We start from the raw sequence: 72,089 nt of genomic DNA, 5'->3' as shown, positions 1-72,089 counted from the left end.
AAGACCCCAATGAGGTTTTTTTCGCGATTTGTATTCCTTTAGAGTAGGCTTATAACAATTACTGGACCAACCTATAATTTGTTGAAAATTTCATATCGTTCGCTCAATCTATTTTTCCATAATTTTCATTTCAAATGTGCAAATTGCCCCAGGAATGTAAAAAATCTATTTAATTCTTAGTAAATTTCTTTAGTTCATTTTTTATATTTTCTTTTTTAAAGCGCACAATTTTAACTATGTAAAAAATTACAATTTCATGTCTTTGTGCTTTAGTACCTTATTGAAGCTCCTTTTACCTGATGAATGTTTTTGCCCTGCTTTTACGTTTAGTTCCTGATCTGGCTGTCCTTTTGGGGTCTATACTCGTGATAAAGGCTAATTGCTTCTGTTTCCAACAGTGGCTGCTTTTTTATGACCGACTGATCATTTTAGGTTGGACCGCCTTCCACACATACATTACTCTGCCCACCTTTCCAGTGTAAGGTCTGAAAAAATAATACAAGAAAGAAATAAAATATCAATGTTGGCTTTTAAATGACCTAGACCATGTATGCATATCCTTATCTATTTAGCGAATCCTTAACTGGAACTGGAAGTGATACGCCTTTGTAAAAGAACCATTGGCTGCTTTCAGGACCGGGTGACCATTTAACATGTACCACAATCCTCTAACACATTACTCTATTCAGTCTTTCAATGCAGTGTCTGCAAAAATAATACAAGAAAGATACAAAATATCAATTTCGGCTTTAAAATTCTATTTGACTTAAACCGTGTACGCATGTCTTTAACCAATTCGTTAAACGTTAATTCCTGGAACTGGAAGTGATTAGCCTTTGCAAACAGTAAACAGCCAGGACGGCCTGTACATTCGTACAGTTAGACTAGGCTTTATGTTATTGGTGGCACAAGGGTAGTATATTGACGTTGAAACCCCTTTAACATTTAAAGAACTGCTTTAAACTGAAATCATGACAAATCCTTTTATCAAATATCAAGAATCTCTTAAACAATAAAGGTCATTCCCATCAATAGGTCAAATGAGACTTTTGACAGATAGTGCGCTTTATAATATATTTAATCAGTATTTGTATTCAAATCTTTTTTGAATATATGTTTTGGTCTCGAAGATTAAAACCCTTAAAGGGACTCCACTGAGGTGTTTTAACATGATGGGACAGAAAATATTTTTTCCAGATAAATGTACCATTTGATGTAGGTTTAGACCAATAATCTTTGTGCAAAATTTCACATCATTCGTGCACTTTGTTTTTCGAGAATAATCAGTCAATTTGTAACAAAATGACCGAAAATGAAGAGCGTTGAAACGCTTTTCACTAAAATCGGGCTAAGAAAAGCATAAAAAAACGATTTTCAATTTATTTCAAAGTATATTTCTTAACTACCTTTGCATATATTTCTGTTTAAAGTGTCCCAGCTTATTAATGTAAGAAATTCAAATGTTATGTGTTTAGGCTTTTAAACTTCAATGGGGTCTCTTTAACTTTAGTCACTGGTTGCGGGTAAAAACCTTTTAAGATACGCAGCATACACTAATGATATCTGCAAACGTGTAAAATACAGGAGTAGAACTAAAGATTTACTGACTTATGTTCAACGTACTGCCTTGTTGATTACATGTATTTACTCCACGATTTATGATACACTGATGCTTGATATTGTACTTATATTTACATATGAGAATATCTAAATCACCTTAATTTTAAAGTTATTGTTCATCGCCATCCGAATATGTTCGAAAAATAAACTGGTAAACGATTTCTTATCGCATTAATTTTTAAACAATCCGTGTCAGGAGGAAAATTTCTCAAGCTGTATTAAAAAAAAAAACGCGATATTCTACTGACGAAGTAAATCCCCTGATCAGAATTATTGCATTGTTGAATTGATTAAGTATTCATTAATTAATTAATTCATTCATTGAGTCAGCCAGTCACTCAGTCAGTCAGTCAGTCAGTCAGACAGTCAGTCAGTCAGTCAGTCAGTCAGTCAGTCAGTCAGTCAGTCAGCCAGTCAGTCAGTCAGTCAGTCAGTCAGTCAGCCAGTCAGTCAGTCAGTCAGTCAGTCAGTCAGCCAGTCAGTCAGTCAGTCATCCATTCATTCATTCATTCATTCATTCAATTATTCATTCATTCATTCATTCTTTCATTCATCTTGTTTAATGACTTATGAATGGATGACTGGAGAGATGAATTTTTATTATTTTGATTGATTACATGTATATTATTTTTATCTATATTTTCGCTGTCTTGAAAATTTGAATTCGTTACAAATTAGCTATGCAATATAACCGTGTATAGAATTATCTTCTAAGATACACGGGCTTGATTGTACACCCCGTTCGTGCTCCGCCTTTGTACCTTTCTTTTATTTTGTTACTTTATTAGCTGTCAAACCGATAGGCCTGTGTGGCTATGTGCTTTTGGTGGTGCAATCTCTTGTTGATCTTGCTTTTCATTTTTCATAACAAATTCAGTTCATTTAGGTCTATTCATTTAAGACACAAATTTCTTTTTATGGTCATTAAACCTTTACGTTTCTTGAATAAAGATGACAAATCCATGAACGGTGTCCATGCAATGGAACAATAGATTTATAATAATATGTACAATAATGACATAACTTACCTTACATACCAATACATATTCATCATTCATATTCCTTTAAATTCATTTCTAGTTAAGATAATAAAATTAGTTACAAGTATTATTGTAATTATATAATGCACGCAAAAATACATTTCTCACTAAATCTATGTTTCTGTTAATGCAGTATCTTCTTAGATTACGTACGCTTTGAACTGGAACCTTGCATTCTCCATTACATTCTTCATAGTCAATATTAAATCAAGTGTATAGATTTCAAGAAATACGGACTCATGGTTATTTATAGGTGTCCGGTTTCGCATATGCGGAATATGTTTAAGTAATGGATTTGGCAACTTGTAAAGAACCCATTCAATTTTTGTGACTTCAGTACATATGTGAGTGAACCAAAGGTGCTTAGGTATTAAAGCCGCCAATAACCAAACAAACCAAGGCCAGTTTAAATGTCTTGAGAGAAGCTTGTGGAACAAATGTGTATAAATGTAGCATAGCAAACTAATCATAGCCGCATTAACCTTGAATGGCAAGGGAAAATTTCATAAACATGGTGACTATCTAGATTTAAATGACTGGTTGTTTTTAAAGTGCTCTAAGTTTAACTCTTTTTTTCTGATATTAATTCTTCCACATTTTAAAATATGGACAAATAACACAGGTTCCTAATTATAGATTGTAAGTAACATCACGTCCATCAAAATGTTTAAATATGAAACTGACAATTGAGTTACAGTTTATAGTGTAGTTACACCGCACGAATAATTAAGATGTCATATGTTGCGGTTCGGATCGAATACTCCATAAGTCGGTACCTCCATTGGCGGTAAAGAGCCTGCCCTTACCACCCATGTGGGCGGGTCCCGAGGACGGATATCGCTCTAACCCACAACAAATCCAAAATTTTTTTGCATATCCTACCAAACCATCATAGTTGAATATTAACCCTCAAAAACAAAATTTTTTCATGAAATTTAAGTCATTCAAATCCGTAACTATTTTTACAATAGGTAAAATTTTTCAAAATTCATTCAATAACGGGCGAATAACTATCCTTAGGGCACAAGGTCTTTTAAAAATGCGCTAAAATGACGTTGTTGTACTTTCAATGACTCATCTGGTACCCCCATGCCATATCAAAAACGCTTCATTCCAGCATCGTCAAGTTCAATCTGATATTCTGGTTGTACCTAAACATCACAGATTTACTAATCGAATTTCGAATTAGTACAATGGATTGTTTTATATTTTACATTTTGCATTATTAACAAATTCAATTCGCACTTTGTATCTTAATCTGTAAGCCCCATGCCTACTGTAAAATTCAGTAGGCGTACTTACTACAGATAAAATTTATTATAAAACCCCTCTATTTTACTTCCTGTTTGCTTTGATTGGTCTTCTGTGACCTTGAGATACGCTCGAGTTGTCCATTCTTTGTTTAAATATACTACGGTTACTTCGGGTACAAACTTCAAGCCCGAGCGAACAAATTTACTATCGAGAGGTTTTTTGTTCGCTGATTTTCTTAGTATGCAAAAAGAAGTATTTTACGGAGAACCAACAGCTGTGTTCCGACGCACAAATATGCTGGTTAACCTAGAGGTAAGATGGATTTTTGTAAAAGATAGATAATTAATTTTTAACTTTGCATTTTTAAAATTTATATATATTATTATTATATTTTACATGTTTTTAATAGTTTGTTATTGTTTTAGTATCATTACTTTGAAATTTTATTTCAAATGTGTCATTCTTGATATTATTTTATTTTGTTAATTTCGACATCATCTTCACGTGTAATATATTTTGCTATTATTTTAAGGATTTATTTTTCACAAAACTTTCTGACTGATGATAAATATAACGAAACAATAAATAATTAATTTTTATTTATCACATTCTTTAAAAAAAAAGAAAGAAAAAAGAAAAACAAAACAACAACAAAGCTTCTTCACAAATTTTTATAAACAAATTGTAGAAATTGTAGAATTATGGTGTGAATAACATTAACACCTGACCAAAATTGTTATTTTAAAACAAGTTGCATTTAAGCAAACAACGGCGCTATGATTATAGCTGCTGCGGAATGATAAACATGTGTTATCATGGTACAGAGTTTGTTCTCGTTGTAACAATTTACTTTTTCAGTGAATAAGTCCTTTGCATTTATAAACGTGCATAATTTAATGATTTTGAATTGAAGTAAATTGCTAATTATACAAAATGCATAAAAATTGTTTGTTAAAAATAAAAATGTTTTGTTGTTTTCTTTCTCTTTTTTAATATTTATGTTAATTTTCTTGCTTAAAATGCAATTGTTTATTTTATTTTATAAGATTTAATATTATAATATAATATTATTTAATTTTGATTTTCATTACCTATTTGTATTTGAATTGACACAACAGTCATTTTTTTAAATACATGTATAATAATACCGTTTTTTTTTTGTTCAATGATATTTTAACTATGATTGCATACGAGAGATATTTAAAAAATGTTTGTAAACCTATTTCAGATCGACGAAAAAATACATTTAAAATCTTCTTCTTCTTTGATAAAAGAAGATTTGCCACCGTGGACATTTTTCTTAATAAGCGGACAGCATAAAGATCGTTGTTTGGACTCGATGCAGTACTATTGTTCAGGTTCCGAGACAGTTGAAGATTGGCAGTTCCTGTGTGCAGCAGAAAAGGACGTTGTCGATCATTTTGCAAACGAAACGATAAATCAATTACCAACACAAAAGCTAGATGACAATAATGATGTAAAAAACAATTTAAAAGAAAAAAGGCTCATGTGTATGGATGGGAATTATACACAAGGTTCGGAAATTTTATTGCATTTTTTTAAAAGATACATGATGTCCCTATCTTTTTAAATAAAATGCTTAGCAATACCAAAAAAAAAAAACATTTCGCAAAGGAGGTTTAAAATATAGAATGTATAGAAAATATATAATTGCACCTGAAAAAAAGTAAAATTGTTTCAAAATAACCAGTATGTTTGAATATTTTTATTACCAACATTTAATGTGGTGATAGTAATTATATTTTATCTTAGTAGACTGCCTGTACACCGAAATGCATTTTGTAACCTTTAGGTGAACATGAACAACTTATTCATGGATAAATATTTTTAATTTTATGAAACAAAGATTGATTCGATTTGAAAATTTTAAGAAAAAAAAAATTTGCTTAAAAACGTTTTGTGCTAGAAAATTGAAAGAATTCATAACATGACTAAATATGGTTTTGATGTCTTGGTCTTCATTCATATTATTTATGTGTTTGTTTTCTTTCTTTGTATTTTTTATTGAAAAAAAAAACAAAACAAAACAGCAATAAAAATATTAAATAAAGTCATCTTTACATTTGTTAGCTTTATGTTTCTAAAATTGAATAGTAAAGTCAATGTTTGACTTCAAAATTAGCTGCCACACATTCTAACTTCCTATAATTATACTTAAAAATGTAAAGTAGATATAAGGACACCAAAACTAAAAAATCATTAGATTATTATTATGTTGTTTAGATTTTCCATTTTTGTTAAATTTCAGCTGTAAGTAGACGCCCTGCAGACGACGTGGAAATGTTTGAAGATGAAAATACTGGTGAAACTATCGTCAAACTCTGGCAATGCTTATACCCTATAGACATAAAATGCAAACTCTCATCAGGAATGGGGTTCAGCGAAGAGGCTGATCAACCAGAATTTGAAACAAAGTGTACATCAGGTTATGAAACTGGTGACAAAATGTTAACAGGTATAGAAAATCTTTTTCTTCAGTTTCTGTTTTAAATGCATAATTTCAGGCTATTCAATTTCTTATATTTATTCAAATTATTATGTGCAGTTGACGAAATAAGCACGGTATAAACAACACAAAAGTGCTGTTTTTAAATCTTGATATCCTTTATTAGATGACCAACGTAAAATAAATATACAATGATTATTTAGGGATTTTTATTCTTCATCGGAGAATAAAATAAACATATAAAAACTCACTCCTTTCGAATGTGTTATGTTATAGCTTAAAGAAATAACTTAAACTGATACTGTAAGTAAAGTGTGTTGAATGTCGCTTTTTTAATATTATAGAAAGAAATCATTTTGGAGATACCAATTCTCAACAAGGTAATAACTGGGCAACTGTAAACAGTATCGAATCAATGAACGAGTCGCAACCATTTGCTTTCACCAAGTGTAAAATGGAAACGGACGACCCAGCTACGAACGATACAAAATCTAACAAACCATTTGAAGAAATTCGCAGATCGGTAACGGATCCTTGTCTTAAGAATACAAGTATGAAAAGGGTGAATTATTCATGTCCACTCTTGACTGACCAGTCATATAACTTTACAATCAGAAATGCAAATGGACAGAGCTCTTGCTGTGAAAACACACAGGTGGCAGAACAATCCTCGCAGTATTTTTTTCCAAATTCAAATAGTACAGCCGATTACGATTATTTGTATGACACTTACCATACTTCAGAAAATAGTCATGTGTATAGGAAAGAAAACACAGGGTTTTATTTTGCCTCTCGTGATGACACTAACCCGCCAACAGGTACTTTGTTTCCGGGACAATACAATCATACTTTGACTCAAGCAAATATGATAAATAACAGTAGCCAAACTTTTAAGAATATGCCTGAGCCAATTTCAAGATTGGAAGACGGAAAATTTAAAACTCAAATGCAAAGTTACGCCTCAAGCGAAGCACCACAAAACAAAGGTAAAGAAATGCATGGTTTATTTGATGGAAAATGATTTGTATGAAAAATTTAATTCATTTGAAATATCTATATTTTGCTATTTAGAACAGCGAATTGATGCAATCTTGACTTATTGTCAACATCAACTGGACATTTAAACTGAACATGTATTTGTTAATGTTGCTTTAAAGTTAATTTTTTATGTTTTTATTTTTTTCTCAGATAAATTATCTTTGAAATTAATCGTATATCGTAAATGTGTATTAACTGTAATTGATACATAAATATATGATTGCGGTATCGTATCGTAATTGTGTATAAAATTATAATTGATATATAAATATAAAATTGCGGTTTCTAAAGTGAATCCTATGATTCAACAGTTTTCTTGACCAGGAAAAGTTTTATTGAAATTTCAATTAAATGTTTATCCCTTTGCATGTTGAATGTATGTTATGTCCAACTTTGGAACTGACATAATCACTTGTAAGGATATTAAGATGATTACTTTGAAATTCGTCAGTAAACAGTATAGGAAGAAGCTAATGGTTATATGAAACACATTAACGGATCATATAAAAGGTCCGTAAATATTTTTATAACTGGAAGATCGGTCTCGTATTGATTGAAGTTGTCTGATCATAATGAAAAAAACTTCATCAAAAATCATAAAAGTTAAAACTATTAGATGGACAAAGAGAATTCAAAATTATGACTTTAAAACAATTCTTTACTGTATTCAAAATTTTAGAGATAATGCTTTCTCTGTTATAGGATGATCAGAATAACTACGATATGTATCAGAAATAAATTTATTAGTACGGAAATAGTTAAAATACAAGAAGAACACGGCTTTGACTTTACTGAAATTTGGGAACATTTGTATCAGAAATGCCAATATAAATTGATTTTTTTTGTGATGAGTCAATTAAATATGGTTTGTTATTTTGATTTCAGTACAAAACAAGAGTAAATTTGATGTTAAAGGATCACCTGCACTTGTGTCTCACAATGAACCCCATTCCCTTGAAAATGTGGGGTTTAAAGCAAAGAAATGTAAGTATTTCATTTTATCAATTAGCAGATGAAATAATTGAATGTTTTAGTGAAATATTGCATTTTTTCCACGTTGTGCTTAAATAAAACATCATTTCAAACATAAAATATTTTTTCTGGTCTTGTAAGTCTTTGTCTTCGACTCAGCTTATCATCAACGCTATTGTGATGAATACATGTGCCGCTTTGGACGTTGGATCCCTTCATTTGAGAAAGAAACCAATTCTTCTCAGCTGCCCGCTCAGTTGACTTAAATAATACACGGAAGGGCTTTCTGGTCAAGCTGAAAAGTCACCATATGACATTTACTCTTAGTAGATTGAAAAAAGAACTGTCTTAAGAGTTTAGCTTTGTAATACCATAAGAATTTACAACTTTATCTTTAAAGGACTTTTTAACTACATGTCCTGAAAAACATATATTTTCGTAAGTTCTAATACATGTTTAAAGCCGTCCCTAGGAGCATTTAAGGTAGCTTACATTTTCCATGATTGTCCATGAGCAGGCTGAAATCAAACCGAGTCTGCAAAATTTTCAATTTTTGTCGTTTTGAGGCGTTCGTTTTTGGGAATCTCTTCTATTTGGATTATACGCCGCTTTTGGTGGAATGACACGGAAGTGTCACATTGAAGATTCCGTGACCGCTGCCGTAGGAACAAATATGGATGTTTTTTATTCACAATTTCGCAATTTTATGTCTAAATATTGAATTCTGCTTAAGTCGGTGTTAAAAGACGTTTGCAGAAGCTTAAATATTTACCACTTTCTTCCTTATACAGACTCGATTTAACCGAGACTGCAACATTTTCCATTTTTCTGTTTTGAACGTTCTTTATAGACTGTGTTTTTTTATATACTATTTTCTGAAAGCTGACATACAACTATTTTTAATGTGATCAAAGGCTCTATGTAAATGTTCGATATTCAAATAAAAGTTCAGCGAAGCTAAGGGGAGCGGTGGCCTTGTGGTTAAGGTGTCTGCCTCTTAACCCAGAGATCATGGGTTCGAGCCGTACTCGGGTCACGAACATGTTTCTCCATAATTATGACACCAGTACTTGTTGGTTCCAGGAAGCGGACTCGAAAGTGATTAATATAAGTTGGAAGAACTTGTTTCGCAATCGAGCTTAAATAAATATGTTTAAAAAAAATAAAAGTTATTGTTGAAAACGGCAGCTAAAATGTAGTTTTTTTTGTACGTATTTGTAATATGTCGAAGGTATTTTGTATGCAATACGCCAATAAACAAGAAACTTGAAACCTCTCAAAAATCTCATGACTATGCACTTTTTATAGCGATCGGTTTTGACTGCATTAGTTATTCTTTTGACACAACATTAACCCACAAGTACCGATGATATCAATCTTCTATAACGTTGCAACAATTGATCGACGGTGTTACATGACTAAATTTAGAACTAACATAGGTGCGCTCAATTACAAAGCGTTACAAAGAGTTGTCATTCTATTTTAAGAAATTTGGGAAAGAAATGGTTTTCTTACAACGACTTGAATTCGTGTAAATTAATATGATAGCACATGCTTATACATTTTGGGAATTTTCTTTAAATAACTCATAGAAATGAAATATAATTCAGAGAATAATAGTTGGGGATTATAAGAAAAACCTGTGTTTCACAGAAACCACATTCGTTTGTATGTGCGTATATATTGTTTTCTAAATTTTGTCTTGAGATTACAAAATAAAGAATACTGCATAAACAAATAAAGAATGTATCAAAGTATAATTCGATTTTTTAATAATGGGCAATATTCACCATGACTGAGGGCATATGATATAATGTCCAACTGTAGATGTTTTAATTTGAAAAACTTTTGGATGGATCGATGTGCTTATTAACTGACTTGTTTCTTATCATTTTTTGATAAAGAATTGTAATATTACAAAAAAACAATAATGTTGACCAATAAATTATACACATGGACCGACAAAAGTTTGCAATGGGAATACATTGATGTCATATTTGGCATTGTTATCATACTGATTACTTTATTATCATAAAAAAAAGCACACAGCTATGATAAACAATATAAATAGGGAAATCCGGCTCAGCATTTTGACTTATACCCGTGCAACTTACTAAAAAATGCGAGACAATTATATTAGAAGTTAATTATTTAATTCATTTATCTATCATTCTTTCTCTTTTTGTGATATTTTCAGTGAAGAGGGGGTGTCGTCTCTGGGAATACATCAGGAACCTCCTTCTAGATCCAAGGACCAATCCATCACTTATAAAATGGGAAGATCGTAAAGAAGGGACTTTCAAACTTGTCCAAAACAAGAAAATTGCATTCGATTGGGGCTGGAAGAAGGGAAATTCGGACATGAGTTATGAGAAGCTCAGCCGGGCTATGAGGTATATAGCAATATTGTACATGTAATTGTACTAATAACAGTAGTAAAGTACTTAAGTATATCATTCGATTAAATATGAACTGTAAACTATGTGAATAACAAAAGATGTATATAATACGTATTTATATATTCTTTAAAATTGTGAAAATTAATCTGTTTTATATGGAAATGTTAATTGGGCACCTGAAAGTTGATAACTACCTGTGTTATTGTATGTATTTTGTCCTCTTTATCTTGGTATCTAGTGAAAATATAAGACTACTTGATGCATTAATGTTTCAGTTTTATATCAGAAGTTTTTTTTTTCTCTTCAATACTATTCTTTATGACATTTCGATATTTCGGAACTGGTTTTTGACGAAAAAAAGTTAATTGGGTACCTGAAAGTTGATTGAACCTGTGTTATTGTATATAGTTTTGTCCACTTTATCACGTGAAAAAATATGACTACTTATGCATTTATACCATATTTTTTTCTGTTATATCGACATGTCATAAAGAATATTATTTTTACTTAGATTATAACGTAAAAACTAATTTTGCCCCAACCCTTATCGGCGAAATACCAAACATGTACTCATCGGGCTCTTAATGTACCTTTTTCATAGATCTATCAATATCGCTTGGAAATGTAATAAAACAGGCTATAAGTGATATGTTAAAATTTACCATCAAGTTTTCTCGCTAAATTACAGTTTTCTACAAGATACGCTTAAACCTTCAGTCATTTTTTGCACAGTTAATGTTTTTCCAAATTCATGGAATACAATCGTATAAATATAGCAAAGTTAAAAGTGCGTAAGAGATTTGCGAATAACCGACAAATTCTTGAACCTGAAAATTCAGCGAATTTGTAATAGGAGAACATACATCAGGTGGATACCCGATCTCGTAATGATATGCTGGTCTTAACAATTCTGTTTACATAATAATAAATTGTATAGTAACATTAGATAAACGTGCATGGTTTAATTGTTACTACATACTAACGTCACATTAGGCTACAGTAGTTATATGTAAATTTTATGTCAACATTTATAACAAAGGTCGACGACTTAATGAAGCATGACCTTACAAACTTTTAAGATCCTGTAACTCTAAAAAAATATGTTTTTATATCATAAATATGATGCCCAAATGAAGATTTGTCAATATTGTAATTTCAAAAAAAGCATTATTTGTAAATGAATATATCGAATTTACATTTCATGTAAATAAAGGGAAGTAATTAGAAATTTATTTTCGATAAAGTCTAAGCCATTTTTATCAATAAGAAATGAATGCATATATTTTAAAGATTACTTTTAATGCGCATAAATAATTGCAGAACATATTTAACATATTCTTGGATGTTAGAAGATAGTTTTAGAAGAATAATTATTTTGTATTACCTTACTACCTAAATACAATATGAAGAATTCAGACTACAAAATAGCTTTTTTAAATATCTTATCCTTCAAGCTTTACTTTTTAAATAATCTTTCTTTGATCAGACATAGCTTTTGTGCAAGTGAATAAAGAGTAAATAATACAATTTTCCGGGTAATAATAAATCATACACCAAAACAAGCATTATGTATCTAAAGGTCAAGGCCGAGTAACATGCATTTTATAAGCTAAATATGAAACATGAATATAATGAGAAACAAGCAAAATTTTAATGTAAATGAACAAGACATAATAATCAGGAAAGCATTCCGTGTAGTTAAATTTTATTGATAGAAGTTTGCTTAAAGCTAAGAACAATCAAATGTTTCATTGAGAACTATGATCAGATAAATAACAATATTTTATCATATCAACAACAACAATCACTTCCCTAAAAACAATTTATATAAAAAATACAATAGAATATCCATTTAATCATATTATCATATTTTGTGGCATTTACTACGAAAATGTTGCATTAAAACGTTCCTGTGAGTTCTGTATTTTTAAAAAGGGTAAAAAGGAAAATTTAACTAGATGATCGACTTTTCGTTAACTTTGCAAGATTAAAGAGAATTATAATAGAAAAAAAATTATGAAAACACATGTTTCTCCCTGTGCTCATTTTTGCTTCGTCCCTTCCCGTATTCTTTTGTTACACTGTTTTGTACGGTGCCCAACTGGGCTTTATAACCATATCTTGTCTGCATGTAATTGTACAGTTGGCATTTCCTTCACCATTGACTTCGACCATAGATTCTCAATAAGATAAAGTTACACAATTTAAATGTTGATCTCGATTCTATTCCAGATATTACTACAAGAAAAAAATATTTCAACCTGTAATTGGCAAGCGGCTTGTTTACAAATTTGGACCAAATGCAACCGGGTGGAAAGATGACATTAAGCCAAGTTAAACTACGGCGATACAATCAATATTCCCATGAAAATGATACCACGAGAAGATGATATTAAACCTAGTTAAATGCACTCAAGAATAAACTTTCATACGAAAAGTTGGTCGTTCGAAGAAAGGGAAAAAGGTGACATAGAAAAATGACAAAAATTGCATACATAATGATAAAGAAACGACAAGAAGTAAAATGGTATTAGAAAAGATTATGAGATAGAATGAAAAACTTTAAAGTAAACAATATCTTAGTTTAAGCAAGAATTTATGATTAAATGAAATAAAATGACAACGAGTGTCATTTGTTTACTTCCCTTGTGATAAATATACATCTTATATGATAAATATACATGTTGTAGCTTAACAGTTGTTAACTTTTACAATCATATTTAACAGTCTTAATAATTGGCAAGAAATATTCACATTTGCTCAAGGTTTATTTATTGTACTTGTCTACAGTTAAGTTTGTGTCATATATTTCTAACATTACTGTACAAATGTGTGTAACATTATTCAAAGTTTAAGTGCTTTAATATATTATTATGTTAAATTTGTGAATAATTTATTTTAATAAAAATGTGTACTATATATCGTTTTTTCTTTCTTCTTTTTTTTTTTTTTTTTTTTTTTTTTTTTTTTTTTTTTTTTTTTATAAAGTCTGATTAAAGTCTGATAAAGTGCTGCATATATTTTATACATATATAGACCCTCTTTCTTCCAGTTACCACATAAAAGAGAATAAATAAATGAACATGAAAAATACAGTTTGTACAAAGTCCAGGTCATAGTCCAGTGTTTCCGAGCACATGCATAATTATTTTTTTATAATGTTTAACCCCAACCTGCTGAATTTACGACATTAGTGTTGTCCCGCCCGCTTTCAATTAAGAACAGTCCATTTGAAAAGATTAAGGATTCCAATATAAAAAAACAAGTAATTGACAGTATAGAGCCAGGTCAGACTTGTACATTATTGGCAACGGCTACACACTTTCGATTCAAGGCGGCCAAGCGCACAGGTTTTTAGATTATGAAAATTTGCTCTAAAAAACTTTGGTTGCATCGATACTATAAAAGTCATAAGACAATTTCCAGTTTTACTGGTTTTCTTTTAGGTTAATATAATTATGTCCATTGCATTCTTGTGATCTTGTTTTTGTTTTTGTTATGTGTCTATCCAAATGCGCAAATTCATGTCATGTACAAATGCATCATAATAAAAATACTGCCATAGAATTATTTTTCGACCAGTGTATGTCATTTAGACACATGTATCTGATTAAGAAATGTCAAATTCTCCTCTCAACGTGAGAACAATATTGATATATGTAGTAAATGTTTCTGTCCTGACATAAAAAAAACTTTCTATGGTAAATTATTTTGATATTATTTTAATAGTTCCTTCAATCTGTTAAGATCTGATAGGCAAATTTATTGCATAACTATTTCAACAAGGTCTGTGTTGGTAACATCTTTTATAACAAACATTTCGTGAACTGATAAAAATATAAAACTTTGTGATTTATTCCAAAGGTAAGCATATTCCTGAAATCTTTGAATATAGTAAGATAGATGGGTTGAAGTATTGCCTGATATATAAAAGGTTCAAAATGATATAACAAATAGATATATGGTTAATTTTATCATGCCTCGCAATTATCAAACTGGCGCAAATTATAAACTACATTTAAAGAATTACATTCTTAGCCAAAGAATTTACATAAAACCAGCGGATTTTTTTCTGGGTATTTTTTCTTCTCTCTCTCTTTTGTTGTTGTTCTGTTTTAAAATAATTTTCCTTAATTTTTATACACATCTCAAATGGAAGTCAATTGTTTAAATGTAGCACCCTTAACATATTTTGACCTACACAACGCAGTAAAATGTATATAAAAAATGAAACTGCAAGTTGAATATTTTAACTAAACATAGCATAAAATCACCTAGTAAAGATGATTGCTAATTTACTTCCTAATTCAGTGCGATAATACCAGCTGCTCTAAGATGTTAAGTTATGTTTTATATCATTAGGTTAAGTAGTCTCCGGTGTGTCACTTTCAAACAGAAACTATTTAATAAGTGTGAGCCATACAGGGATTTCCCTAGTATTAATGCAGCAATTTAAAAAAAACAGGTGAATTCTTCAAAGTTCTCCCTAAGTAGGCTGTTAAGATATTTTGTTCCTTCTCTATGTTTCCTTATAATCTTTTCGTATACTGGATATGACTTGAAATACGATTAAATTATCTAGGATTGCCTGCAACAATATACGAAAGCAGAAAAGAATGATCTAAAGGGGACAGAGTTGCATTGGCGCCGCTGAAAAATCGGAAGGGCGTTGCATGGATGACAAAATAAGCGGACGTTTAATACTAAACTTACCAAGACAATTCATCAGCATACAAAATTCATGATCAGTTTTAAAATAATTAACCATCAGAATAAATATATGGTGTTCAATATTTGCAGAGATTTGTATTTATATAAAATGCACATTATTATGGAAGCACTGGAGGGCCCTTTTGACTTCTGACTTAATGACTTTCGACTATTGACTTGGGAGTTATGACTTGTGACTTCTAAGTTGTGACTTGTAATTTGTGATGATGCATTGCCGCTCATTTTAAGCCAGGAGATGCAACATGGCGGACAGCGATTTGTCAGATGATGTAAGTTTTTAAAGTTTGCTTGAATATTTTTCTTAAATGATGTGATTTAGCGATGTTATACATATCCATCACTAATCGGGCAATACAATTTGGACGGTGTGTGTATTTTTGTTCACTGAGATCTAGATGCGTTTACCATAAGAAATTTACACTCTCCCTCAATGTGAGAAATGTGACTCCTTTCAAGCCTCACGGGGGAACCGAGTCTAACTTTCACCAATCAAACAATCTATACTTAATGAAACTTATAAGTACTAAGATTTAAACTTGCAGATAAGCTCGAGTTTTCAAAATATATGCCAAATCAGTTATTGGCTTCTTGTTAAGATTGAATTATTACAAAATGCATTTACTGATATAGAATCATTGTATTTATTCTATACACGTATATACACAATTATTCTGACCACTATATATACATGTACATAGAAAAGGTTGTCGGAATGATCGATTTCGTGAGACGCCGTGAAATAAACAGAGAAACACTCTTCTTTAAATGACTGATTATGCATAAAATACAATTACACACCAATTTTATTCATCAGATTATTCATTTGGTCCTCTCCGTGTATTTGAGAATTAGATTTATCACTGGATTCGGGTTGGTCAAACACATTCGACGTTCCCATATTTATAGTTTACTGTACATTACGGGAACAAAATGCCTCCTCAGATGTAAAATATGGCATATTATATTTGAAAGCCAGAACTAGACCCAGGAGGCCATAAGTGGCTCAAAAACACTTTGGTTCAGCTAGCTAGTTGATCAGCTAGACCTTGTCAGAAATCAAAATAATAAACAAAAACTTTGCTATCAGTAATACTGTACAGAATACCGTTAGGGCCATCGTGGTTGAACGTTATAATCCAGAGGGCGACAATGTGATAGTGCGACAACGCGATGGCGATAGTACGAGAGTACAGTGACGATAGTGTGATGTGCAACGCGACAATGCAATGACGACAATGCGATGAAGACAGTACGACAATGCGACAGTGCGATAATGCGATGGCGACAATGCGATAGTACGATGACAATAATGTGATAGTCTATAGCATTGTCGTCCTCGTGTTATCGCGTTGTCGTCATCGTACTATCGCCATAGTGTTGTCGCACTATCACTTTGTCGCCCTCTGGAATATAACGTACAACTACGATGGCCCTAACGGTATTCCGTAATACTGTGCTTTTCGCTTTATAGATTCATTGAATTTAAGCTTACTTGAAAGAAGAATTAGCTTTGATAAAGTTAGTCTTTCTAAACTAAAGTGATTCAGTTTTTAATTGTACTTAGGCCAAATAAAACAATATGTTGGTTTGTAGTGTCCGTAACCTTCCCATCTTCAATTCTTTTAGGTCATCGACTTGTTTTTGTTTCATTTACCGATATGTGTCCTGTTCTCCCATAATTACCTGCCTTAAATAAGAATATGCCATTTGTAATAAAGATAAGTAACGGAATATATTTGCTATGTTTTATCACAGACACTTTGGGTTTGGAGCTCAAATCGCCTTTAAAATCCAAATAAAATGCATATTTGTCAATCCCAGACCATGTACTGATCATATATATCAAAAAACTTAATGATCAGTACATGTGCTGGGATTGACAAATATGTATTTTATTTGGATTTTAAAGGCGTTTTGAGCTCCAAACCACAAGTGTCTGTGTGTTTTATTAAAACAACTAAACCATGTGTAATCTGATTATCTCATGACAGTATACTTTGTGTCGTTAATGGTTAGTATTAGAAAATTGTAATTCTGAAACTTCAATTAACTGAGAATGTTTGAATGAAGTACACAAAATCACAAATACTATCTCTTGTGCAACAGTGATAAAAACACCAGCTAAACAATGTTGATAAAATGAAGCACAAAATGAAGCACCTTTCGAAATTTTATCTTTTTGTAATTTACAGGACATACAAAGGAAACAACGTATAAAGGAAGTCATAGACAACATTAAAAATAGAAAGGCAAAGAAGAAAAAACAGCCCCCAACTACTAGTTCGCTGCTCCAAGAAATGGAACACTGTTTTTTTCTACTTCAATTCTTTATTGCTAAATAAAAGATCTTTTTGAAATCAATATTATAATAAATACTGCTTTTTTTCTACTTTAATTGTTTATTGTTAATAAAAGTTCTTTTTTTAAATCAATATTATAATAAATACTAACATTTTTAAAAAGATATTGTCATGTTGTGCTTTTAGAACACAATTGCGTTTATCGTCATTGATTTTATATCCTGTAATTTATAGCTCGACTATTCGAAGAATATTATAAGGAGAGCTTTCACCTCATCCGGGCGTCGGCGTTAGTTTAATGTTCTGTCCAATTTTTCATACCACATCTATTATGTTCCAAGACCCTTAAGATATCGCTTTGAAATTTTGCAGACTTGTTAACCACCATGATCCGAACCCTTAGACATGGGTAGATAACTCTGTCAAGCATTTTGTTAAAACTGACTGCCTTGTCGACTAAGATGGTTTTCATTTTACTACCAAGAACTAAAAATAGTCGAGTGTGCTGCCCATGACGCTCTTATTGTAGTTTTTAATTCGCGTGAGCTTAAGAAGAAGCTTTGCTGAGAATGATATTGTTGTCATCCATCATGTCTACAGGAAAATATAATAAAAAGAACCACTTTCCGTGTGCTGGTGTCTCGTATCCAAAGCTGTGCTATGTCAATCTTAAATTTGCTAGAGTAAAGTAGGACTGGTGGAATAAGAACAAAAACGCGTAGTTTTGGTGCATGACCTTGCCCTACACGGGCGCTTTATACTAGGGCTAGAAAAAGTCTAGTTGTTTAATCCATTTTGAGGGCTTATTGCGAAACGGTTGTAACTTAAACTAGATAAAGAAGGAGATACAACTGTTTTGCACCAAGCCCTCGAATTATATTTTTAGTTGCATTTTATGATACACGTACAGCTTCATGGCGGTTGAATATCTGTTCCTATGCCAATCCCTAAACCATATATTAATTCCATGCATTTGTAATAGAGGTCGATAAGTAAAAAGTCAAGACCACAAGTGTTTGAAGTCACTACTCACAAGTAGGAAGTCAAAAGTCACAAGTAGGAAGATACAAGTAAGAAGTCAAAAGTCACAAATAGGAAGTCTCTAGTCAGAAATATGAAGTCACAAGTCAGACCATTGTGCACGAAGTGTTATTGCAATTATCGCTTAAAACGTCCTTAGCTTTACAAATGCGTCATCCTGGAAGTTCTTGAACCTATAACTACCTATTCGCCCTAATAAGAATCAATGCTTCTATAAGCGCCCATCCCTTCTTTTCCATTTGTAAGTGTTTAAGCGCCCAGGATAAATTGTCTTAAAAGAAAAAAAATCAATTGACCACAATCGACATTTTAAATTTTTATGCATGTCCGCGGGCCTAGAAAATTTCACTGTACGAGGAAAGACTGTGAATATTCACATTTCAAACCCATTGTAGTGATTTGTCAGTAAACAGGACCACTTTAAATACGATATATCAACATAATTTGCATAGCTGTGACTCTTACATATTGTACACTTTTGTAAGACCTGACTCCTAATAAGCGCCCACCTTTCACAATTTTCTAAGCGCCCTGGGCGATTACTAGGAAGAATACGGTAGTACTGGCTAGATATCCTGTGCAAGTTTCGTACTACGGCGTTTGGTCTACAAAGATGAACGTTAGGTAGTGAATTTATTCAATAGCCAGATTCTAATTAACTGAAAGTTAAGTATATAGGCCCTATAAGTCTGCACACCTGCACAGACTAATTCGGTCTACACTTGGTGGTCACTCGTCCGTAGTTTTTCTTGACTGAAACGTTAACGGTTACAAACAGACCTTTGTGAGCCATGATGTATTTGAACGTAGAAATAACATTTGACTTCCGTGACATTCGTTTGTTATAATTGACTGTCAAACATAAGAATAAACATATGCCACTTACGTTATGAACTATAAAATATATTATACTATAGTTTACAACATCATTACGATCATCATCCTTAATATAGTTATCATCATCGTCATGATTATAATTATTATCATCGAAATCAACTTCTGCTTATCATCAACAACATAATTATTTAAATTATAAAGTCGACCTTCATCATGAGAAGTAGCATCATGACAATCATCATTGCAATCAACATACTTATAATGATAATCATGATGATGTAGATGATGATGATGATAATGATGGATCGTGTTGATCATTTGTTCTCTCACAAAACAACTTTATGGCTTAAAAAGACTTCAGTCTTCATACGACTTTGCCACTAAATCATTCAACTCCCGGAACAAATTCAATGCTGAATCGGCATCTACTGGCATTTGGAGGTCGGGCTTTAACAGATAAGCAAATTCGCTGAATTCGACAAACTTTCTCTTTGGAACTAAATACATGTCTTTACAACAGGTCACATCACGTTTGTCCACCACCGTACCATAATCAAGCGCGTCAAACGTTTCAGGTAAAAATTACATAATGTCAGGTTTTCCGTAATGTGCGTCGGAATTGTGCTATGGTCTAATTTCATGTACATTCCACTGTTGAGCAATTCTATCCAGGTGTGTTTTTATTAGGTTCATTAAACAAAATAATTTCAAATTTTCAATATGTATCTGGTCGAGTTCATTGAAACGACCAGAATCTCGCAAAAACCACCACTGTATTCCTTGTTGACGTAGCGTTCCCCACCATCTTTCAATGCGCTGATTAGAAGTACTTCTTCCAACAATAACGCTGCGACTACCAGCAAAGTGGTAGGTTGGTTTCTATTCCAGCATCGCAACAAGTATGCGAGGTGTTTTTTTCAATGCGCTTCTATGCATCAAAATAATATATCGCAATCAGTTTTGGATCCTTGTTAGTGTCAGAAACCTATAACCAGATAACTTTCCTGCTAAAACCATCTACCGCTCCGAGTATACCAAAACCGAATGGTTTCAACGTATCATAACCATCTAAATGCCAAATATTGTTTGGCCCTTTTGCACAATAGAAACGTCTTTTAAGTCGATGTGCTTTTCTCATTTCAACACCATTTGGATCTATTGCCTTCATTATGTCTATAACATCTTTATGGCTTACATCCATCACTATGATTCACTTTCAGCCGGCGCCATAACGTCCGATAACCGACAGACTGTCCACTATAATGCATTTCCGTGCCAATTACACGAACAACGTTTTTCAACTGCGATTGCAAATGTACACCTCGACATTTCAGGTTCAACTTCTTCAATTAAGATTCTTTTCAGCTGACGCAGTGGCAACAAAATACCATGCTTAAGTAGCAAAAATCCAAGAATTTCACTGTATTTCACACGAATTTCATATTTTGGCACAACACAGCCATCTTCGCTCATTACTCACGTGCTCTCTTAAAGTGTGGTTTAATTAATTAATTTCACAACTAAGAAGTAATAAGTCTTGAGTTAAAAGTCAAAACTCCCAAGTCAAAAGTCATAACTCCCAAGTCAAAAGTCATTAAGTAAGAAGTCAAAAGGGCCCTCCAGTGCTTCCATACATTATGCCTCCGAAACAAATAATTTTTTACTTTTTAGAGAGTGAAAACATGAATTTTATAATGTTAAAATAATGGTTTTAGTGCATGTTAGATGTTTGTTACCGAAAGAAAGTAACCTTAGAAGTGAAATAGTTTGTAAAAAATGCTTAATATAAACAAAGTAGTATCTTTACTGCCATACAAAATACTAAATCTCTATAAATGTACTAATTGCAATAAATTGACAGAAGAATTGATGGCTCAGGGTAAATGTGAATGGCCAATGAGTAACGTTTTAGAAACTATAAAAGTACACTATAAACAGCTTTTGAAAAAAGAAAATAATTTCATTTCTGGGACATAATAGGTCTTTTATTTTAATATTTATGTCTCAAAGCTTGAAAATTCGCTAAAAACTCATATTTCTTGATTTTTTGTTTGTTTTATATTCTATTTGATGTTTGATATTTATTTGTTTATTTTTTATTACTAGTTGTTTTCAATAATAATAATAATAAGAATAATAAGAATAATAATAATAATGATTATGATTATAAAAATAACATTCTTATTATTTTTATTATTTGTATTATTGTTATTACTATCATCGTCATCATCATTTTATTCAGTTTGTAAATGTCATTAATAATTTTAAATAGTTGCTAACTTTTCACCAATTCATTAATTTATCAGCTGATTGAAAAGTGTTTTACTCTTTTTGTAAAAATAAGAACAATAACAAAAGTATATATTGGTTATTTTCTTGAAAGTCCAATAGTCTGGGGAACCTTTTGGGGATTTTTCACAGTAGATCTATTACTATTTTCCTTACAATTCAAGTATAATAGGTATTGTACCATAGCGCGATAATGCTTTGCACAATTTCGTGGATACTTATACACCTGAGTAGTTTTATTCAATATCTTTTCAAACACGAGCCTTCAGCTAAATATAGTTTTAAGTTAATCGAAAATTTTAAAGAGCAAGTCGTTGACAACTGCTGTAAAAAGGGTTGGAAATATAATTGAGAATTTTGAAGAAATTAAAGTTTAAAAAAAAAATCGCGTTCGCACAAAACAAGTTCTTTGGCAAAGCGGATTGTTTACTGAATTGGTAGAAAGCATGAACGAGTAGTTGTAAAAGGAGCATGAGCACAAAGAAGGTCTTGCATATACTTCCCTGATATGGTAAAATCGTACAGGGACAAAAGTGTCGGTATTATCGAGGTGTTATACTAAAATGTTAAAAGAAAATCATAAAAAACGGCACCCTGAGTCCGGATTAAATCATGTTTTTCTAATTTCTTGTCAATGTTCCCATCATCTACATCTTATCTTGTGAAGCAATTTTTAAAGTCGCAGAAGGTCACCGTCTTGCCACACCTACCATACCCTCCAGATATAGCCCCATGCGATTTCCCAAAACTTGAAAAGATCTAATTTTAAATCCTGAAATACCCTTGGATCAGTCATCAGTAAGTGCCTACGAAGTCTCCCTAAATCAGCGTACCGTGACGCATTACAAATTTCAAACTGCGGATAATATTTTGAAGGGATGTAATGTTCATTTGGCTATTTGAGTAGAACGCTTTCAGATATCGAACAAAACAAATTACACATCGAATAACCCACATATAATTATGTGTTTGTTCAGGCATTACTTAAAACAAATGGTTGGCATCGACTTTTTTTGTTATTATTTTTGTTGATTCCTTTTTATTTGATTTTGATTTTAACATAAGCACGAGTTAGCCTATATACCAGGATGTAAGATTTGGATGCCTGTGTTGCTAAGAAGTTTATTCATTTCCTTGTTGTGGTTCGTGGTGTAAGATCACTTTCTGGTCAGGTTATTTAAGGCTAACATCCGTCGCCTACATCTATATTCAGAGAAGTATGCGTCATTTCATTAAGGTAACGAGACTACATTGTATAATCATTATGTAACAGAAATACATGTTGATAAAATTACCCATCTATTTCCCGTGAAGATAAACTAAACTTTCCCGTTACATGCGTTTCATCTAGATGGATTAAAATTGCAGCATAGCTTAGAGTAATGGCATACCAGACAAGTACAAAGTAGAAACTAGGTAAACAAATTTGACACGACGATCTATCGAGTAAAGAAAAGAATAGTACATTCACACTGGATTCGGGAAATGAATATCAAATAGAAGCTAAAAGTTATTTGATATAAGTATAACATTTTTTTTTCGCTTTTAACGTAGATGTAAATGAACAAGTATACAATAATATCAAATTTAAAAATGAATTATATAGAAAAATATACCTTTAGAGATATAGTATTAATCAAACTTGATGTTTGAAAATACTGATATTACTATACAATATCTTTACAAAAATATAGATCAGCCCTCTTTGAGATACGGTGCATTTTTTTAATCAAGGGGCAAAATTAAAATAACCAGTTATAATGTATGCAGCTTCCTAAACATAGTCCATGTATTGCCTTGTTCAAATTTGACTTGTTCAGTAAGAATTTCATCATAGATCTCAATACATTTCTTCTTCAGTAAAAGTATTTTACCAAAAGATGAAGATATATCTAAGAATATCTTTAACGCAAAAATATATTATCTTTGTACATAAGATATCATCTCAAAATTAAACGAAATGAAGATTAAAAAAAACGAGCGCTACAAAACGCAACATAACAAACAGGAAGAAGATAAGCATAACAATTTACATGAGGATACGTTCAAAACTAAGGTACCAAGTAAAAACAAAATTATTAGAAAATGAATTAAAGGCACATTATGTTTGAGAAACGAATAATTATTTACTCGTGTAAAAAATGGCAAAAAGTGTTTTAATGGTTTAAAAACATGTTAGATGTATATCACCTGATAAAAGTAGTACTGAAAGTTAAACTGTTGGGCAGCAAAATGTGAACAAGGTAGTATTTTTACTTCCATACAAAATACTAAATCACTCTAACTGTACATATTGCAAAAAAACAACAACAGAAGAAAAAGATGGCTCAGGTTATAGGCAAATAAGTAACTTTTTGTAAAATTAAACCGTACATGAAAAAAAGCTTTTTAAAAAAGATAAAAAAAAACAATTCTGCCTAAAAATGCTTTCTTTATAATGTTCAACCCTAAAACAAATAGTGTTCCTCATATTTAACATAACATAAAGATAGTGATAAATATCTGGGAAAAAGTGATCCCCCGGAAGCATTAAAAGCAGCAAAATTTCATTAAAATTGCAGACCCGGTTTGATTAAGTCTGTACATGAGGGATAATGAAAAAGTGCAGCATCCCTCACGCCCCCAAGTACCGACTTGAGCGCCACTCAATTCTCAACACTTAAAAGTGCTGGACTCAATGATCCCGAAGGACCAGAAAATTATAACACTGATGTGAAGTACGGGGCAACGTTGTATGGCTGCCACACAGCACTTGACACCTGTTTTGATGTATAAATATCTGGAAGAAAGTGATCACTCGGAAGCATTTAAAACTTTGATGATTATGATGATGATGAGGAGGAGGATGGTGATGGCGGTGTCGTTGATGTTGGTTGTTGGGATTATTTCAGCTAGGCAAAGCCTCACCAATAGAGCTGCCATACAAACGGGGTCGGTTACCTTTATGCGGTGATTTAAAACGCATTAACAGAGCGACCAAGTTAAATGCGCTAACGGTTTACGAATTTGACGAAAAATGGTATACGTTTTGTATATTCGGCGCTTTTGTTTGTTTGTTTTTGTTTTTTTTTCTTCTTTTTTCCGCCTTTCTTGTTTTGTTGTTTTTTTGTGTTGTTTTTTGTTGCTGTTTTTGTTGTTGTTGTTGTTGTTTGTTTTTTTTGTCACATAAAGGAGATCATCTTCAATTATTCATAATAAATGTGTCACAGGGTGAGAAAAATGTGCAGCCTGACCGGGACTCGAACCCGGGACCCTCGGAATCCCGTACCGCGGCTCTACCGACTGAGCTCTCCGGCCGCTTACGCATCTTCTCCCCCTATATAGTGAACAGTTCTGAACCGTGACATACTCCCCTGCTATATTGAAATTTGTCCTCGAATTTCACAGAGTTACAGAGCAATGTGAATTAAACTCTGAGCTATATTCAGTCACGGTCCCACGTTGGGCGCCAAATGTCACAGGGTGAGAAAAATGTGCAGCCTGACCGGGACTCGAACCCGGGACCCTCGGAATACCGTACCGCGGCTCTACCGACTGAGCTCTCCGGCCGCTTACGCATCTTCTCCCCCTATATAGTGAACAGTTCTGAACCGTGACATATGTAATAAAATATAGTTCTTATATTTCAACATAATCGACGGTGATGATTCTGATGATAACTATCATTATGTTGATGGTTGGAGTGGGGGTGGTGATGACGGTGATAATGATGGTGTTAGTGGTGATGATGAAGTTGTTGGTTTTTTTGTCTTGTTTTGTTTTTCATTTTTCATTTTTTATTTGTTATCAATATTACGATTATTATTATTATTATTATTATTATTATTATTATTATTATTATTATTATTTATTTATTTTTACGGTTTTTTCCCCTAATTATTTTCTATGCATTCTTTTTTGCAATGTCTTTAGTCTTTTGACATCTTAACACAACAAGAAATAAAGACATTTTTTTAATCTTAAATAGGCAATTTAGATAGCAAAAATAGTTTAGGCGTAATAAATTAGAAGGTGTCTACTAGAATACTTTCTTACATTTTCCTTGATACTTGATATATGTGTCTACAAAGTTAATTGATTTCCGTGTATGTGTTGTTTTTATCTAGTGTCTTGTTAAAAATGTCGTTTCATTCGAGGTCTCGAATAAGTGCAAAGTTAGTATACTCAACAAATACATCATCAACAATAAGAATTATTTTTTATTAAGATTACAAACATATTTTAATATGAGCCATTTTTTATTCCTTCAAAGAAATAAAATTTAATTAATAAGTTACATGTCTACTTCAAATCTAAAACAATAATAAATACTTTTATAGAGGTAAAACTCTTATTCGTAACAAAATTTTGAAATCGTGCATTACTTGTATTGTAAACAACTGACTGGTTTAGCCGCCAATATGTTGGGAGAATGTGAAAGGTGAAAAAAGGTATTTTTTATCATTGGCTAGGAAAACCGTGTTAACAAAATTAATCAAATAGGATGTAAAAAGTTAAATAAAGGGGGATAATGCAAAGCCGGTTATTATTTAATGAAACTAAAATTACATCCCTTATCAGTAATCTATTTAAATTAGAAACAAAAAATATCATTTTAAAAGAGGCATGTGAACATACTTCTTAACGGTACAAGCAAGATAATTATGGTCTAATATTGAGCCACAACCTTTTGTTTTTTCTTTTGTCATAAATTTGAATTTATGAAAATAAAGTTACCATTTGTAAAGCACTTTCTTGATGGAAATAACGCCAAGCAAAAATGAAAAACTTGATTTTTCAATATATAATATATTTATTAAATACAATTTTTTATGAAGTTATTTAACCCTAAACATCTATATTCTATAATATGAGAGCAAACATGGACAAGAGAGAGCAATGGTCACAAAATGTAACTCCGACAACACCTAGCCAAACAGAACATACATTGTATCACGTCACTACTTAGTTGGTGATTCGGTTTATATAATAATTTAATTATATACAAATATTTTACTTTAAGCGTAATCGTCAATGCCATGCCCAGAATTTGGAATAAAAAAATGAGTCTCTTTCATATCTCTCTATTACACTTTTCCAAGGTCCCCGATAAGTTGAGAAACTTAGTAATTTTCAGTCAATGTCTAAATATTATACAATACTTACGGCACTTATCCATGTCTTAGTTCAGTAGGTCAAGCTAAATGCCATCTATTAGTGATAAGATAAGCGAAAATAATCCGAATTTCATTTTCTGCAAAGTTTATCCCACCTCCTTTTTTTCTTTACTGTAAACTAATTTCATTGGATTAATTAACATGCTGATTTCGACTTTTGTTGTTGCCGTGTGTTTGCTTAGCTATGGATCGGCAAAGAAAAGAGATAATCTAAATCGTCTGGAATCACATATAGGGATCCTCGAACAGAAATTCAAAGACCTAGAGAAACAAGGTAAATATAATGTTTGCAAAACCCTACATCCAATAATTGAACATAAAAGTTGGAAGTCTAGTCTATAGTGCTAGCGTTAATAAAATCCAAAAGGCTGAAAATTCTTCTTTTGTCATCTTTTGTTTTTCGTTTTATGAATACAAAAATCAATTGACAATCGTATACTTGCACTAGAATGTTTGACATGAAATTAAACGTAATGCGCAGATTAATTACTAACTAAAAATATGTTTCAGTTGCCAAGCAGAATAATGAACTTAGAGACCAGAAAGATTTACTTGCAGAGAAAAGTGAAGAAATCAAATTATTAAAAGAACTTCTTCAGAAAAAGGAGAGCTTCATCGATACTGCCTCTCAAAACATCGGTGCTCTTTTAAACAAAAGTCCAGGTAATAATTATTTGACATGTTTTTATTAAACAGCAAAATGATAGAAATAACAAAATTTATTTCCTTGACTTATAAAATGTACCAGTGAGTTAGCAAATTTGAATCAATTTTTCATAAGTATAAAATGCAAAGGATGTTGCAAAATAATGCCATTTGTGTTTAGTTTCATGAAAATCGTGGCATAAGTCCCTCGAGTCAAAGAATAAATACTGGAGCATTCTTGCTGACAATTCCACTGACCTTAACAGTACAACGAACATTGTTTCACATAACGACGACTTGACACAAAATGTCTGGCAAATAAGTTTGTATAAAAGATAAGTCGCTGCTCGGTATAAAAACCTATAGATATTCAGATCACCGAAGTGTGTGAAGAATAAACTGAAGATAAAATGTCCAAAAGATATATTTGGTAGCTTAATTCAGAAACGGGCATTTGCAGCTTTTTATAATATGCTGCTCGAACAGGCCCTCCTGCAACTTCTTACTTATATTAATATCTTGCTCTTAAAATGGCCTACTGAAATGTGTATTGAAGGCTATAAGCGTTTATTTTCAAGGACAGAGCAAGGACAGATCAAGTTGAGACATTTTATTAAATTTTATTAAAAATAACAACTGACATTATTTTGAAACATCCCTCGTAGTTATATTTATAAATATTTGAAATGAAGTCGTTATAATACCATTATTTTAATGCATTCAGATAAAAGATTCCTTCTCGACGATAGCGTAGCTTTCTTTGCCAGACTGGATGAAACAGAACTGACTGGTGTAGCTTTGAATCAAACCATTGTGTTTGACAAGATTGTTCTAAATGCCGGTAACGCGTTCAACGCTCAAACTGGACAATTTACTGCGCCTGTCGATGGATTTTATTTGTTATCCGTGTCCGTAGCAAGTGATCTAGGTCATAATCATCAACTACAGGTGGCGCTCATGAGAAACAACGACATCATTGCTCGTGCACATGCACATGGGGATTCTGGTCATCTAGATCAGGGCGGAGTGACTATTGTAACTGGACTAGCTGCTGGAGATAAAATCCGTGTTAAGTCAACATATCAAGATGTAACAGACTTTTATGGGAATGGTCTCACAACATTTTCTGGCTTCCAAATAATGTTCAAATAATATTGTAAGAAACAATAAAATAAAAGAAAATTAAATCATTGTTAAAGTATTGCGTCTCTTAATAATTATCACCGGTTCGTTTTAGTCCGTTCGTGCCAGAAGTAATGCACAGAGGGGCGCCAGAAGCATTCCTTCAGAAAAATAATATGGTAAATCTGCATATGATCTTAAGAGTATAGATGGCGACTTTAAATTTCCAGCTATCTTAAACTTCAAATGTCTTTAATTACATCGCTGTACTGTATTAACATGGATATATATTTGCTTTACGTATATGTAATTATTTCTTACAGTCACATTTATTGTTGATTTTGACAAAAAATCTAAATGAATCCTGTATAGATATCTGCATGATATAGATATATTAAGACTCAAGACTCAAGACTCGCTAAGCCCCATACACACTACATGTAATATCGTAATTTCCAAATTTTTACATTTTTTTTATTTTTGGGGTTATGTTACAGTTTACCTATGAGTTTTCGTTGGTCATTTAGCTGAATCAGCTTTTTCCATGTTGGCATAAGTAAAGTAATAATGACTTAGCATTTTATAATTATGATGTTCTCTTCGCGTGTTAAGCATCTATCGACTCGAACATCATATTTTGCCTTCTCTTAAACCCAAAGGAAGAAACCGCGTTCCTATCAGAGTCTTGTACTGCCTTAAAAGAATGGTCTGTATTTTAAATTGCTCATTAGTATTAAAAAGCAGCTGCGCTATTGAGTTTAAGTTATATTGGTCAGTGAACTCTGCTTGAAGATAAGAATAGATATCAAACCAGATACTAATGAAATGTCTTATCTTTCGCTGCTTTAAGTTTACTTATATATGTACAGTTCTCTAAAATTCCGTCACTCTTCATAAAATCTACTTATGTTGTTGTAATTCCAAATATCAAGTGAAATATGTTTACAGCAGTAGCCTTGTTTATTTTTAGCGTGTCTTCATGCATTGCACAGACTCATTACCGTAAGTTTTTGAATTTAATGTTTCACAAATGGAGATTTGCGATTTTATTATAACGTCGAGCTTTCATTTGTCGTCTATAAATAGTTTGTATATATCTCAAATTCTACACATTTTCATTGATTATGAGCAGTTTTGCTGATATTTAGAATCACTTTTCGAAAACACAATTTTTACACAAGAATTATTTTTAAAAAGATCTTTTTTTAAGATTCGTGCGCAGCGATTTACATGTCAAATATACTCAGCACAAGTGGCGAATACACGGTATATAACAGACTCGACCAACCATTCCAAGTGTACTGCGACTTTTACAAAGGCTACGGTTACACTTACATTTCACCTAATACCAGCGTCGCTATCAATATCGATGACCTTTACACTGATTCTACGCACGTGCTAATGCGTGACCTTCGCAAAGATGGCGGACAATATGAAGCCAAAATAGAACAAATCACAGCTTTTCATGCAACACCTCTTTCTATTCAGTATAACGCGCACACCGGATATGCCGCTCCTCAAAATTCTAAAATGACCCCGATGGTGTATGTAGGATTCTTGCCTACAGCTCAAAGTCACCGTGGTCAAAGAGAAGGGTACAAGCTTAATGGAGTTGACCAGACTTATGTTAACTGTGACGGTAATCCCAACAACTATTTCGCTTTCCTGTTCAACCATAATCATATTGCACCGTCTCCCTATCATCCCACAAACTCAGCTATGCAGCATAATTGGGTCGACAGTGCTCACCAGGTTCCACAAGCCAAGAAAATACCGAGCAGTTTCTTCTCTTTCTTTGAAATGCACTTTGGAGGGTGTGGAGCTTACGGAACCCCTCAACATATTCAGCAAGTATCTGGAGCGGCGTTGGGCTTACGATATGGTTAGCTTTAATGTTATATCTGTTACCACCTAGAAAATGATTGTACAGTTTGCCCCAATTTGATTTATGTTCAGATCTATTAGATTTTTTCTTGCATGTAATGCGAAGCGTTACTCTAAGTTTTAACTTAAATGTGTTTCATTGTTATTATTGTTGTTGTTGTTGCATGTATAATTATTTCCCTTAAAACCTAAAATTACCGAAAAGAGATAACTTAATTAGATATTAAAAAGATGGAGTGTTACCCCTTTTCTTGTCTTATTTATTTATCTATTTATTTATTATTTACTTACTTACTTATTTATTTATTTATTTATTTATTTAGGAATAAACAAAATAAATGAACATGAAATGTAATAAATGAGCCTTTGATTGTTTTTGCCTTCAGACATTACATGTAAAGCACCTGAAGATATTACTAATGGTCAAAAGACGGTAACAGGAACAACATTTGGAAGCACGGTGACATACACGTGTAACATAGGATATGACCGGGAATTTGGAGACATGACCAGAACATGTACACAGACAGGAAGATGGTCCGGTCTTACCCCAACCTGTGCCGGTATGTTTAAAAATTGTTGTTGGTGGTGGTAGTGACTGATGATGATGATGATGATGATGATGATAATGATGATGATGGTTTTGTAACGATGATGATGATGATTATCTTGTTGTTGTTGTTGTTGTTGTTGTTGTTGTTGTTGTTGTTGTTGTTGTTGTTGTTGTTGATGATGATGATGATGATGATGATGATGATGATAGTGATGATGATGATGATGATGATGATGTTGATCTTGTTATGGTAGATAATGATGATAACGATCTTGTTGTTGCTGTTGATGATGATGATGTTGATGATGATGATGATGATGATGATGATGATATTGTTATGGTTGGTGTTGATGTTGTTGTTGTTGTTGTTGTTGATGATGATGATGATGATGATGATGATGATGATGATGATGATAATGATGATCTAAAACCATTATTTATTGATTTCCCTCTCTAAAGAAGTCAATATTCAATCGTTTCTGAGGCATAATGTGCCTGTAAAGTTTTATTTTCTATTCCCTACCGTATCAATGTTTTTTTTAATTATAAGGATTGTGTGTGTGTGCGTGCGTGCGTGTGTGTGTGTGTTGGTGTGTGCGCGCGTGCGTGCGTGTGCGTGCATTTAATTGCAAGTATATCTGTATTCTTGAATTATCTATGTATGTATTATGTATCAAGCACATATATTTTCGTTCTTCAGCTTTTCCGTGCTCAAGCCATCCATGTCAAAATGGAGGAATTTGTTTCGAGGACGAAGGGACAACATATATTTGTGAGTGCCCAGAGGGATTCGAGGGTCCGATGTGTGAAACTTCGGCAGGGAAATAAACGAAAAGGCTTTGTCTTTTGCTTGTATAAATTTGAAAATAAAGAACTACGAATTAAGAGTCATTTTAGTATAATTATATGAATATGTTACCGACTTTGTTATCTAGTTGAAAATTATTAAGGTTTTGATCGATCGATCGATTGATCGATTGATTGATTGATTGATTGATAGGTCGATAGATCGATCGGTCGGTAGATCGATTGATTTAGTAATGGATTGATGAACGGATCGATTGATTGATTTTCTAAAATAAAGCAAATTATATGATAATTATCTGATTATTTGTATTAAGGAAAAAGTTGTATAATTCTAATTAAAAAATATGAAATATACTTTGATGGTTCTTATCTATTAAATTCTTCTTTGTGAAAGGTACAGTTCAGCATATTTATCTGAATGGCGTAATGCCTCAAAGGGAAATTACTCATTGCATATTAACGATACTATTTTTACTGCCTTATCTCCCTTTGACAATTAAAGGTCAAATTAAACAAAAATATCGAATAAAAACAAGAATATTAAAGTTGTTAAAGTAAATATCTCCAAGACAATATTCACAATATAACTTCAACATAATAAAAGAAAAAGATCAAGCTTCACACCTTGAAAGTTAACATTTTTTTTAATTCTAACAAACAATATCATTACCTTGATAATAAACTATTGCTATACAAATCATGGGGTTTTTTTGGTCGTTTTTTATGTTTTTTTCTTTCTTTTTTTTTTGTTAAGAAGGGTGTGGTTTGTTTGTTTCTAAAGTAAAGATAAAACAAATATTTGCAATTGTGATGAAGGAGTAAAATATTTAAAATAAACAGCACAATAAAAGCTTGATTTATTGATTGAAAAGGAAAACAACTAGAAAAGGTAACAAACTGATACGAATTCGAGTTGTTTCCCTTTATCAGTAATTTAATTGAATGATGGGAAAAAAATGTCACCCTGACAACTATGCAGTTGTGAAAAGTAAGCGTTACCACCCAGAAATTACATAATTTGTGTAGTTTATGCTTAATGAGGGTCCATCCGTCCTTTCAGGTACAAAATGCAGCTTTCGCTATCGAGTACGAACCCCGGACATGTCACCAGTCATGCCCTTAAAGAGTTAATTTTGAAGCACAAAGTGGTGATAATTTACCTCCATGCAATTTCCACGGAATATTAGCCAAAAATATGAATTTTGAGCCAAAAGTAGGTCACTGTACGTCGGCCAATGAGAACCTAAATGTACAATAACCTGAGACAATATGAAAGGGTAGCCCTGAAAAGGGCTAAGGCCTGTCGTTCAAGTCGTCTTATCGTGCTAGGGGCTCATGCACCCTAGCACACCATCCTCGTCGACTCAGAGCCTACTTTGTACGGCCACTCCCTCGGCTTTAGTCAAGACACCGGCAGCTAATTTCATTTAAGCTAAGTCGTGCCGCCATAAACGTTACTCCGAGCTGTAGAGAGCATGTGAACTTGCCGCCTTAAACGTAGCATTGGTCATTCAATCATCTGCCGATGACATGTGTCTTCTCAACGATGTACACGTACCGGGAGGTGGGGGAATGAGATGTGATTACATTACGTCCATCCGTACCAGTACTCTTTTTATACTGTGTCAGGACGGGTACGTAAGTAATTGCCTGAGGAGAAGCTAATTAATAATTGTTGTTTTTTTTTCATATTGGGTAGATTTGATAACGGGTCGGATGCCTTCAATACCTAATCAACAAAATATTAAAAAAAACGACTACATGTATTTAAGTTCTGGAACCCTCAGTGAATCAAAAAAAAATATGTATTTAAATTTCTTCAAAATGAACTTACTTCCCAGTTTCTAAAGGTAAAAAAGATGGGTATTTAGAATAAAAATCAGAATTTAATGGCAATACACCGATGAGTTTTTACTTGTCTAATGCAAAACAGTGTTCTTTAAGATGGAGACACCGTGTTTTACGCATGATTTAATTTTAGCCTGGTTCCCCGATACCGAGACTACCCTCATCACATACAACCAGACAGTTGTACAGTCCATTATTTCTATTCAGTGTTAAAATGCATTGTCTTTTTATTTGATGAAAAATGTTTTGCAACAAAGCAAGAAATCTAAAATGGGTCCCGAAATCTAAAGTTGGTGCATGTGAATGCTTTTATGTAATTTTTATTGAGGACTCACAAATTAATTTTCTCATTCTGCTGTAAATCATGCGTCTTATTCGAAATCGTATATTACTCGGCTATTTCGCAGCCAATTAAAAAACAAAAATCGACTTGCATACATATTTAGGATCATTCAGTGAATTACTGAATTCAAAATTTATAGGTCACCTTTTGGTTGATAGTAACATTTAAGGACATGAATGGTGACATGTCCGGAGTCTGTACTCTCAGGGCCTGAAAGGGCGGTTGACCCTCATTAAGCCTAGAATAAATATATACATATGTCAATTAAAATATTCTTTTAATGAAAATTTCTAAAAGAAAGAATGTCTTTGTCAAAATATTCGGAAAAACAAATAAATTGACAAAGTTATGGTTTGTTATTTCCGTGTTATAACAATTCACAATCCTCCAGTACCCTTGCACCGGCTTAAGCAGTAAAAAGAGAACGTTGCTAGTTGGCATGCATTGTACTTATAAGAAATAAAATGATTAGTGTATTTAGTTTCTTTAGTTTGTTTGTTTTGGTGTTGTTATTAATTGATTTTTTGTTATTGTTTGAATGTTTGTTGAGATTTACCTACCTACCTACCTACCTACCTACCTACCCCTATCGTGTTCTTTTCTTTATGTATTTTAAGAATTTCCTTTCGAACCGCTTTTGTATTATATTTTGTATGTGGGGGTGGCAATAAATAGGGAAAAAGAAAACACCAATATTTTGAAGTTTATTTATACTTGAGTTTTTTTAAATGGTATATCATGATTGTCAGGTATCATAACAGAATACAAAAGGCGAAGCATTTGCATGTGAATAGGATTTTATATGTTATTCGACTAAAATTCTATTGAGTTCCGTGCATAATTAATCTTCAACATTCTGTGTGAAGCACTGAAAAAGTTGTCAAATTTATATTTTAGGGAGTTTTTGAACATTTTACTTTCAAAAAGTGCGTCATAGTATATCATCATGTTATAAATAGCCATGATGAGGATACGTTGCTATGATATTGGAAGGTTTTATGTTAATCATGGCAACCATTATTTAACCGTATATATCAGCATAAATATTTACTTAATCACCGGCTCTTCTTTAGTACACATTTTTATTAACTCACCATTCCATACCTGTACAGTTGTATCGAAACAATTTAAATATTTTTCTGATTCTCTTTAAAAAGTGTTGACTTTTTATCAGTGAAAAAGACACAGTTTCACTTCTTTCAAATTATAAATGATTATAAATAATAATTTATTTCATATCATTAACATTTTGTTTTATTTAAATCTAGAACAATGTTAATCCTCACGTAAGTGAATGAAATCAGAAATATATGATAACATACAAATAGTTATATTCCTAAAGACGAAATGTTTATTTTGGTTTTACGGGGCACTAACACAATGTTGGTCAAAAGGCGCCGGAACCGGAAAGATAGTTTTGGCTAACCTCGGGTATCACAAACTTAAAACAACACCAGGGGTCAATACCACAAAAAAATAAACACTATAAGGAAGTAAATCATCAACGTTACAATCAATCAAACAATCAATCAACCAATCAACCGATCAATCAAACAATCAATCAATCAATAAGTTAAATATGTGTTGTAAAGAAAAAGTGATTTTTATTAATAAACATATAAATACACAAGTAATATGCTGCAAACATACACGAGGTGTGTTTTTGCAGAAAAAGGAAGAATATGCTGGCTCCAACAGCTATGACATATTATTAAAAAACAGTTATCTTTTAATTAATAAAACGTAACGTTTCAAGTAGTAAATGACTTTTAAGCACGATTATACATCTATATGTATCTATATGTATCATTATCATAAGCAAATAGTGTTAAGTTTATCGTGCACACATCATAAAATGTTAAACTAGTTTTTGGTTTCATATTTTATGTTTTTGTTTTCAGAGATGATTTATGTGATACTTTAAAAACCACAATGACTTAATATTTATTTATAAGAAGAGGTTTTGTTTAAACAGAAAAAAATGCAATTCACGTCCTTACAAAAGGTGTTTTGTATACGCATAAAATATCACTTGTCCGCAAAACGAACTACAATTTATTTTTTATGAAAGTATATATTAAAGTAAAGCGTCGCTTAAAAGTGAGTACGCATTAGTTTATTTTTCTTTATCTTTTATTTTATTTATTTTTTTATTTATTTTTTTTTTGTTATAAAATGTATATTATAGTTTTTTTTATTCTCCGAATATACACATATTGCTATATTACTTATATTCATATGGCTCACCTAAGAGCTATTTTCAAGTCCAAGTCAGTACCAATTTTGAAACTTTCCGAAAATTGATGAATGTTTTTTGTCTTCAGTAAAAGATGGTCAAGTCCATTTAATTAATTTATGGTTTTTAGGGTTAATAAAGTCACCTTTAGTACACAGTAATCATATTGTCTAGCAGTATATATTCAATAATGACCGGTTGGTATACGTAGGCATGCTATTCAATAAGAAAATTGATGTGTTTACCGTGAAAACTATTCAGTAAAAAGTTCATTGATTCGAAGGCTTTTAAGGTAGGCTACCACTCGTTACATTTTTTTTTTTTTTTTTTTTTTTTGGGGGGGGGGGGGGTAGTCGTTATATTGTTTAACGTTTCTTTACGGTATTGAATTATTAAAGAGTTCGTGTTTCCACATTGGCGTACTATAGAATTAACATGCGCAAAAGATTTGCACACGTGTTACTTACTGTACGTATTGCAGCTATAAATTCAAACGACCTTGCCTGTGTGTGCCCGTAAAAGTACTCGTGTCACTTGTTATACTGATCGGGTAAAATAAACTTGTAGGTTTATTAAAAAAAATAAGAAAAATTGTTTATGTACTAAAACACGCATTTCATTGTATGGTAATGTAAAATGATACCAAAATCATCGTAGACTAGACAAAAGGTTATAATAGAGTATATCATTACAATTGTTAAACTTTTACACCTGGGTTAAGCTTTAAACTTAATCTTTGACACACATTTCAATCCGCCTTTCTCATTGGCTAAGAAATTAACCAATCAGAGAGCTCTCCTTGAAAAAAAATAATGGCCTATTTAAGTTAAAAAATATGTATACTTAATGTAGTTCAAGTCTTTAAAAATACAATTGAACGCACTTGTCATAAGGTTATGCATGCATGCTTTAAATGCTTTTTAAAATGCGTTGTTAAAGGTATTCAACCGTTTTTTAAACTAATTTTGTGCCGATACGAACTGCTCCCCATTTTCTGATGATCTAGTTTAATTAAGAAACCAGTAACGATTCTATTTAGAAATTCTTTAGTAAAATCTCTTCAGAATAAATAATATATCATTTTATTTAGATTTTATGCATTTAAATCTACAGGTTTACAAGGTTAAACGTTCACCTTGAGTAAAGCACATGGTCGCGTGATGGATAAGTAATTAAGTAGGAACCTGAACATTCCTTTTTGACATTAAGCCTTACCATGCTAAATAGGTGTATCATAAACAGATTAGACATAACGTTCTTTTGAGGGAAAATTAAAAACATATTGTGACAAAATAGCGAACAATGCAGACTATGATCAGACGGTACAGATGTGCTAGGTCACCGTGGTTTGCACTGGTCGCATAGGTAATATTAGTAGCTGTCAGCAGGATTAAAGTTAAAATACTGATGGATTGTAGAATAGTTGTAAAATGATTGTTGTTAAAATAATTTATTAGCATTTTGTGTGTTTGGTTGATTGGGTTTTACGTCAGGCCGACACAGTATAGGTCATATGGCCGTGTAGGGAGCCTGGGTGTAGAACCATCCACGTTCCGTAAGCTTGCTGGATAGCTTCCTCTTATATAAGAACCCAAAGTCCCTGTCGGGATTCGAACTCACACCTATGAGGGCCAGGTGGTTTGAAGTCAACGACCTTAACCACTCAGCAATAGACGCCCCTCAGCATTATGTAAAATAGTCTGAAATACATAGTTAGAAAAACAGATTAATAACAGTCATGGATAATTCGATGTTTTAAATATGAGAAGAATTGAAGTGCGTATCGATGAAGAGAAAGTTTGTATATTATATGTTTTAATAGACTCTTTATAAATTAGGGGAAAATATGGTTATATACCTTTAAAACAGTTTATGCAGACTGTGTTACCATGACCTAGTTGGCACTATATAAATAACTGTATATATCGTAAAATGTAAACATTGAAATGCTTTAAGCTAATCAAAAAACATATATTGGCCACGTGACAATGATGGGTATTTACCCAAACTATTCTAACATGAAATTGGTTCTCTGTGGGGTTTTATCAGATCTTACGGAATAAAGAACCCTTTGATAAACAAAGATTACCTTGCAAAATTCTTTAAGTGCTCCAAATAGATTGCAATGGTAAAGTTGTCAAAACAAATTTAAATTTCGAATAGAAATGTGAAAATTATCCTGTAACGAATTGACAAAAGTTAAGAAAAAGTAAGCAAAAAAAAAAGTTAATTCATACTAAACATCGACATTGACATTATGCCATTTAATTCTAAGTGTAAAGGATTTCCCCTGCACTATTGGTATTGCAATATAAAGAAGAAGAAAAAATGCAAAAAAATAAGGCTGCCAACAGTAGAGAGCCTGGTCGGACTGCACGCACGCGCAGACTGGCCTGGCTCTTAACTTTTTGCAAAAGGCTAATCACTTTTTTGTTACAGAAAAATGAGGTGTTTCTCTATAATACAAATAAGTTGACTGCAAAAAAATGGAACTACAATATCAGTTCGACCATTAATCTAAAAAAAAGCTTTGCTAATGTTACTAGGCCAGTAAAAACTTTTCGGCCTTTCTGTCAATGTTCGGATAAGGACTATTGGTAATTTGTGAGGTGTTCCGAATGTTTCTACAGGGCAACAAATTGTGTATAGAATAAGAAAGACTTGCGGAGGCTCATGCCCAGTAGATATATCACGAGTAAAGTTTTTATATGTAATGAAATTTACTTTGGGTTTCGCAAAATGCATTGTAAGGTTAAAACGAGCGAACGGTTCAGACGGATTGATTGGTCGACATTGCCACTGGCGTTTAGACAGATTAACCGATCAATATTGCCACTGGCGTTTAGACGGATTAATCGGTCAATATAGCCACTGGCGTTTAGACAGATTAATCGATAAATATTGCCACTGGCGTTTAGACAGAGAGACGGGTCAATACTGCCACTGGCGTTTAGACAGATTAATCTGTCAATATTGCCACTGGCGTTTAGACAGATTAATCGGTCAATATTGCCACTGGCATTTAGACGACAGATTAATCGATCAATATTGCCACTGGCGTTTAGACGACAGATTAATCGATCAATATTGTCACTGGTGTTTAGACGACAGATTAATCAATCAATATTGCCACTGGCATTTAGACGACAGATTAATCGATCAATATTGCCACTGGCGTTTAGACGACAGATTAATCGATCAATATTGCCACTGGCGTTTAGACGACAGATTATCCGATCAATATGGCCACTGGTGTTTAGACAGAGAGACCGTTCAATATTTCCCCTGGTGTCAGTCGATTTCTATAGTATAGAGACAGATAGACAAGTTAGTTCCGCATATGGTTAGCTCAGCTTCACTTATATTGTTAAGCTTTATACTTACAGGTTAATATTGCTGCTAGCGCTCAGACAGACAGACAGCGGTTAGGTCAGACTCACCTCTTGTATTTAAACAACGATAAAAAGACGGAAATTTCTTGCTAGAAACTTGAAATAACTCTACTCATTTGATTAGAGCTTATTTTGGTTTAAGCTGTCAAACATATCAGAACATATCTTTAATTGATGCAAGTGTTTGTGACGTTTTACAATCAAAATGACACAATTACAACCAAACAAATTGATAAGAACAGATACCCCCACGAACTTTTGAAATATTCATATCTGTCTTTATTTGACGGTGCACACAAATATTTCGTTTTATCAGCATAAGAATACAAGATTTTACATATATATCACTCATTGTGAAGACTAGCAAAGTCTCTGCGAAAAATAAATTAAACGTGCAAAAATGCATGCAATCGTTTAATTCAAAGTAAATAAGATTAAAACATTGAAATAAATTAAATCCATTTTAAGTTTAGGAGATTTATAAAAGATTAATACAAATAATATTAACAGGCCGCTGGGCCGCTAGGCCGCCAACTTCACACATCTAACAATATTAACAATTCACGATTACGCACGATGTCATAGACTTTAAGTCAATTTTATTTGTATTTCTTAACCTTTTTTTCTTTCTGTTTTAGTATGAAATCTCTCCAGCCTTTTCTTCATGTTAGTTATATATTTGTTTAAACTTAACTATGCGGGATTTCATTTAAACTATTTTTTCCGTATCATATCAATTCAATGATTTACTCGTTAATAAGATACATCAGTTAATTGAAATTTTCTCTGATTGTCTTAGCTTATCAATCTATTTTGTTTTTTAATCGTCACTGTGGTTTGACAACTCTCTATAAAGATACAAAAGCGTACAGGAATTGACAAAAAGAAGGCAAAGATAAAGTTAAATATTTTATAAGTTTTAAAGGTACAGTGGAGCGGTTACCTTATGGTTAATGTGTTTGCCGGGAAGTGTGGATTCGAGCCCTTTAATTGGTCGCGGCTAAGTTACCTTATCTAACACCAGTACTGGTTAGTTCCAATAAGCAGGTCAAAGAATTGCTGAAATAAACTACAAGCTTTTGTTCAAAATTTTACATAAATAAATAATGTTTAAACTAAGTATATTGTCAAAACCGAAAGAGCAGTAGTTACTACCCCTATGACGCTGAATATTATTCGTCTGATGTTATCTGGGTCGCGGTAAATCACCAACCAAATCCAGTGTAAATTTTACATCATTTTATGAGACAAAATTCCGAAATTTGAGATTTTTATGACATATCGCGGTTAAGAAAAGATAAATACTAGTATACGGAAGTAAAATAAAAAAAAATCAGGTCAGAAAACATAAATTATTAAATTACTTCAAGCCGATCAGATTTGTTTTATTTTTTTCGATCCTTAAATTTCATCTTCTTATATACAACTTTATTACCACGATTAGTCTGATAAAATGACACTGATGTTACATTAGCTATTATAAACAGAGTAAGATCGATTTTCAACTGATTGCTTATGTTGTTAACATTTCTCCCGAGGATTATGGTCCACCAACTCAATTTATGTCATCTGGCGCCCAAACAGGAAAGATGATTTTGGCTAAACCTTGGGTGTTACAAACTTCATAGCAACACCAGGGGCCAAAATCACCTCACCTGCTGGAGCTTAAGAGGTGCTTAGACTCCAGTAATTCAAACCCATTTAGTAGCCTGTTACGATCATGCTTGGGTAAACGGTGACTGCAATTCTTATACCTCAACCATTAAAGGCATCCCCTTAGCCACAAGTAGTCATATTCTAGTAAAGATAAATAGATTATCACTGAAAGTGAAACAATCATATTAATACCTATATAAGTGACTGAAACCTAGGAAGAAGGAAAGAGTACGCTCTTCTAGCTGAAACAGTCTCTGTAGCCGGCAAGTGTAGGGAAACTAATGTAGCAGTATATTTCCTCCGACTCTCTTTAAATTACTTTTAATGTTACGTATTATACCGGTATATTATACAATTCAAACATTTAACTGTTGAGTAACTGCATATTACGTTCTTATAAAACTAAGTGATCGGGATATTAAAATATATTGTTTCAAGCTGCAATAGCATTTTCTCTATCCTTTAAAATGAAATTGTGTTCAATTTTTTTATTGTCAAGTTGTGCTGAATTGAATATATATTTCAAATAATTGACTGTTATAATGGTGCCTGACCAACTGTTGATATTGGAAAATGTTAGTGATAAAATGTAAATATCTTCACAAAATATAAAAAAAGACTGCCCCGGAACGTTTCAGATATGTATTTCGATGAATATTAACAGAAATTTTCATGCGAAGAAAATTATAAAATTGAATGGAATCATGGCAAAATGTAAACTTGTTTTACTCTGATATGTTCACTCCTGATATTCTCTTGGATGGGCAAAAATGTGACTTCTTTTAAATTTTCAAAAGATTGACTTTTAGAATGGTGATTGATCAATAATTGATCATTGATCATTGAAAATTTGAATGATACAATATGAATATGACCTTAATTATAATATTTCATGCATCAAAACTTCGCAATGCTAGTACTAACGTATAATATTTATGGCTCATCCTCTACCTTTGATTATAGTTTTGATTATGTCTTGTAGTATTGATGTTTTCCTTTTTGTTTTGTAAATTGTATAATATGTAAAATTATGAATATATAACTATAATATGTTTATGCATGTATATTGACCTATGTTTATATGTATTGCATGTATGGAAGAGGAACGTTAAGTTCAATTCCTTATTGTTGAATAAACGTATTCTATTCTATTCTATTCTATAAAAAGACTGCCCCTTTCTTTTAAATAATTGAACGCTACCGGTACATTCTGAATGATATTTAAAGAATTGTTCGTTAGTCGCATGGATTATTAATTAATGTGTTTCATTGTAAAGTATAAAAATGAACACAAAATGTCATAATATTACTGTTATTTTGATATATAACTGTGCATGGGCATAGTGTAACTTTAAATGGCAAACCCCCTTATTCTTTTTTTTTTCAGAAATAACTTTTATGGTCTACTTGTTATACAGATGAAACTTAATTTGTGCATTATACGTCTAAACGGGATGTGCGAATGAATATTAAATCATTTGATGACGTAACTTCCGCCAGAGATTACCAAAATACTAGTAGTAGCTACAGTCTGAATACAGTTTCCTTATTTGCTCTTCCGGTAATCAAGTTTACAATTGAATATCGCAACAACAATACTCAAATTTCAGAATCTTTATTGGTAGATATAAGTATGACCTAAATCGATGTTGATTTATTTTGATAATACTTAAACAATAGCAACTGGTCCTCAACAAAATTGTTGTGGTCCGATTCAGCGAACTAATAACAATATACAATGATGTAGGCAAAGGTGATACAGGCGGGAAATCTGCGTTATATAAGTAGTTGAAGAGGTCTTAATACGAGCAGGAAATGTTTTTAAGTACCGCGGAGTGCTCCGATAATTTTCCCCTCTCTTCGCTGAAAAAGGAACAACTTAAGACAAAGTAATTGTCATATCCAAGGACTCTCATTACCTCTCATCTTTGTTCTAGTGCCCACTAGAAATAAAAGAATGCATACTCCCGCCGGGGGAATCATGTTATAATAAGCGTTTTTAATTACTCCAGCAATAACATTACTTTTACAGAAATCATGCAAACTAAATCTAAACGCGTCCTGCATATTTAGAACAGAAATCTTCAAAATTCGTGATGATTAAATAACACTTGTGATTCGTTGCCTTTTGATTATCAATAGTATCAGGTTAATTTTTGTTTCTGCTTTTTTTCAATGTCAGCATTTCTTCATTCCATGATGGCTGATTTATGCCATGTCAAATTTTCGCTCCTCGGGATGCCAGTCGAAAACACGAAAAAAAAAGACAAAGTCATACTTTCTTTTGCTCCGCGGGGCACAAGACGAACTACGATGATACGACAGTCACCACTTTGTCTTATTGTCGTGTTTACGCCTGACGCCCCGCGGAGCGAAAATGCATGGCATAAAGCTGCCATCATACCATTCACCCTTATTATATGATGCATGCTTTTCAAATTAGTCATTTAACACATGGATCCCATAACACTGATCCTGCCTTGATAAATCCTTAATTTCAATCCTTTTTTCCCCCTTCTATTGTTTTCTTTTATGTCCTAAATAGTTGCTTTTACATGTTTACTCTCAGAAAAAGAGCTCTAGTCAAAGTAAACTTCTGATAGTTATAAAAAGTAAAGTATGAAAATAAACATACATTTGATAACTAAGATCTTGGCAAACTTTATGATATATTTTACACGCAATTGTGGACATCATTTTAAAAGAGAATATAAATTTTATTATATGCGTAGAAAAATGTGGAACCAACTCCTACCACTGAAAATGACTAATGTGTTTTTGTTTGACAATAAAAACTAATCTTAACACATATTTGTTATGCGCCGCGGATGAAAACAAACACAAAGTATATTAAAGTAATAACTATTTCTTAGTATTTTTATGATTTTCCCGACAATCGTACATTAAGTCTGTTTCTTAAAAAAAATTTCAAGTTCCACATAAAACTAATATTCGTAAATGCTTATAAACAAGGCAGTTACTGTAGTAGTCCTACACTGGTGGAAAGCGGTGACCAGGCGGTGACCAGATGGTCAAAATACCCGCCTGTTACATTGATAGCATAGGATTAAGACCATCAATGCTTCCTTGACCTAGCGTATGATTTTCCTTCTCACTTCTATAAATAGTTCTAGACATGTTCGTTTAAGATGACAGCGACAAGACTTTTATTTTTACTTTCCACAAGTTTCTAATTGTGAACCACTTGACATAGAATAAGTATAATTATATTGGCCGTCTACATCTATATATAATATCTTTTGCATTATTAAAGCGTGTAATCAGAGAAAAGGAATATTTCTCAGTGATCCATTGACTTACAGTATGCTTTGAAAATGCCGGCCGCACGATGGGTGTTTCATAGTCCTTCATTATTGACAACCACTTCATATTATCATATACATGTTTATATCTACGTGCGGTCCACAAACTTTATATCATATATAGATGCAATGCAAAATTTTCATTATCTAAATCTTTTAGTCTTGAAATATGACAGTAAAGATTAACCAAGGGAGATAAACGTTCACAAAACGCATCATCAGTCGATCTAGGTAACCAGTGGGACACCGAAAACTAAAGGCCAAACGTAAGATAACAAAGACCAACGAGGCAAGGCGGTATTCGCAAAAAGCAGGCCCCGACACATACCAACCACACCAGTAGGGCACCTAGAAGGCACCGAACAAAAACGGTAGAGGACACAAGGGCGGTGAAATGGGGAGTATGATAGGAAAAAGTAACTAAAGGACCCGATACGGCATTAAAGGGACAAGGGTTGTAAGGAAAAGGGTGGCCACAGGGCACAAAATGGGATAAGAAGTGGAATGGTAATGTAATGAATTCGGTATTTTTAGAAGTTATTACTAAAAATTACATTTACATTTTCAGTGACACTTACCATTCTACCGTGTTGGCCTTATTACAAAGATTGATGTCAGTTCTTTTAATGAAGTACAGTTCCTCATTTATACCAGGGTGCTGTACGGAACATCTATCTTGTTAACCGGGTATATCAGCTTTAATTACCATTCCTTCGATATTTATCATATTACCACCGGTCTGTTTCTCTGTTCTGTCTGAAATCGTCTGCTAATTTTCGGAATTCAAAACTTTAAACCTCTTTATTACACATTTCTACATACATATATTGTTTACTCAAAAACGTTTAGAAAAAGTTAATTAATCAAAATTTGATCTAAATAGAAAAGAGGACGACCTTCTATTACTATTTTATAAAACATAATCTGTTTAACTCATATAAGGGTTTTCAATTTTTCCTTGTCTAGAACGAGCTTTTTTATTTTTTGACAGTAAAGGGTGTATGACTTTGTAACAGTTGTTTATATGATACGGGTGGTGTTTCATTTTCCAGTTAGATAAATATTCAGTATCAAATAAGCTTTTACATTGATGAATGGGTAAAGTAATAGAAAGAGTATCGAACACACAGGCTATCTGATTTGTACTAGGGGGCGTAGCCCCCCGAGTATTAATCAGATTGCCGAGTGTTTTGATGTTCTTTCTCTTGTGTATCATAGTCAAACATAAAAACACGTTCCCTGTTGTCACAATATAAAACCCCAGAAAAAAGTAACCAATGAACGAGCATCTGAATATGATATTTCTGTCGCTTTTCCTTTCTCTGCAGTCACAATAAGTTAACCCCAGCAAAAATGAACCAATCAACGGGCATGCTCTGGAGTGCGGGTAACTAATACCTGCACTCCAGTTAACGCACTGTGCATGTATATGTATACGATTTAACCCTGACACATTTTCAAGAGAAATGTCCACAAACTATGATACAAATAAATGATTGAAATCATAATATTAAAGTACACGAATTTTAAGATTATAATGAATTAAACGTAAATCATCGACTTGAGACTTGGGCGTTTTTCGTAAACACATTTCGTGGATATCACTGAAATATATTAAACGATTTCATCCTGCTTGTTACGGAATACCATTAAGATTATCAAAAACTACTTGCTCATTTTAAAGGCCCACTATGTCTCAAACCTGCTTTTATTTTTATTCCTCAAAAGCTATAATAATTAAAGTGTAGTTTTATAGTATCCAAAAAGTTACTCATGGGCCAGTTACTGATTTTTACCCTTTACTCTATTTGGTTAACTTTTCAAATAACTCATCAGGAAGAATAACATAATTAAGAAATTCTCTGAACCTCTTGTTCTCATTTTTGTCCTTCTACACTTGCATGAAATATACATGTCTTACTATATGACTGAAATACTGTTGGGAGAAGGCGTAAAATGAAACAAACAAACATAATTATATTGCTTAGTTTCAAGACCGACTGCTATAAAAATGAAATTAAATAAGTATAAGATTCAATTAAATAAGATTTCCTCCAAAATATGAAGAAAAACAATCAAAACAGGAGAATGACGTTCAAGAAAAACATCCCTAATTGATGTCCGGTCACACATTACCCGTGCAAATTTACTCAGTAGGGCTCCAAACAGGAAATAAATTGGTAAAAAAACGGAAGGGAACCACTGGCGGAGGGAGGGTTGTAAAAATTGCAAGTCCGACGGCATATAGCTGGTGTTTTTCTTCTTCTTCTTTTGTTGTTGTTGTCTAATAATGACGATGTCTAGGTGATATGTGTGTGCTTTTAAGTATGAACTTGTGAGTTCGGAGTTTTTTGGATAAAGTAAATGACTCAAAGATCTATAAAATCGACTGGTGATATGTATTGTAAATTTGTTTATATATTTATGACGATGTATAAATGTATAAAAAAGTAAAAAAATAAAGTACAATGTATCTGTTCTGTTCTGATTAATGCACAATATTTCGCCGACGTTGCTGGGTTGAGTCTATCTACAGGTATGATTAATTATTGTAAAATTGAAATAGATGAATGAATATAACGCCTACCTCAAAATGGTAACAATATTTTACAACAAAAATGTTTTTACTCATACTTTGAACTATATTTTAACACTAAGCCACTTGGCAAAGAAAATTAGTGAATGAAATTGCAGAGGCAGAAAATAACAATGAGTAAATGATATATTTGTTAGCACAAGCTAAGTATCTCCAGTTAAATATAGAGAAACTGTATCGATAATGCTAAATGAAATCAGGCGTGTATTTAGTAAAACAAATATTTTCCCAGTAACCTACTAACCAATAAAACTTTCGTCGCACGATGGGCGTGTCACAATTCTCAGTCATGTGTACAGAATACATTTTAATGTAAATAACTTTAAAATAATGCTTCCGCCTACATAATTTTAAATAAATACATATTACGAATACTTTCATTTGAAACCACACATCATCACTGCCACGTGACAAAACTTTAGCTTACACAGCGGAAGGAGAAGCTATGTGCATGAGTGAACTTCCAGTAAAACCACCAATCTTCCCTTCTCAGTGTGTGAAAATACGTCTCAAATCAATTACCAACCATTTCTTACATATCAGATTGGCGTTTCCGTGAGTTTTACCCATGCCGGAAATTTCATCTGGCATGGGGGGTTCCAGATGAGTCGCGTGCTGTACAATGGCACGCTTAGGATGACGTCATTTTACCGTTATGAATGTTAGTTGTAATTAATACGCTGTTGTAAGAAAGTAGTTACGGTTGTAATGATATAAATTTTCATTGAAAATAAAGATAAAGAATTTAAAATATAATCGAATATGGTAGAATATGCAAGAAAAAACATCTGACATATGTTTGCGGTTCGGATCGGAATATCCGTCCCTCGGTGACCCGCCCATGGGCGGTAACTCGGCAAGCCTCGTTACCGCCCAATGGGCGGGTCACCTCGGGACGGATATTCCGATCCGAACCGCAAAATATGACAGATATTATTATTCTTGCAACATTTTCTTATCAACCCAACTTAGTCCAGGTAAAGACCGCGAGAATTAGACACCAATATGCTAGCGATGCCGTTATAGTTCACGGTGCATATCCATATCCGTACCCTCTTTGCGAAATCTGCTCAAACGGTACCCTCTTTGAACATGCACAGGTCATTCTCTGCTAAAAACAAACCAGCGATGGATAACAATCCAGTAAAATTTCATTGTAATAAGGAAAGGAGGTATGACACGTAGAAAAGATGTATACCACGGAACACTAGTATGTTTTATTTATGTGCTGATTTGTTATGTGCCCGATTTTCATGTACTGCAACTTCACAATAAGCTACAAAAATCGACATGTCTTGCCTCGCCCATCACCTCGACATATTTTTTGGGCTGAAATGAACCTGTGGCTTGATTATATATGCATCATACATATTTAATATGTTCATATACATATCATCTTCGGACAAATGGCAGTATATTGTCAAAACTAAATGAAAAATTCGATGAGGGACTGGTCCAAAACATAAATATCGGATGGGGTAAAGAGTAATGGTTGATCAAGAGTATGTGACCAAGCTTTATATTCTGTACATGAAGTTTCACTTAATTAGGACTTCTCAAACTGTGGACATTATCCACGGCTTTTCTCAAAATCTCTTTCTAATGAAATACTTATGTTTTCTTTTTTTCTTTTATTTTCTTTATTTTTCTTTATTATTTCTTTATTATTATTATTATTATTATTATTATTATTATTATTATTATTATTATTATTATTATTATTATTATTATTATTATTTAAAAAAAATGATTGATGACATTAACTTTAATGTACAAACTGAATGGATGTTTTTCCTTATATAGAAAAAAAAAAGTTATTACATGCGCATTAAGTTTCGAATTTTTGTCTAGTAAGATTTAACTTATAAAATGAATTTTAAGATAGTATCAAATAACAATTTTTAGATTATATCAAATAATAATTTTAAGTTAATATCAAAATTATTGACACTACAAGAGAAAACTTGGGCGTTTTTCATGATGAACGTAATAAAGAACATGTAAACCTGGTGATAAAAAGTGAAAGTAGTTTAAGAATGTATCATTATAGTGGGACCATCTATTTTATTATCACACGACGATATTTTTATGCGATATCGTGTGTTTTATACCAAAAGGAAGTGAAACTTTGTGAATTTAATGAAAGTTTACTGAACCTCGTGCATATTTTCGTCATGATTCGTGTTATAACTTCACCTTAGCACCAGATCTTGACTGAGTGCCACTTGATCGAGAAAATGAGTTTAAAAAAAGAGGAGATGCTAATAATAATAATAAATTAATCATGATTTTTTGATAACAAATTAAATATCTATATTCACATACTATCATTATTACTATTTGCGGAATTGACAAAAACCTTGAAGAGGTTTAGTTAAAATTCAGGCCGCCAGGAAAAAAGGGGCATTTCCCAGTGACACACTGATGGGCGCTACAAATTTCTTTATCACATGCATAGATAAAACTTTAATAACATCTTATTATAGGTCTAGATTAAGCAGCTACAATAATGGCATGAAATATAATTCATATACAATAGTTTATTGGGGAAAAATGGAAGAAGTCAAAAACGTTGCATCATTCTAATCGTCATATGGCAAACACGCAGTGTGATTAACATTTCATGTATTTGGTATCCTAAACTCTTCTCCTCTTACTAATCGTAGCCAGTATGTAAGTCCCGTTCATTCTAAATCGTAGCCAGTATGTACGTCCGCTTGCACTAAATCGTAGCCATTATGTACGTCCGTCCACACTAAAACGTAGCCAGTATGTACGTCCGTTAAGTGTAAATCGTAACCAGTATGCAGGTCCGTTTGCTCAAAATCGTAGCCAGTATTTGTACGTCCGTTTACTCTAAATCGTAGCAAGTATGTACGTCCATTTGCTATAAATCGTAGCTAGTATGTACGCCCGTTCACTCTAAATCGTAGCTTGTATGTACGTCCGTTCTCTCTACATCGTAGCTAGCATGTACGTCCGTTCACTCTAAATTATAGCTAGTATGTACGCCAGTTCACTCTAAATCGTAGCTAGTATGTACGTCCGTTCACTCTAAATCGTATCTAGTATGTACGCCCGTTCACTCTTTATCGTAGCTAGTATGTACGTCAGTTCTCTCTCACTTGTAGCTAGTATGTATGTACGTCCGTTCACTCTAAATCGTAGCTATTATGTACACCCGTTCACTCTAAATCGTAGCTAGTTTGTACGTCAGTTTAGTCGAAATCGTAGCCAGTATGTAAATCTGTTCTCTCTTAATCGTAGCTAGTTGGACGTCCGTGCTCTCTCAATCGTAACCAGTTTGTACGTCCGTTTGCTCTAAATCGTAACAAGTATGTACGTCCGTTTACTCTTAATCGTAGCTAGTATTTACGTCCGTTTACTCTAAATCGTTGCCAGTATGTACGTCCGTTCACTCTAAATCGTAGCTAGTATGTACATGCGTTCTCTCTTAATCGTAGCTGTATGTACGCCCGTTCACTTTAAATCGTAGACAGTATGAACGTCCGTTCTGTCTAAATCTTAGCCAGTATGTACGTCCGTTTGCTCTAAATCTTTGATTTTTCACTCGTAGCCAGTATATACATCCGTTTGTTTACTCTAAATCGTAGCCAGTATGTACGTCCGCTCACTCTTAATCGTAGCAAGTATGTACGTCCGTTCACTCTTAATCGTTGCTTGTATGTACGTCCGTTAACTCCAAATCGTAGCCGGTATGTACGTCCGTTTTCTGTAAATCGTAGCCAGCATGTACGCCTGTTCACTCTAAATCGTTGCTAGTATGTACGTCCGTTTTTACTCTAAATCGGAGCCAGTATGTACGTCCGTTCACTCTTAATCGTAGCCAGTATGTGCGTCCGTTAACTCTAAATCGTAGCCATTATGTGCGTCCGTTCACTCTTAATTGTAGCTTGTATGTACGTCAGTTCACTCTAAATCGTTGCTAGTATGTACGTCCGTTTACTCTAAGTCGTAGCCAATATGTGCGTACGTTCACACAAAATCGTTGCTAATATGTACGTCCGTTCACTCTCAATCGTAGCCAGTATGTATGTCCGTTCACTCTATATCGTTGCTGGTATGTCCGTCCGTTTACTCAAAATCGTAGCCAGTATGTTCGTCCGTTCACTCTAAACTGTTGCTAGTATGTACGTCCGTTAACTCTTAATCGTAGCCAGTATGTGCGTCCGTTCACTCTAAATCGTAGCTAGTATGTACTACTGTTCACTCTAAATCGTAGCCATTATGTATTTCCGTTCACTCTAAATCGTTGCGAGTATATATGTTCGTCCGTTAACTCTAAATCGTAGCCAGTATGTGAGCCAGTTCACTCTAAATTGTAGCTAGTATGTACGTCAATTCACTCTTAATCGTTGCTAGTATGTGCGTCCGTTCACTCTAAATCGTTGCTTGTGTGTACGTCTGGCCACTCTAAATCGTTACTTGTATGTACGTCCGTTCACTCTAAATCGTTGCTTGTATGTACGTCCGTTCACGCTAAATCTTTGCTTGTATGTACGTCCGTTCACTCTAAATCGTTGCTTGTATGTACGTCCGTTTACTCTATATCGTAACCCAAATGTACGTCCGTTTGCTCTAAATCTTTGATTTTTCAATTGTAGCCAGTATATACGTCCCGTTACTCTAAATCGTAGCTAGTATATACGCCCGTTTACTCTTATTTTAGTTTTACTCTAGTATATATGTCCGTCCTATCTAACAAAATTTTGTATCTTTCGGAGCGTAGTGCAATTCGTATACCCTTGCAATCCCTTACATAAGCAGTGGACTGTTCAAACATAAGCAAGACAAGCCCAATAAATAAATGGTAATAGAAATATGTAAAAAATATGATACTTTATATTATATTTTAAATCATCATGTCGTTTTATAAAAACTTTTATTCATATACGAAAATTTTGTCATTTCAGAAACCCCAATTTGTTCACTTCATCATGGGTTTTTAAAATTTTCCCGTCACCAAGTATGCTTACATCTTATTTGTAAACATTTTGTAAAGAGTGATGTTAGCTATTACATCAATATTTCGACAACACGGATATTGTGTACGTTTTTTCCAAGTACGATTAAAATCAGTATAACCTATCACCGACTGTTTTAGTTTTGAGATAAATACTTTAAATATAGTAAAACTGAATGTAACCTTGACTTTAATATACTACATCAAATATATATATTTAAAAAAAACAAAAAAACTTTGTTTAGACGTTGTTTTGTCAAAGCATAACTTGTTGTTGTTGTCATCATCTATGGTTTACATTAACTGCACATCTAATTGTAAACGTTTGAATTAAAATAGTAAAAAAATATATATATTCCAAGGTTCTACGATTCCCATTTAAGTATATTTAATTGAATTGAATTGTTGAACTTAAAAGTAAATTTATTGTTTAATGTATAAAGTCGTCCAGACAAAGAACTAATTGTAATAAAGTCTTATAATTGTACGGGTTGCTTGATGCCATTAGTAAGTGATAGGGTTGAATACTCAGATCGACTCTATTGTTGTGTTGTGTTGTGTTGTGTTGTGTTATTATATGTTATGTTATGTTATGTTATTTTTCAATGAATGAATGTAATGTTATGAGAATGAAGGCGTGCCACACCGTTTAGGCTTTGGGTGAGATTCACTAACTTCAACTGATGCCGCAACACTGTGGAGAGTCCTGATGATCATTCCTATCATAAATGTAAGTGTTAAACAAACTTGAGATTATATTCTAAACGAAAACGGAGTGAACATTTTTGTTGAACTTTCAATTTTGACACATTAGCTTCTTCCTATTTACTTTGCACCCCCCCCCCCCCCCCCCCTTTAAGCCAAGTTAGGCCTGCACATCCGTGTAGTCTTACCAGAATGAGTATACTGTTGGTAGCTATTTATTTGTTGTATGTTTACATAGATAAATCCCTTAATAAACTTTTCAAAATTCTTTACTGAAATACAATACGTTAATAATTACTTATAAAACCAGGCTTGTATCAAATAAAATTTAATTTTTTAACTGATTTTCAGGAGAAGATCGACGTGGAGATGCAATTTCATGAAAAGTTCTTACCCTCGTTATCAATGTTATATATGCAAAACACGTTGTTTTTCTAGCAATCTTTTACATTTGTATCTCAGCAAAAAATCATGTCCTTGTTTTGAATCCCTAATTGATATGCATACAAACTTAATTAGACAAATAAAAATGAAATAATGTTTTGAAATAAACAACATTATCTTAAAGCTCGATCGACTGTTAATGTAACTTTTATTTTGATATTTAAATGTATATGTGGTATGACAAACAAAATTACTTTTGTTGTTGATGTTTTTTCAAATAAGGAAACAATTCATGTTAAGAACAGAATTATTGACAATATTATTTATTAACTTATCTAAAAAAAAGTTGTACTTAGTGAACAAAAATAACTAATGTGAAATTCCGTTGTTGTGAGGTATTGCAAATGACATTCTTGTTTTAGAAATGTATCGAAAACCTACCTTGCAGCAATTCAAAATGGCGATTTTTTTAAAAAAAAAAGCAGATTCATATTAGAGCCAATCAAATTTTTCCAATCTCATAATAGCCGAGTTTTCTTTTATGTTTATAATGTCGTGGTGAACTTTAAATTAACCTTTAATTTGTAGTCAAAACGTACCTGATATTGAAAAGTTAATTAATAGTTCTGTTTCTCAAAACCTTGGGTTTTAAAAAGGTATAGGCCATTCCATAGTATACTGAACAAAAATAGAATCCTTCACTGCAGATATATGTAAATATGACAAGACGGGTTGAGCTATATATACTTTATTCCAAGAGTATTTCAATGTAAATTTGTGTATGAAATCCTATTGATCTACGTTCATGGAACTCTATGAGCCCGCAGGGAATAAGGGATATGGCCACCTTAAGCATGGAGTACATAACTGAAATCGTTTGGTATAGAACAGACAAGCATGTTGATTTCTGCCTTCCTCTCCTGGATTAAGGACTGTATTAGGTCTAACTCGCTGTTCCACATGCGTTCGATGAGATTCAGTTATGAACTTTTAACTGGCCAATCATTTATCAATGCAATATCATTCCGTCATAAGGAAATTCAATGTATCTCATACTGCATGGCTGGTGGCATTATCCCGATGAGAGCAGTCGGATGACGTGTTTTGCAAGAATCTCTGACATTTGAGCCGCGTCACGACAAAACCAACATAGTGCGTTTGCGACCAGCATGGATCCAGACCAGCCTGCACATCCGCGCAGTCTGATCAGGATCCATGCTGTTCGCTATCAGTTTCTCTGCTTGTTATAGGGTTTGTAAGCGAACAGCATGGATCCTGATCAGACTGCGCGGATGCGCAGGCTGGTCTGGATCCATGCTGGTCACAAACCCACTATGTTGGTTTTGTCATGACACGGCTCATTTAAATTCACGTCGTTCAGGCGAGAGGTGTGCGATAATCATATGCACAAAGACTGAACCTCCACCACAAAACGTTCACGTTTAGGTACACAATAGTCGGCATAACGTTCATTTATTTTCTACGGTACTTGTATACTTGATACCTGCCAAGGCTTCGAGGATTTACTTATTTATTTATTTTTAATAATTTGTTTTAATTATTTTATACGTTCGTTCGTTCATTATTTTATAAATGAATGAATCAGATTTACTCCGTGGAAACAAACTGCAAAATAGATCAAACAACACCAAAAATCCCCAAATAAACACAATGGATAAATTGACTACAATAATGTTATGGAGATAATTTTTATATCGTAAAGTTTTATACAAGTTCCATATGTACATATCATCTTTCAGAACTACACATTGTGTTACTGTTCTAAGTGTCCCAGTATTTTCCGTCAATGTGACTGCACATTTTATGTTTAGATCAAGTCAAATTTTATAAAAGGAAACTGGAAATAATCGAGGTTCAATATGAGAGTAGTTGAAATGTATAAGATACATACATACAGACATACATACATACATACATACATACATACATACATACATACATACATACATACATACATACATACATCCATCCATCCATCCATCCATACTTAGTTACATACAGACATACATACACGTGCACGTGGGCAGTTGAAATATGCAAAGTATATACTACAGGATGTCAGAAGTTTTAATATAGATTTGCACGTGAGCATTAGAAAATACAACATATATTCACTTGTACATGAGCAGTTGGATATATACATATATTCAGCTGCACGTGAGTAGTTGGATATACAACATATATTACACTACACGTGGGGACATATATACATCTGCACGTGAGGACATATACGACAGATAAACATCTGCACGTGAGGACATATACGACATATATACATCTACACGTGAGGACATATACGACAGATATACATCTACACGTGAGGACATATACGACAGATATACATCTACACGTGAGGACATATACGACAGATATACATCTACACGTGAGGACATATACGACATATATACATCTACACGTGAGGACATATACGACATATATACATCTACACGTAAGGACATATACGACAGATATACAAATACACGTGAGGACATATACGACAGATATACATCTACACGTGAGGAAATATACGACAGAAATACATCTACACGTGAGGACATATACGACAGATATACGACATATACGACAGATTTACATCTGCACGTGAGGACATATACGACAGATATACATCTACACATGAGCTGTTGAATATACAACATATTTAACACTGCACGGAGGACATATACCACACATATACATCTGCACGTGAGGACATATAATACGACATATGCATATCTGCACGTGAGCAGTTAAATTTATAACATATATTCACCTGCACGTAAATATAAACATCTGCAGTTGAAATATACAAAAGATATATACATCTTTAAGTTATTATGTAAGCCCCGGTGGCGCAATCGGTTAGCGCGCCGTACTTATAGACAGTACTATGATATGCGGAGGCTGTGAGTTCGAGCCTCACCCGGGGCACTTCTTTTACTTAAAAACATGTCTATTATCGTTAAATTTCTCTGTCAACAAGTGTTTTTCGTCAAATTATGACACAATAAGTATTGTATGCAGCAGCGTGTGGATTGCTTGTTGAGTACAGGCAAGAATCATTACCATATTTTAGGTTAACTGCAATTTCTGTAATTTTTTTTAAAAAGTATTCAAGATAAACAAATGAGTCAAGGTTAGATTATTCAGATTATATAGAGTTTGTTTAAAAAAATAGATAAAAAGCAATTGTTTAAAAAAATGTAAAACTGTATCAAGCATAATGGTGATATCGTCCTATCATCTTCCATTGTTTACAGAACATATAAAATGACATTATCTCATTAAACCACATTGTTTGTAGATCTTGATTAAGACTGAACCCGAACTTTAAGCTGCACCAGCCTGCGTGCAGACTGATACCGTCAAGATATCTACAAAAATAATAATAAACAATTCACATGAGTATTGCAATGAACGCAAAACCTAAACAGAAACAAAAATGGCATGTCATATCTTTAGACTTAAATAGACTGTTATCATACCAGTAGACATGATAAAGTTACACTAATTATGTTACAAAAGAATAAGAATATAATAAGCACATCTTAGAGAAATCCGAGAGTTTTGCCATTACTTTACCAGATACGTTTTAAAAGGAAATTATTATAATGTGTTATCAGTCAGTTTTTATCTATTTAGACTACTATATTTTTGTGTGCGTGCGTGTGATTTTGTGTGATAACATACATTTTCTAAATAGTTAAATAGGACTGGATATTTATTAATATACGTAGAAACAGTTTCGAATATAAAGAAACTGTATGTAAAGATGTAAAGGTAATAATCATAGCAAAGAAATTACATTTGCTGTCGTGTACTTTAAATATCAGCATCCTGAAATATAAAGATCATGATATTGAAAATATTCGTGTAATGATCTAAGGAAGTGCTTATTATGAAGTTATTATGCATTTCCGACCGATTTAAATTGAATGTTAAAGAGCCAATATTAAAGAGAATGTTAAAGAGACAACATTAAAGATCATGTTAACAAGGTAATATCAAAGGGAATATTAAAGAGGCAATGCTAACTTCAGACTGTTAGGCTGCCAACATCAGTCTGCTAGGCTGTCAACTTCAGGCTGTTAAGCTGTCAACTTCAAGCTGTAAGGTAACCAATTTCAGTCTGATAGGCTGTCAACATTAGACTGCTAGGTAGCCAAGCTCAGGCTGTTAAGCTGTCAACTTCAGGTTGATAGGCTGTCAACTTCGGGGTGTTAGGTTGCCAACACCAGTCTGCTAGGCTGTCAACTTCAGGCTGTTAGGTTGCCAACTTCAGTCTGCTAGGCTGTCAACTTCAGGCTGTTAGGCTGTCAACTTCAAGCTGTAAAATTGCCAACTTCAGTTTGCTAGGCTGTCAACATCGGACTGCTAGATTGCTAAACTCAGGTTGTTTAAGCTGTCAACTTCAGGCTGTTAGGCTATCAACTTCAGTTTGCTAGGCTGTCATCTTCAGGTTGTTAGGTTGCCAACTTCAGTGTGCTAGGCTGTCAACTTCAGTCTGCTAGGTTGTCAACTTCAGGCTGCTAGGTTGCCAACTTCAGTCTGCTGGGCTGTCAACTTCAGTCTGCTAGGCTGCCAACTTCAGGCTACTAGGCTGTCAACTTCAGTCTGCTAGGCTGTTAACTTCAGTCTGCTATGTTGCCAACTTCACTCTGCTGGGCTGTCAACTTCAGTCTGTTGGGCTGTCCACTTCAGGCTGCTAGGTTGGCAAATTCAGTCTGCTAGGTTGTCAACTTCAGTCTGCTAGGTTGTCAACTTCAGGCTGATAGTCTGTCAACTTCAGGCTGTCAGGTTGCCAACTTCAGTCTGCAAGGCTGTCGACTTCCGGCTGCTAGGCTGCTCAAACTCAAGTTGTTAGGTTGCCGACTTCAGTCTACTAGGCTGTCAACTTCAGGCTGCTAGGCTGCCTAGCTCAGGTTGTTAGGTTACTCTGCTAGGCCTCAGGCTGCTAGGTTGTCAACTTCAGGCTGAGGCTGCAGGGTAGGCTGTCAGCTTCAGTTTGTTAGGCTGTCAACTTCAGTCTGCTAGGTTGCCGACTACACCCTGCTAGGCTGTCAACTTCAGTCTGCTAGGCTGTCAACTTCAGTCTACTAGGCTGTCAACTTCAGGCTGCTAGGCTGTCAACTTCAGGCTGTTAGGTTGCCGACTTCAGGCTGCTAGGCTGTCAACTTCAGTCTGCTAGGTTGCAGACTTCAGGCTGCTATGCTGTCAACTTCAGTCTGCTGGGCTGTCAACGTCAGGCTGATAGGATGCCAACCTCAGACTGCTAGACTACCAACTTCAGGCTGCTAGACTGTCAACTTCAGTCTGCTAGACTGTCAACTTCAGTCTGCTAGGCTGTCAACTTCAGAATGCTAGGCTGTCAACTTCATTCTGCTAGACTGTCAACTTCAGTCTGCTAGACTGTCAACTTCGGTCTGCTAGACTGTCAACGTCAGGCTGCTAGACTACCAACCTCAGGCTGCTAGGCTGTCAACTTTAACAAGTCCATGTAAAATGCTTCACCATCTTTAACCATATTGAGTGTTTCAATAAGCTTCAAAAACAAATGAACTAAAATAAATTTGTATAAACTTAAATAAGCTTATTTATGCTGAGTTCGTACAACAGTGCGATCCTATCTATACCTACACCTCTGTCATCATACCCAATCCCGACAAGGACTTTGGCTTCTTTAATGTGAGGAAGCTATCCAACTTGCTCACGGAACGACGGTGGTTCTACTCAGGTGCCCGTTCGAGCCTGAAATAATGCATGGAAGGGCATCTAAGGTCTTCCTCCACCAGTACAGCTGGAACGTCGCCATGACCTATAATGTGTCCGTGTGACGTAATACCCAATAAAACAAACAAACAAACTGCCACCATATCGGTCAAAGGCAAATACTTTTAAATAATATACAAGTGGTTAAAGACACTTTAAATGTAAATATAATTTCTGCATATCACATCACAAGTTTCCATTTTGACTTCGAAAATGTTCTGAAATTGAAAAATCATATTCAAGTTTTCCAAATGATTATTTATTTGTCCACTTAAAAAGCTGCATTCGATTTTCTTCCTGCGTTTTACTTTCATTGCGTGACTTGAATTACATAAACTTCACATTTTTTATAGATATTTCAGGTCTTTGAAGTGAACGTACTTAAACTGCATAATTATATAGATTGACTTGATGGTTGGTTGGCTGAGATAATATTGAAAGTCTAACTAATCAAATATGTTTTCGTGCATCATTGGTTACTGGTGCTCTTTAGAGAACTTCAAAAGATATATTTGGCAAAGGAAAAAATAATTTATATAACAAGTGGCATTATGCTCATTTTTTCTTTGTCAAATTGAGCTGAATTGACTGTTTATTTTAAACGATTGACTTTTATAATCATTATGGTGATTGACATACAGTTGATTGGAAAATGTTTAGGTAAAATATATATCTGCCTAAAATATAAAAAAACTGCCCCACTCTTTTTATAAATTGAACTGTGATTGCAACTTCTGATAGATCTTAATATTTACAGAAATTTCTTTGGGCAATTTGACTTATATATCAGTCATGCAGTCATGCAAAACAAATTATAAAAAATTAAAGGAATTATGTCAAAATGTAAACTTTTTTTTATTAAATACCCTTAGATGGGCACAATGTCATTTTAATATTGGTAGGTTTAACAAATTCCCCTTACTTTACCAAAACTGCTTGATCTAGGTCAATGGTTAAGTGTATTATTCTTAAAACGTTTAAAAGATTAAAAGATTATTCTGTTCATAATTGTCTTGTCTACAAATGTGTTTGTTTTCTTCTTTTTTAATTCGCAATGCTTAAAATTTATTTAGTCCATTAGTGCTCAAACATTAGAAATATAAACTGTATTAACATGTGTGATGTAGTTAATCTGACATGTGCTTTCAAACTTTGTCAAAATTGTCATGAACTGACTGTTTTTTCTCATATCTGTTTACTTCTTATTTATTTATGTTTTGGCCTGATCGATGAAGTACATTGTTAGTCAGAAGAAATTGTTTAACCTTTTCCCTCATATAAGCGTGTTTTCGACGGCTTTTTGCCCCCCCCCCCCCTTGATGCCTCAAAAAATGCCCTATTTAGGCCCCAAACACTGGTTTTCGTTTGAGAAATGTCGTTTAAAAAAGTGACCACTTTTTCGGCGCCGTCCTCATCCAAATAATACATCAGGGGGTTGCCAGAAGGGGAATGTGCCCCCTTCTGTTTGAGAGGTTTGAAGGGGGGCGGAGTCCCCCTCATCGCCAAGAAAATTTTGGACATGTGACAGGCTAAAAATGGCCTCAGGTCGATCTTAGGGTAACAAGTAACCGACGCTGAAAAGCCTTTTCCTCTATCTCAATTCATTGAGAAGTTGCAGCACTTTGAAATCAGTTTTGATGGGAAAAAAAACAATGCAAAATAGTTTATTTTGGGCAATTTTGAGACGTCCCCCCGTTGCCATGGTAACAGGAAATTTACGATTGAGCATGCTGTTACAGAGGCTATGGTGTAGTCAACATTTGTGCCAAGTTTCATCAGTATTGAAGCATTTTTAATAGTTTCATAGCAGTTTGAACTTGTTACAGGAGGCTTTTCATTGAAAACGGCCATTTTTCGCAATATGCTCATGGGGTAAAATGTTAAGAGTCAAAGTTAAAGAGAATGTTAAAGAGAATTTTGAAGGGACAATATTACAGAGAATGTTAAAGTGGCGATTTTTAAGGAGAATGTTGAAGAGGCAATATTAAAGATCATGTCAAAAGGCAATATTATTTTAGAGGCAATGTCTAAAAAATTGTTGAACAAGCATTGTTTAAGAGGACAATATTAAAGCGGCAACGACAGTGTTAAAAAGGCAATGTTGAAGATAATAATAAAGAGGCAATGTTAAAGATTATGTTAAACAGCCAATGTCAAAGAGAATGAGAATGTTAAAGTGGCAATAATTAAAGAGAATGTTAAAGAAGTAATATTAAAAAGGCAAAATCAAAGAGAATTTAAAGAGGAAATGTTAAAGCGCAATGTTAAGAGACAATGTTAAAACGGCAATTTTAAAAGGGCAATGTTAAAGAAAATGTTAAAGAGTCAATGTTAAAAAGACAATGTTACAGAGAAATAATAAGGAGGCAATGTTAAGAAGGTAATATTAAAGAGGCAGTATTAATGAGGCAATATTAAAAAGGCAATGTTAAAGAAGCAATGTTTAAGAGGCAATGTCAAAAGAAAATGTTAAAAGAGGCAGTATTAAAGAGGCAATATTAAAGAAGCAATTTTAAAGAGGCAATATTAAAAAGGCAATGTTAAAGGGGCAATTTGCTTCAGAGGATCAACGTACAATGATTATTACCTAAATGATAAAACTTCTACATTTATAAACAAAAAACATTTTACCTATAAGAATAATTCAAATTGTTTTGACTGATAAATAAATACAGGTTTTGCAGCATGTTTAATCAAAGTAAGTCTTCAGAATTGCGTTTTTCTCTTCTTCTTGTGAATTTAGTCATTAAAAGAAACTGGTCCGTTGGAATATAACAAGTAACATTTAATTGTTGTACATGTGTGCTACACAATCATTGAAATATTTCTTAAAAGTTCTATCTCATTTTCGGTTATTCTTCATAAATATGTCCGCTAAAATAAATACTAATTAGCAGAACAGTCCACTAGGAAAGCTATAAAGTCGCCACGTGACCTTAACAGTGTCATCATTCGAAACAAAAACAAACAAAAATATGTGTGTTGCACAAAGTTGATACAGATATTCTAGTGTGACTCTGCTGCATCAATTGCATGACAAGCATCAGTAAAACTTCCCATACTTAAAGTCTAAAGCCTCATAAAGTTACATTTATATGCAAACGTATAGAAAATATTCGCAGCGGATTAACCAATTGTGCAAACAATGGTACAAGGGCTGGTTAAATAGTTGTAGTATAATGTGGGTCAGATATTACATGCACAACTATTTTCATTTGCATTCTTTTCTTTTTTATCTCTTGAAAACAACAAGCTAAATCGTGGGAATTATATAAAATGGGGAAAAACCTGCAGCTTTTAAGCATTGCAAATTAACCTTTAGTCGGCTGATGGAAACATATTCTACCCATATGACTGGTGCAGACGAAAATTAGTTGGTCAGCTTTGTTCGCTAATAGAACAGAATATATTTTGAACAATTCCCGAAAAATTAGTGGCTTTGTCATGATTGGGAAACATTGACAAGTCCGTTAAGATATAGCGTGGTAGCGTGGTAAAAACAAAAGTTTCAAAGTTTATTTCAGAACTCATTGCATGTACACACATGGCAATATGAGCTATAGCATAATTATATACATACAGTAGCATACACATGAAAATAATAATAATACAATTCATCTTAACAAAATGGAGAGAGACACGAATTTTCAAAGGACATGATGAACAAATACATGTATGTAGAAATGCTATCTATTCTTAAATTTTTTGTGATTATTTCCTTAACAAATAAACAAAAATGTCTGTAGTCATTACAATGAGGTATATTCATAATTCATAATAGACTTAAAAGTTAATATATTTGGATGTCTTACAAAATTGCGATCTAACATCCTTTTTCTTAGTAACGATAATTCAAGAGTTGTGCACATCGCCTCTATCCGCGGTATGGTAAGTTTAGAATCATAAATGCAGTAAAGTATTAATAAAGAGCTATTGATATGTTTATTATAAATGTTAATAGAAACGAAATATTGTTGTATGTATCAATTAGCAAAATGTGTCGCTCAGTTACTGTGATTAAGTAGATGGTTTAAAAACACATATTTAGTAGATGTTCATGGGAGAATTTTAAAATCTGTAAAGAACATAATTATCTTCTTTTACAGACACGAGACAGGACAGATAGAATGAAGGTGATGAAGGAAATGTATATGGCTATGTTTTGTATCGATTCTGTTCTACCCAGTGAATATATATGTGTACAGAAGTTGTGCCTGTGAAGTCTGGGTTTGGATTTCCTTGCACATTTAACAATGCTCGTGTTTTATTTTGTCTAGCAGTGTATCTATACAGTTTTTCATTAGTATTAGTTAATATTTTGTTGTGATTTAATGTCGGAAAGCTCAGGTGGTTCTGCAGTCTTATTTATTCATTAAAAACAGACAACTTGCCCTTTATTACTTATTTTTATCTTCTATTTAAATAAAGTTTTCGACACTATATGTATACATGTTTAAGTACATACTATTGAAAGTGTTATCAATCGACAAATGAATGTATGCCCCGGTGGCGCAATCGGTTAGCGCGCCGTACTTATAGACAGTACTATGATATGCGGAGGCTGTGAGTTCGAGCCTCACCCGGGGCACTTCTTTTTATCAGTATTTTTTTTTTGAAGACACAATTGTACATGAGTTACTCTCTCTCCCTTTGATCGAGAGTAAATTAATTATTCTCTAATCTAATATAACAAAACAAAGACAAACATAGGAATGACACTCTGTATTTGGCGGTAATTATCGACAATTCAATCGAGCAAATTCTTTTATTTTATTCTTGTCCAAGCAGCATTTCTGTAGAATTCAAAAAGACACTGAAACGAGACTAAAACTAATGTTAATAAAATATCGTGAAAAAAGTATAAAGATGTTACAAACTGAAAAGAAATGTTGTCATAATATTACCAGTTTACCAATTAATAGAAATAAAATATATTTGTACATTTTCTTAATTGTATGGACGGGAGGGTGGGATGTACATGAATATCTACATGTAAATACTGCCAAAATACTTGTGTCGAGTGAAAAAGAGCGGACAAACAGGTCTATAAATACCAGATAGTCACGAAAATAACGTGAAACTAAAACATCTTAAGGTGATACACACCTAAGCAGTTATTATATCAGAAACGAGAATAATTTCATTTATAAGAAAAGAATTAAGATTTTGCTTCTGGTATGCATAGAGTATAAACGAAGTAGATAAATTATTTATTCAATGATATGTTGTTTGAAAGACAATGCAAACACATAATAACACTGACATTCGAGTTGGAAACTATGATGACAATGATTATTGTTATAATTGTTATAATCACCCATAAGAGAAATCCGGTTAACATGACGTCATTGTTATCTAACCGGACTTCATAAGTACAATTTGATAATGTATACGTGTCTAGTTATGTAAATCCTTAAGGACCATTACATCACAATGAGGCGCATTATCAGTTTATCACCAAGTTTCGAGATCATTTTCATGAAATATGCAATAATACAGAAAAGAAAAGAACTTTCATTTTCACCCGTAAAACATATTTACAAGTATAAGTATATTTCAATATGAACAATAAGATATGAAAAATGCTTAATTAATTAATAATTATTCACTTTCATTATAAACTATAGTAAACAAAGTAGAGAAGTGAAATTTAAACCTTAAAAGATACCCAACATGGCAAAATAAAACTATTAAAATTTAGTTTGAGTACATGGGTATATGGACGGTAATTGCTAAAGATGACCTCTTATGGAGTATGCAGTTGTCGTCATATTGTTATTTTCTCAAGTAATTTCGTCACAGATTAAACACCTTAATACGTGGCACAAATGTACAAAAAGGCAGTAAAGTGGCTTCGGGCTTCTTATTATTCCTAACCTATCTGAAAATCAAAAGTGATTATCCTTGGCAATAAGTATAGAAAGAGGCCAGCCTTACACGTGCGTGCAGTCCAATATGGAAGTTTGTGACGTTCATTTAAGATTCAGAAGAATTAGGGCTAATGATATGCTACACTGGTACAATTGTATACATATAATATATACCATATATCTTCTGTGGCATATAAATATGAATGTATGTAAAATGTATTCAGTAATAAATTGAAAATCATAATTTGTACTATCCCTAGCCATTGGGACAACAGAGTGAGGGATTGATCTAAGACTTTGCTACTGTAGACTCTCGTCAAATGGAACATTTTATCTCGAAAAATATTTCCAGGCCAGTGATGTCAAAAAACCTCAGTGGAGTTACTTTAAAAATGAACAATGTCGTTATACTTACATCAGATCATCACAAACAAATAATGCGCCTCTAATAAAACTACACACTTAACGAGATCCAATCTGCAATTTTGAGATTAAAAAAAAATTCTTATGTAAGAGTTCTTGTCTTATTTTCCAAATTACAAGTTTTAAATTTCAAAACCTTTTGGCACAAGCACGGGTATTGAACATTTATTTGTATTTAAGTAGGTATAATCGGGTCCTGATTTGATTTTTGAGAGTAAAAATATATGAACTATCCAGATTGATTGTTTATTAAACAACTTGTAAATTTAAACAAGACCAAGTAATGGAACAAATTTTCTTTCAGTGTTTACATATCTTGTTTGAACAAATTGGAGCAAAGAGAAAATTAAATCTTAGTGCTATTATTTGCTTATTGTTGAAACAATGATAAACATATATATATAGCAACTGATAAGATGTTCTTGACACCGCCACCCAATACCTTAATTGCTATATAGGAAATAGGTCAAATCTGATTTTTTTTATCAGTCGCAAAAACAATCAACTTATTTTTTGTGTTACCCCCAGCCTTCTGGTGGCAGCGGTCTGGACATGGTCTGCATTGTTCACTAATCAGTAAGTAAATACTTTGACATTTTCACACACACGCACACGTGCACACGCACACAATAAATAAATAAAACGATAAATGACTTTATTCATATTGAAAGATGGACAAATCTAGTTAAAATATTTAGCGTAGTAATGGTTATAAATACATATTTCAGTCGGATACATTTTTATGAAAGCATGGACTTTGTTTGAAACACCTTCGAGTCCGCTTGCGGTAAGAACTTACCAATATTGGTCACATGTTTACTAAGATTTAAGGACCAGGATCAATCAAAAACAGGATCGAAGTTAAAAGCTAAAATAATGATCTAGTGTTTATTCTTTAATATTAACTTCATAGAATTGTCTTTAAATATAAGGTTTATGAAGTTTTAAAACAGAGTTATAGTTACTCAACAAGCTATGCACTTGATCTTTTGATCTTGATCCTACAACTGGTCCATATTTTGAACCGTTTGTTCTTGTATTTTGAATTGTTTTTCATGAATTGCATCCAAAAATAGGCATGTGTCCTTACAAAGCACTTGATCATTTGATCCTGATCTTGATCTTTTCTTTGTGAATACGTGGCCTGGTCTCTCATGATGGTTGTTAGTCTAGCACGGCTCGAACCCACGATCCGGTGTTGTGTTGCAGACACTATAACCATATGATCCCTTTTACTGTCTCGTCTACCGGTATTTCGGTATTCCATCAATCCCTCTAAACCACTACTTGTTATATCGACAATCTGTGTTAAACTCCGAATCTGATTATTTGTATTATGAGCCCAGTAAGTAAGACTCAACTCCCTGTTTATACCGGCCAAATCAGCTTATACCTTTAGTCTGCTGATGGGAACCGAATTCACTCATTCTACCATTTGCAGACGAAGATTAACCAGCACTTCCATGACGTCTCCAAAATGGTCTGGACTGTTCGCTATTTAGTCTGCACATTTTTGAAATTTTCGCTAAAAATGATGAATTGCTTTGTCCAGATTGAAAGATGAGAAAGTCCATTTAAGATAATTAAAGTGGGGTTGGTTAATATATACATGTGTATAAGGCGCAGAAATGGACGGTGTCTACCGGAACTGCAATGGATACAATAGATAAAATGCACAGCCTGTTTGAAATATGCATCGATCAACGGTGCATTCCTCTTAGGCTCAAGAAGTTTGGGGGACACATCATTCTCTACTTGAGAATTTTAAACTCGTCAACGATCAGGACTCACTTGACACACTTCCTGTCCTAGATTTACATTGTCAACAATTGAATTTCGATAAGTAATTTTCATATCAGTTTAATTGTACTACTATATTGTATGACAACTGGTCCATTTGTAATGTTTATTAAACAACTGTGTATAATTATATAGTTAGGTCCTAAAATCATGAGATTCCGGGAATCATTCGAAACACAAAATGCAATATCGAAGGTGTGGAACACTGGCGTATCAATAACAATTTTATTTCGTGCTTGTAATCGGTTGCTGGAGACAGCGTGTTCAGGGTCTATCTTCTCTATGATACCCAGTTGTTTTTCTCAAGCATGTAAATAAGCAATCCGTAGATACAAAAAGGAAGTAAATTTTCAACTAGATCTCTAAATTTAACATGATTTAAACTCTTGCTTGTTCTGCATGAGAGAACTATATACCCATAAGTTTAAATTTAGTAATAGCATGGTAACATCACCAACTATACATCTTGAGACCACCATGCAAACCCAAACTTAAATCTAGTATACCGAGTCTGACCTAACGCAACAAAATCATGTGCTGCTTCCGTAATACTAAACTCTTTCACTAATATACGAGTTTTTAAATACCAAAATCTCAAGTTTCACTATTGAATCAAACACCTTAAAGTATTGTGAACTGTAAAAGTTAATTCAGTTTGTCGCTTTTGACGCAAACTTATTATTGCCGACTTGGACCACGACAATTTAGGGGTCAAACAGACCGGTAAATTTATAGAACGATGTAATGTTATTTGACTAATATCTGAGGAATAGTGCGATTTCTGTCTTGCCTATATTTACACACATTACGACATTACCATAGCTTTGCAATTTAACAACAGTATTTGCTAATATTGCAACATCATCAGCAAACAAAAGCATAATAATATCTGGAATCTCCATGTTTACCCAAATACCGCCAAAATCAATATAATACACGTAGATGTAATAAAACATACAGGACTTCTACCCGCACATGTCTTGGAATTTGAACAGAGCAAACTATTTGCTTTATTCTAACTTCAGCACTAAGGTTATTATACAAAAAAAATGCCCTAAATACCTTTCGTATTAGATCAGTTAATTCTTAAACGTTGGTCTTTTTATTATTAGCCAACACTTAAACTCAGACCACTTGCTTATTTTGATTATATAACTTGTTGCGGTTGCATTTCTTGTTAATTAAAAGAAGTGCCCCGGGTGAGGCTCGAACTCACAGCCTCCGCATATCATAGTACTGTCTATAAGTACGGCGCGCTAACCGATTGCGCCACCGGGGCATACATATTAAAGACTCGTTTTGTATAGTAGCGATATCACCTACTTACTCCATCTGCTGCTGTTAATGTATATTAAACATATGTTGTCCCAATCAATACTGTCAACATGGAAATCTTTTTTAGTTAAACTATAACTCCAATATGATTACAATCCGTTTCAGAATAACGTTACACTTACGTCAAATCTGAACAAACGTCAGACTCGCCGACTCGCCGTTAGCCTTATGATGATCATCAGTTGCGAGCGTTTTGATTTGTATGTTTGTTTTGTCCTACCTTTGCACGTTTGGTCATATCTCGACAGCCTGTCCGCCCAGTCGTTTTTTTCCGGATAACTAGCCAGTGCAGTAACACATATCTCGCGTGATTTCTTAATCAGCGGTAAGAGACAAATGGCCATGTGGCTCATTGTTTGAGATCAACTGTTATAGAGAAATTAAGTTTTGTCCAAGGATCTAACCATCGACCCCCGGATTACAAATTCAATGCTCTCCACATTGAGCTAAGCGACCGAGCTTGATACGGGCGTAGCAACGACATTATGTTTGATAGTTAGCGGTATAACTTTCTTTAAAAATACAAATTAGGCTAATTTTCTTAGCACATTATGTAATCGATTAAACAGAGATTCTGTACATCGGATATTTCTTACACTTACAGTGTACTTTTGATTCTGACATATCAAATGCGTTCTCGCTAACTGTAAATCTCGTTTGATTTAACTTTAACTTTGTTAACCCATATTGTGTTGCATTCGTTATAACCCTTATTGTGTTGCAAAAAACACTTAAAGATTTTGTTTTCAATTTAGCTACAAGATATACACTTGCATTGTAGTTGTAAATCAAAACTTTAAACAGTAACTGGGACGTTAGAAGTAGGTATATGCGCACTTATCATTGTGCCAAGTTTTATTGTCTGTGTTCAATACATTCACTGATAAATGACACCGATAAATGGCACTGATAACCTTATATCTTCTTACTGTCTTAACGAATGGCGGTATAGCTGATTGCACTTCAGGGATTTATAACCGATTGTACAATACAGACGTATATATTATATAACGGGTATTGCGTTATAAGTTTGTTTGTTCTGATTTTTCACTGATTCCAACATTTTTTTTATTTTATTTATATTTTTTTTTTTTTGGGGGGGGGGGGGCGGGGGGGGGCGGTAAATTCTCGATTGTCTGTTCACCTGGCCGGCTTTTCTAAATAACAAACCAGTTATTGCAACTTTCTCTTTAAGTGAACGACTACTTATCACATATAGATTTCTGAATCAGCGGCGAGAGATAAATTACTATCAGACTCAATTTCCGGGATCTGTTGTCAGGGAGAAATGACCCCCCCCCCCGAACCAGCGACCTCTGTAGTTCAAATACGATGCTCTCATTTTTAAGCTATGTTAGCGGATAATAGTGCACCAAGGATGTCAGTTATGTTTGCTACCGAATATGCTACATGGACGCATGGACTTATAACCGAATATGCTTCATGGACTTTTAACCGAATTGGACTTATAACCTATCCTACATGGACTTATCACCGAATATGCTACATGAACTTATAACTAAATATCCTACATGGACTTTTAACCAAATATGCTTCATGGACTTTTAACCGAATATCCTACATGGACTTATAACCAAATATCCTACATGAACTTATAACCGAATATCCTACATGGACTTATAACCAAAAATGCTTCATGGACTTTTAACCAAATATCCTACATGGACTAATAACTGAATATCCTACATGGACTTATAACTGAATATCCTTCATGGACTTATAACTGAATATCCTTCATGGACTTATAACCGAATTTGCTACATTGACTTATAACCGAATATGCTACATGGACTTATAACCGAATATGCTACATGGACTTATAACCGAATATGCTACATGGACTTATAACTGAATATCCTTCATGGACTTATAACCGAATATGCTAAATGAACTTATAACCGAATATGCTACATGGACTTATAACCGAATATCCTACATGGACTTATTACCGAATATGCTATATGGACTTATATCCGAATATGCTATATGGACTTATAACCGAATATGCTACATGGACTTATAACTGAATATCCTTCATGGACTTATAACTGAATATGCTACATGGACTTATCACCGAATATCCTACATGGACTTATAACCGAATATGCTACATGGACTTATAACTGAATATGCTATATGGACTTATAACTGAACATGCTACATGGACTTATAACCAAATATCCTACATGGACTTATAACTGAATAAGTGAATATGCTACATGGACTTATAACCGAATATGCTATATGGAATAATCACCGAATATCCTTCATGGACTTATAAATGAATATCCTACATGGACTTATAAATGAATATCCTACAAAGACTTAAAAACCGAATATCCTACATGGACTTATAAATGAATATCCTACATAGACTTATAAATGAATATCCTACATGGACTTATAAATGAATATCCTACATGGACTTATAAATGAATATCCTACATAGACTTATAAATGAATATCCTACATGGACTTATAAATGAATATCCTACATAGACTTATAAATGAATATCCTACATAGACTTATAAATGAATATCCTACATGGACTTATAAATGAATATCCTACATAGACTTATAAATGAATATCCTACATAGACTTATAAATGAATATCCTATATGGACTTATAAATGAATATCCTACATGGACTTATAAATGAATATCCTACATGGACTTAAAACGGAATTTGCTTTATTTAAACTATTAAAAGTGCAATGGTTGCTTACAATATTAAATGCCTGAGCAGACGACAATCTTGATTATCATTGCCCATTGATCTAGGAACAGCTGAATGAAATGTATTTAGTTGTTGTATAATGTTCTTCTTATATAATGTATTTATAAACTACATATTGGAGTCCATTAGTTGATAGTTTATATATGATAAAATCAATGTATTGTTCTGTCGTAGGATTGCCTTTCATTCTAATAATTACAATCTTAAAAGGTCATTTGAGCAATTTCGGTGTCAAATGACGTATAATTTATCGAAAGATAGATTGATTATTGCTTTCTGAATTGATAAAAATACATAAATAGATAATATAATCTTGTTCACAGTGTTCCCATTAAAGGTATTTCACAATACACATGTGTAATTTACCTTTAAAACTGTATAGATCCCGGAGGTTATAACATTTTTGTCGTACAATTATATATAATGAAAATAGTGTATCATTTTGTCGAGTTGGTTTTCCGTGCTGCATGTGTACAGGCTGGCCTTGCTTTA

At 33.3% G+C, this 72,089-nt stretch overlaps 3 protein-coding genes and 3 non-coding genes across 7 annotated transcripts; 5 read left to right on the top strand and 1 right to left on the bottom strand.

Moving 5' to 3' along the window:
- Positions 1–4,064: 4,064 nt before the first annotated feature.
- On the top strand, positions 4,065–13,709 carry LOC132728338 (uncharacterized). Of its 2 annotated transcripts, none has more exons than XM_060713988.1 (7): positions 4,065–4,226; positions 5,143–5,449; positions 6,184–6,390; positions 6,744–7,367; positions 8,305–8,403; positions 10,589–10,784; positions 13,023–13,709. In XM_060713988.1, exons 1-7 carry the CDS (start codon positions 4,155–4,157, stop codon positions 13,126–13,128), a joined length of 1,611 nt encoding a protein of 536 aa, XP_060569971.1. In that variant the 5' UTR covers positions 4,065–4,154; the 3' UTR covers positions 13,129–13,709. The 2 variants fall into 2 exon arrangements, with proteins under 2 accessions (XP_060569971.1, XP_060569970.1); XM_060713987.1 differs by having other exon boundaries at positions 4,066–4,226; positions 6,726–7,367.
- A 13,479-nt stretch (positions 13,710–27,188) lies between these two features.
- On the top strand, positions 27,189–28,990 carry LOC132728344 (heavy metal-binding protein HIP-like). Its single transcript, XM_060714003.1, has 3 exons — positions 27,189–27,418; positions 27,655–27,807; positions 28,514–28,990. Exons 1-3 carry the CDS (start codon positions 27,286–27,288, stop codon positions 28,939–28,941), a joined length of 714 nt encoding a protein of 237 aa, XP_060569986.1. The 5' UTR covers positions 27,189–27,285; the 3' UTR covers positions 28,942–28,990.
- Positions 28,991–29,755: 765 nt separating this feature from the next.
- LOC132728343 (fibropellin-1-like) lies at positions 29,756–32,235 on the top strand. The gene is made up of 4 exons (XM_060714001.1): positions 29,756–29,913; positions 30,122–30,793; positions 31,182–31,358; positions 32,049–32,235. Exons 1-4 carry the CDS (start codon positions 29,850–29,852, stop codon positions 32,174–32,176), a joined length of 1,041 nt encoding a protein of 346 aa, XP_060569984.1. The 5' UTR covers positions 29,756–29,849; the 3' UTR covers positions 32,177–32,235.
- Positions 32,236–56,483: 24,248 nt separating this feature from the next.
- On the top strand, positions 56,484–56,571 carry Trnai-uau (transfer RNA isoleucine (anticodon UAU)). The gene is given in 2 exon segments: positions 56,484–56,521; positions 56,536–56,571. It is a non-coding gene; the product is annotated as a tRNA-Ile (tRNA).
- A 7,338-nt stretch (positions 56,572–63,909) lies between these two features.
- On the top strand, positions 63,910–63,997 carry Trnai-uau (transfer RNA isoleucine (anticodon UAU)). The gene is given in 2 exon segments: positions 63,910–63,947; positions 63,962–63,997. It is a non-coding gene; the product is annotated as a tRNA-Ile (tRNA).
- A 4,696-nt stretch (positions 63,998–68,693) lies between these two features.
- Positions 68,694–68,781, bottom strand: Trnai-uau (transfer RNA isoleucine (anticodon UAU)). Its single transcript is given in 2 exon segments — positions 68,694–68,729; positions 68,744–68,781. It is a non-coding gene; the product is annotated as a tRNA-Ile (tRNA).
- Between the last annotated feature and the right edge of the window lie 3,308 nt (positions 68,782–72,089).

This window comes from Ruditapes philippinarum, unplaced genomic scaffold (assembly GCF_026571515.1).
Source record: "Ruditapes philippinarum isolate M1 unplaced genomic scaffold, ASM2657151v2 ctg1462_1_1_1_1, whole genome shotgun sequence".
Classification (NCBI taxonomy): Eukaryota; Metazoa; Mollusca; class Bivalvia; order Venerida; family Veneridae; genus Ruditapes; species Ruditapes philippinarum.
The sequence above is the reverse complement of the archived record's forward strand: the minus strand, read 5'-3'. Positions and strand labels throughout refer to the sequence as shown.

Coding starts and splice junctions, on each gene's coding strand:
- LOC132728344 (XM_060714003.1), top strand. CDS start 27,286: ATGCTGATTTCGACTTTTGTTGTTGCCGTGTGTTTGCTTAGCTATGGA. Junction 27,419..27,654: donor CAAAGACCTAGAGAAACAAG/GTAAATATAATG, acceptor AATATGTTTCAG/TTGCCAAGCAGAATAATGAA. Junction 27,808..28,513: donor TCTTTTAAACAAAAGTCCAG/GTAATAATTATT, acceptor TAATGCATTCAG/ATAAAAGATTCCTTCTCGAC.
- LOC132728343 (XM_060714001.1), top strand. CDS start 29,850: ATGTTTACAGCAGTAGCCTTGTTTATTTTTAGCGTGTCTTCATGCATT. Junction 29,914..30,121: donor CATTGCACAGACTCATTACC/GTAAGTTTTTGA, acceptor TCTTTTTTTAAG/ATTCGTGCGCAGCGATTTAC. Junction 31,359..32,048: donor TCTTACCCCAACCTGTGCCG/GTATGTTTAAAA, acceptor TTCGTTCTTCAG/CTTTTCCGTGCTCAAGCCAT.
- LOC132728338 (XM_060713987.1), top strand. CDS start 4,155: ATGCAAAAAGAAGTATTTTACGGAGAACCAACAGCTGTGTTCCGACGC. Junction 6,391..6,725: donor TGGTGACAAAATGTTAACAG/GTATAGAAAATC, acceptor TTAATATTATAG/AAAGAAATCATTTTGGAGAT. Junction 10,785..13,022: donor AAGCTCAGCCGGGCTATGAG/GTATATAGCAAT, acceptor ATTCTATTCCAG/ATATTACTACAAGAAAAAAA.